A 68545-nucleotide genomic window follows, 5' to 3' on the forward strand; every position below is an offset into this window, starting at 1 on the left:
CGCGGACGTCGGGCTGACCTCGCAAACGGGCTCCTTGACGCGTTGGGCGTATGTTAGTGAGCAGAATTCGAGCTTCCATATGAACCGCCCGCAATGATTCGTTTTCTGCTGAAACCGGTCACATCGGACACATGGTCGGGGTGACAACAATACAAGGTATTATGGCAAATTGGGATGGAGCACCCCTGCGAAGCACCTTGGAAGGCACAACAACTCATTTCAGGATGAACCAATTTGCCTCAGACTTCGCAGTCTGCACCTTTGTTCCCTCAATCGGGGCCGTGAGATAGGAAGGAGAGTGTTTCACCACAATTTCGACATGCAGGACGTTTTTGTAGTCACGTGCGGACTTAGTGCTGTGAATTGATCCGCCATGATCAACTCGCGTGCGCGAGTCCAGCAGGCAGGACTTCGGCTTCTGCGCCTGCGTATCATTATATAGATCCCAGCCTGTGCTCCAGGATGCATGTCGATGCCCCTTTCTTCCAGCGATTCTCGTACATATAACCTGAACCGGTGGGCACTCTCATCACAGCAGGTTACGGCCCTGCTCGTAGTTTCCCCCAAATCTGCTATATTGTCAGGTGCAACTCCTACCCCCTCGAAATGGAAGCCTGACTTAGACTACCTTTCCTTACAGCATTGCTCTGTTTTTCCTATGGAACCTGAGCGCCATGCCGACGGGGTCAGCTCACCTCTTGAGTATTTCCGGGTCAATGATCTCCCTATCGATATCGTACGCGAGATATTCGTCGAGGTCGCGCACAGTGAAGCGGTGAACAAAATCCGCTCAGAGTCCGACGGCTGTCACGCTGCTCGATTGGTTTCGAGTGTGTGCCGTTTCTGGCGTTTCGTAGCATTCAACGAGCCTCGTCTATGGGCAAAAATCCGACTTGGCCCCAGGAGTGAGGATGTGGAGGAGAAATTGCGATGGTTTTCGGAATACTTAGGGAGATCTAAGAGCGTGCGTTTGGCACTTAGGCTGGTCTTTGACAAAACGTCCACTAAGGAGTTTCGTCAACGTGTCAAAGAGATCGCAAGGCCACATCTTTGTCGTTGCGGTTCCTTCTGCCTTAAGGACTCTGATTTCAACCTACCGAACGAGTGGATCCCTTTCCCGAGCGAATTTCGATCGCTAGAGTATGTTGAGATAGTCTTGGGGTCGTTGACCAGGTCTACCCAGTCCCAATCTGTGGACTTGCGCTTACCGAAGCGCATTCGCTATCTCAGTCTTCACGCCTCACATGAAACCCTTCCCGTTTTCACGTCGGATTCCGAGATCGAGCATCTGTCGCTATTCGTGTACACCGATAGTGCGGCAGCGGGTCTCCTGCGTAACGTCGACCATCTCAAGGCTCTCGATTACGCTGTTATGTATTCCCCTAGTGTAAACCTATCACACATATTCCCCGCTTCATTGCCGCAGCTTGAAAGTCTGGTCATCCCCGGCCAAGGCAAGTTGCCATGCAAGATGGCTCCACGCCTCAAGCACCTTGAATGCCTTTTATCACAGGTGCTACATCCAGACCTATCCTGGTCCGATGGCGTGGGTTTGGCATGGTATCATTGGAAGGGCATTCTGAGGGGTCTCATCTCCTTAAAAATCGGGATGATCCAAAGTTCAGAATTCTTCAAACAGAGGTGCCTTGTTCATTGCTCCATGCTGGAACGCTTGTCGATCCCAATCAGGCAAGGCGGCCATATCGAAATTCTGGAGTTTCTGCTGTCGACCTCGACCTCTGAGCCACTACACTCAAATGCCCAGCCGCCTTCAGAAACCCACTGTCCCAATCTCCGGAACATGTTCCTTTCGATTTCCCTACTACACGAGCCCCAGGCCATTGAACGCCTCTCTCAGTGCATCACTGAGCTCCTTACGACTCGTCCGTGTCTCTTAAAGGTCGAAATCTTCATCCGTGTCGGAACGGTAGAGTCTGATCCGCACACTCGGAGTACGCTCATGATCACTGAGGATCTCCCAAAGGCATTTCCGAGCAGAGTGATCGTTTATTCTTAACATCTTGATGGCAAAGTGCTCCAAGCCCCATGGGTCGCATCTTGCTTTGCCCGTAACGCCCCTATGCTTGCACGGAGCCAGTTATTTCCCTCACGAAATCTTTCATTTCTCTCTCGCCAAATGTAAAATATCCACACTAGATCTGCACTTGGCAGGATGAATTCTATACCTGTCTAATCGTAATCATGTTATTTGTGAAATTGGACTCTACGCAGTGGACAGCGGGATTTGTGTGTGTCGATAAGAACAGATGGCCCACGCTCAACATTCCTCCGATGCAGAAGGGAGAATATCCAACGCTTCGAATTAGGGTCGGGAAATTCCGTTGTTTCTCTCAGTTCTCGCGCCAGTTCGCGCTTGTCATTTTTCGTATCTATCCGCCCCGACTCTGCTTCAGTGGACTCCATAGCTTGAAGTGTGATCGTCTCGCAACGCTCTCCTCATGGATTCCAATCACCAAGCAGTCTTAACACACTCGGAGGATGAGACCCAAGAGGACCTCAAAAACTCCCATATCAATGATTTGCCTATGGAACTCATACGGGAAATCTTCGTTACATTGGATCAAGGTGATCGAGACAAGCTATATTCTCATGACGGTTGCCCTACAGCTCGGCTGATATCAGGGGTCTGCCGCTTCTGGCGTTTCGTAGCACTAAATAAATCGCTTGCCCCCACCATGTTGCCTTGCGAAGTGTCCTTTCTTTCAACAAATGTGTGGTACGGACCTGCGCCTGTCAGGCCAACGCTAGATCCTAAATCTCAGGGATGCCCGTACAATTGTAGTAATGTTACCTATGAGATCGAGCTCCGCGCAGTGGATCGTTTGTGGGATCCAAATGTCGAAACCCATGGCTCGCGTTCAACATTTGTCCGACACGGGTATGTGTGCAACCAACTTATAGGCATTCCTGGCAGCAAAAATCTAGTCGGGATTTTTGGACTTTTTTGGACTTGGTGATGTGGAAGATCCCTCCTTTCGTTCTCCCTTCGAACCCGTCTTCGGAACTTTATTGTCTTTGCATGATACCTTGCAGCAACATGTCATGGAACTTCTAGCATGTGTTGATTACCGTGCTCCCGTTCCTCGTATCTTCCCCGTGGCAGCCATTTGATCACTCCACCTTATTGTCAGTTGAGGCGGCTTGGGCGCAGTGCTGGTGCCCGACATTGCTGATAGATGTTGAGCTTGATCCAGGCTCCCCGACAGTAGTTATCCGCGCATGTTAAAAGCCAACTGGGATCTACGGTGGTGTGGTTTCAGTCCTAATTTTTGTTTGTATGTATAGCCCGATGAGGAGTCGTGCACTCATTCTTTGTTACCGGCATTCTAGCTAACAGATGTTGGGATACCAGCCTTTATTGGAGTGCTTTCAATGATTGCAAATTGAGGTCCTCTTGTGACTTGTGCTGTACCTGAAATCCGAACTTTTCATGTTCGGGAATCGAAGGGAAATTTCGTCCAAATTGAACTTTCGAATCATTTCCCCTTTCCTCTTCGATGACTTCCTATCATCACTGACATTGCTTTAATCTATCGTGGCTACGGATCCAACAGGTGCTTTGAGTCACTCACTCTATAGCAAGGGTATCGGAATCCCACCCACTGGCGACGACCTTGGTATTTCGACTCATGGCTAGCTTTACAACCATGCGAACAATAAATAAATAATAAAATGAAAAGTCCCCGTTTAAGAGGGGAAACCAACTCCACTAAATTCCTCTGTTCACTTCCCATCCCTAATCAGAGCGAGCCAGAGGAAACCCCTTTGAATTTCGACCCAGGGTTTATCGGACTTCGCAACTCGGGGGGCAAACTGTTTTGTTCCCGAATGGGGACGCTCTACTGTACTATCTCAATCTCCAATAATCCTCGCAATATTCCCACTACACGAGCCTCGTGCCGTTGAACCCCTTCCTCATTGCATTATTAATTGAGCCCCACAAAGCCCGCCTGTGTCTCTTAAGGAAATCTCTATCCGTGTATATATAAGTAGCGTCCTGTCTACATGCTCGGCGCATCTCCATGATGATTATGGATCTTCCCGAGGCTTCCCCATGTTTATTCTTCACCTCTCGATTGTGCGGCACTCCAGCCCATTTGTATGCTTACACGAAGCCAGTTGCCTCCGTATGCTCCGGCCCACCCAAGCTGCTCCGTCATGAAATGTTTCCTTCCGCCAAGTTCAAGTCGTTCACCACGGACCTGCGCTTGGTGGTGGCACACCATGTTCCTTAGGAAGTTGAGAGTGGACGTTCAGGAGGGGTTGTATGTCAAAAAAATGGCCTGCTCGCTTGACGCAGATACATGTGGGATCAACTTGAAAACTTTCTCCTCCCAAGTTGTTCCTAATCTGCCTTTGGAACTTTGTTGTTTCCGACAACATGTTAACGACTTGTCAGGGAGCTACTTAACATGTTTCCATCGCCGTACTACTATCCCTCGTATTAATGTTAGTCCTATATATATGTGCCTGATGACTTGGATTGCCTCACGTAACGTCCATTGTGTTGAAGTTAGCTCGCGACTCCACTAGTAGGCAGTGCGGGGATTCAGCCAGGCTTTCCTGTAAGTGCCAAGGGGATATCTCTGGAGACGGTCGAGTGAGTTCTGTTACATTAGGCCTGTCTGTGAGGAACCTCAAGATCGGCTGTCGCCGATGGCTAAGTCCTTAAGGATTAACGAACTCACTAGGTCACTGAGAGAGTCACAGGTCCAAAAGGGCTTGATTTACGGGGTAAATACAAGAGGTTCTGTCTAACTAACAAAACTTGGACGGGTACATATATCCATCAGACTACTTATGTAAGCACACCGCTTACATTCGCCCTCCTGCGAGGACTGGCTACTCGTATCTAAGAACTGGTGTTAGTCAAATGATCGGATATATAGACCTAAGATTACCTTGATCTAACCTTTAACGCCGAGTTCAAAGCTTGAGGCCGGCCACCTCAAGTTTACCCTTACCTCCACATACAACACAACCTAGCTGCAGCTAAAGATGATGAGACTGAGAAGTGGAAAGGGTTATGTACCCATGGTGAGTCGTCGTGACCGTTCCTTCTCAGTAGACACATTGGCTCCTGAGCCAATGATGACTGATGAACAACTTGTACACACCGGGAGTTTGTTGACAGATGCTGTCAAGCTTACTCTTGAGACAGAAAACGAACAAGGTGACCTAGCTACGATGCTGGGAAGCACGCTAGGTGCCAGACAGACCGAAGAGAATGACGAACAAGTCATAGATCCAGTGAGTGATTCTTCAGATTCAGAGAGCGAAGAACATACCGCTCCGGGGACTAGCCCTGTAATTCCCTCCCATACATTGGTAGAGGATGCCCACGAGGCGGATGAGATTATTCCCTCCCATATTATGGTAGAGGATGATATGTCTATAGTTAGTGAACAAGACCTAAGTACAGAACGACAGTTGTCACCAGAGACCCCTATCGCCCCCCTAGATCCCTTGTCTTACCTGAACTCATATGCGGAGTTTGACAAGAAATCTCTCTCACTATCTGATATACTGTCAATGCCAGACCATGCACTCAATAAGATCTTACGTTTCAGAGAACTTGTTGTGAAGCATGAATCTAAACCACAAATGCCGGACCTATGGACAGATACACTTTCAGATGAAGGTGGCGCACAACTGTATTCAGCTACAAAGACTAAAGCCACAGAAGCTTCCACCTCTACCAAGAAGGGTAAAGAGCATGAAACTGTTTCAGTATCACCCACCCCGATTGCCAGACCACAAAGTAGTACAGAATTGGATAACAATAGCGAGTCTGATGAACTGAAGATACAGACCCAGAGGATTCTACAAGAGAGATCTAGCACAGAGACCACTGTTAATGCATTGGCATCTCGTAGGCTAGCTAGACATAAAGCTGCGAGACAGGAATCAATGACACCCAAGGAGCAGGAAAGGAAATCCAAGACTGAATCTATGGTACAGAACCATGCAACAATGAAGGTACCCAAAGCTTCAATGTTCGTACCTCCGTCATCATTCCTAGCGAAACACTTGACTCCGTTGGACACTTCCGATGACAGCAGCAATGACGGCTCCTCATCATCAAATTCATCAAAGAGAACTAGTACCATCCACACTGATGACTCGGACCTACTAAAACTAGGGAAACTGAACAGGATGGGCTCAAGGAACGAGCTCAGTCTCCTATTAACTTTACTCAAAAAGGAAAAACATACAAGTTCGCGAGTAAAAGTCAAAGGTCCAGAACCATACAATGGTGACACGAACTACAATAAATTCGAAGTCTGGTTTGCTGGAATGAAGACCTACTTCGAGTTGAACAAAGTTCGGAAAAGGGATGAAGTGAAGCATCTTCAAAACATGCTAAGTGGCAAAGCCGCATCTTGGTATGTATCGGCCATTGCATTAAGACCACAAGACTGGAACTTGACCACAGCTGTTAAAGCACTATTTGACGAGTGCTTTCCCCCAGAATTCAGACAGATACAACGTGACCATTTTGAACGTTGGACACAACGGAACTCAACTGTCCAGGAATACGTACAGGACATGGATCGCATTAGAAAAAGGATAGATGACATTATGGATCGTCAATTTGTACAAAGGGTGTTCAATGGCCTAGACCAATATTACCGTATCAAACTGTTGGACTATGGGTTTAGTCCTGACACTGGTTCAATAGATGAGTTAAAGGTTATCGCCATGAATGCAGAGCGTTCAAAGAAGATGGTCAAATATGAGGAAAGTCGTAAACGAACCCAGAATCGCCAGAATGAGCGTGAGAAGGGTAAGCAGGTTCCTGAAAGCGTGAAAGGACAAAAGAAACACAGCGAAAATCAGGATAGAGCTGACAAACAGATTGATGATAAGAAAGGAAAGGATCCTGACAAAAAGAATGGAGGGCATAAACCCAGATCTTCATGGACTAGACTGTCCAAGGAAGAAAGCGAGGAGCTATGGGCTAAAGGCTTATGCTTCAACTGTAAACAGTCAGGCCACCTGGTGAAAGACTGCCCTGTGTCTAAAGAGAATCCTAGTGTAAGTGCTCACGCAGTAAACATCAGAAACCTAGAGGACATGATTGAAGATGAGCTCACTCAACACATATATGCCTTAAGCGCTAGCGCTTCAATTCCTAGAACGGCTTATATCGAAGCCAACGTTGCCAAGTATAGAGGGGATAAACTCCAAAAGGAGGGCACAAAACTGACCGATAGCCTGGAGCGTACAACAGCCATCCCTAAAGACATCATGCGAATCCTACCGAAAGGGATGGTTATAAAAACCCACATTAATGGTAGTATCTGTAGAACGTTAGTGGACTCCAGATCACTAGCTAACTTTATATCCACCACTTGTGTGGACCAACTGAAGATCCCGAGTACGAAACTATCTACGGTCCTTCCAGTACAACTTGCAGTCACAGGATCTAGAGTGAACGTCCAACTCAAAGCAATTGTAGACTTCAAGTACGAGGACATTGATTGTAAGAAACGATTCGACATCATGAACATTCATGACTATGATGTGATCTTAGGCACTCCATTCCTATATCAACATTCAGTGCTGTTAGGCCTGAACCTGCCACACCTACATGTCGGATCTGAAAACCCACTATCCCTAAAGAAAGAAGACTCCGTGGTGATTCCTTCCGTGAGATCAGCGATAATTAGCCAAGATTTGGAAAAGTTATGAGAGATGTTGAGGAACGAAGCAATACACCTCTGTAAAGCATTTGATGAAACCCCACTGCCTCCTTTACGAGATATCAATCACTGAATCCCACTCAAGGATGATAAGAAGATCTATAGATTCCGCCGAGCAATGTGCCCGGAACCACTGAGACTGCTATGGGAGAAGAAGTGTGATGTAATGCTGAAATCCGGTCATTGGGTCTACTATAATGGCACTAATGGAATGCCGTTGTTAGTACTCAAGAAGAAACCTGGACCCAATGGAGAAGTCCGCATCCGCACAGTCATAGACAAACGGGAAATCAATGAGAACACGGTGCCGATGTCTTCACCACTTCCAGACATTAAAGCTATACTGGATCGAGTTGCTCGCCATAAGTTCATATCCCTAGTGGATGGTCGAGATGCATATGAACAGATGAGAGTCGAGCCAGCCGATGAGGAGAAGAACTTGATCATTATGCCAGATGGTGTGATGAAGAGCCGGGTTATGTGCCAAGGTGACAAAAATGCCGCTGCAACATGGCAGATGACCATGTGTCACATGTTCGGTCTGTACATTGGAAAATGGATAGACCCATACCTTGGTGACATAATAATTTACTCAAATTCAATCAGTGAACATATTGAACACTGCTGTACTGTGTTCCAACTATTGTGAGAACAAAAGTTCTATTTGTTGACACAAGATAAATTACAGTTCTTTGCGGATGAACTAAAAATTTTGGGTCATGTGATTAATGGGAAAGGGATCAAGATGGATCCAAACAAAGTTGACAGTATCGGGAACTGGAAAATCCCCACAAATGCATCCTTGCTGCACGGATTTTTGGGAGCCATAGGGTACCTAGCACCAAATTGCAGAGGAATCTGCATTCCTATGGGTGTACTAACCCCATTGACGAGTGCCAATAGGATTTGGAAATGGGATGAAAGACACCAACGAGCGTTTGAACAAATTAAAGAGATTGTTCAGAATCACCGCGAGATACACAGAAAGCCACTGGATTACTCCAAGAACGCACCTCCAATAAACCTAATTACAGATGCCTCCCTGACTGGAGCAGGAGGAGTGCTAAGTCAAGGAGAAGACCTGGAAACGGCCCAGATAGCCTGCTTCTGGTCTGGGAAGTTTACACCAACACAACAGAATTACCCTGTCCATGAGCGAGAATTGCTGGCAGTAATTGAATCACTAAAGCACCTGCATAACCAATTACTCGGTTGCAAGTTTAGACTATTTACGGACCACAAACCACTGGAATTCCTTAAGTCCCAACGGAATTTGTCTCAGCGCCAAGCTCGTTGGCTAGATGCACTAAGTGATTTTGATTTCACCATCAATTACTTACCAGGAAAAGAGAATTCATTTTCAGATTCCCTGTCTTGCATATACAGCAGCGAGCCTCTGGGGACAGTACATGCGTCTTCCGAATTTGTGTCAGAAACATTATCCGAAAATGAGAGTGACAAGGATGTTCCTGGGCAGGCATTTTACACAGCTCCTGTGGTCATGGGGCCCGCTGCGATACAAACACAGAAACTACAAGCCCGGCCTCTACCCAAAGGAAAGGCTAGGAAGGATCCCAGTATCGCAAATGGTTGGAACGACCCAGAGGAATCATCAGCCGTCACACAAGAGAGCCTAGAGGAGAGTCCTGAAGAGAAAGTGAAAATCCAAATCAAAGTTCCAAAGCACATGCAAAAGAATCACGAAACGGAGCCTGTACGATCAATGAACTTGAGACTGGATCAAATCCGCTCAGAATTACAATCCGAAAACGCCGAAACACCACCAGGACTCATACCTCTGGTATCAGATTTGGAACCGGGTCTCAAATTACCAGAATTCATTGCAGATAAGTACAGACAAGACATCTTCTTTGCCAAAATCCTAGAAAATCCAACGCACTTCCCGAATTTCTCAGTTATGAAGAATGCCGACAACGAAGCTTTGATTTTTATGAGAAATGGCCAATTTACGGTATTGTGTATTCCAAATGTGACGTTTGGTTCTCATTCTTTGTGCGAGATCATCATATCGCATGCACATTTGATTCTAGCACACTTAGGTGCTGAGAAGACTCAGCTCTACCTGCGACGACATGTCTGGTGGAAAAATTTGCTACAGAGCACCCGAAAATTTTGTGCTTCATGCCCAACCTGCGCCAGAACAAAATCACGTACAACCGCTCCATTTGGTCTCCTGAAAACATTGCCAATCCCTTCTCAACCATGGGAATCCATTGGGATCAACTTTGTCAGGCCAATGCCACTCTCAAAGATGCGGCATGGTGCCTTTGACATGATCTGCACAATCATCGATCACTTTAGTGGGATGGTACATCTGGTACCCACAGTTCAAACCTATACAGCGCATGACATGGCAGAGGTCTTCTTTGATTCAGTGTATAAGTTGCATGGACTGCCACAACGGGTTGTGAGTGATCGCGACAGCCTATTTACTTCAATGTTCTGGACAGAATTGCATAAATTAATAGGTGTAGAACTCCGGCTGTCTAGCGCTTACCACCCTGAAACAGACGGCGCCACAGAACGAGCCCACTGGACGATAGGCCAGATGCTGAGACAGGCAGTGTCTCATAGCCAGAAAGACTGGGCTTCTAAATTACCGGTAATCGAACTAGCAATCAACATGTTGACTTCCAATAGTACAGGTTATTCACCATTTGAATTGAATGGGATCCGACAACCAAACCCGTTGCTCATATCACATGAATCACCGTATCCTGGTATCCAGACGGTAGCAAGAAAAATGGCATCAGTCACTCTTGATGCACACAACGCTCTGATCGACTCAAGAACAAATCAGACTTGGATTACCAACAAACATCGAAAAGAGGTGCCATTTAAAGTAGGCGACCTCGTGTATTTGTCCACAGAGAACCTTAACTTAGGTAAAGGGAAATCACGGAAACTGACGATGAAGTTCATTGGCCCACTGAAGATCATCAGAGAGGTGTCACCAGGTGCGAGCTTTGAATTAGAATTATCAGACGAGTTGAAAGAACGAGGAATACACCCGGTATTTCATTCAAAATTGTTGTGACCTCATATTCCTAATGATGATATCTTATTCCTGAGCAGGAAAATTGATAACTACATGGGGCTAGGAGCATCTGAAAATTCATTTGTCAGGCGAGTCATGCGACATGATGGACAAGGAAAAAACGCCAAGTTTTTCGTGCAGTGGTCAAACGGCTCAAGCAGCTGGGAACCATACTTAGTGCTATGCAGAAGAGCAGCACTGGATGATTACTTAAACATATTGGGAGTGAGCATTTCGAATTTGAAACAGGATGATTTACCGATATCAGACATCACTAAAAGTATAAAAGGACTATCACTTGCGACGATATCCTCAGGACCTGTTACCCACTCGTCCACCCCCCGACACTCTGCACCACCGAACTCAGTTACTCAGAACTTCTCACCAATGTACATGCCATATTCGCACTTTGTTGTTCCCCCTGTCAATTGCAATAATGACGGAGGTATCAGGCCAAGATTCAAACTCATACCGAGCATGACTGCAAAGGAATACGCTGCAGTCTGTCGCTATCTAGCCTTGATAGAAGCAGGTAACAGCGAACCCGGACCTGAGCCGAAGTACTGGCAGGACTGGGTCGAGATTAATGGACTCGTGAATGTCATCCTGAGTGCCATTGAGAGCCATGCCTTGCATTCCCCGTTCTTGGAAGCGCAAGCTATCTTGAATTCCGGAACAGTGATCAGAGCCACTGACAGATACACATGCCCACCAGGTCCTGGATCGACTGGCTGCTGGGGCCGAGGCAGACCTCGCCAGGGTCCATCAGGTCCTTATGGCCCTTATGAACGTCATGGTCGAGGACGCGGCTGTTACATGAAGTACGGACCAAGGTTCAATATGGAGATACTTTTCCTGGTAAGTAATTGATGGTGAAATCAAAATCACTTAGTGCATCTAGCCAACAAGCTTGGCGCTGAGACAAATTCCGTTGGGACTTAAGGAATTCCAGTGGTTTGTGGTCCGTAAATAGTCTAAACTTGCAACCGAGTAATTGGTTATGCAGGTGCTTTAGTGATTCAATTACTGCCAGCAATTCTCGCTCATGGACAGGGTAATTCTGTTGTGTTGGTGTAAACTTCCCAGACCAGAAGCAGGCTATCTGGGCCGTTTCCAGGTCTTCTCCTTGACTTAGCACTCCTCCTGCTCCAGTCAGGGAGGCATCTGTAATTAGGTTTATTGGAGGTGCGTTCTTGGAGTAATCCAGTGGCTTTCTGTGTATCTCGCGGTGATTCTGAACAATCTCTTTAATTTGTTCAAACGCTCGTTGGTGTCTTTCATCCCATTTCCAAATCCTATTGGCACTCGTCAATGGGGTTAGTACACCCATAGGAATGCAGATTCCTCTGCAATTTGGTGCTAGGTACCCTATGGCTCCCAAAAATCCGTGCAGCAAGGATGCATTTGTGGGGATTTTCCAGTTCCCGATACTGTCAACTTTGTTTGGATCCATCTTGATCCCTTTCCCATTAATCACATGACCCAAAATTTTTAGTTCATCCGCAAAGAACTGTAATTTATCTTGTGTCAACAAATAGAACTTTTGTTCTCACAATAGTTGGAACACAGTACAGCAGTGTTCAATATGTTCACTGATTGAATTTGAGTAAATTATTATGTCACCGAGGTATGGGTCTATCCATTTTCCAATGTACAGACCGAACATGTGACACATGGTCATCTGCCATGTTGCAGCGGCATTTTTGTCACCTTGGCACATAACCCGGCTCTTCATCACACCATCTGGCATAATGATCAAGTTCTTCTCCTCATCGGCTGGCTCGACTCTCATCTGTTCATATGCATCTCGACCATCCACTAGGGATATGAACTTATGGCGAGCAACTCGATCCAGTATAGCTTTAATGTCTGGAAGTGGTGAAGACATCGGCACCGTGTTCTCATTGATTTCCCGTTTGTCTATGACTGTGCAGATGCGGACTTCTCCATTGGGTCCAGGTTTCTTCTTGAGTACTAACAACGGCATTCCATTAGTGCCATTATAGTAGACCCAATGACCGGATTTCAGCATTACATCACACTTCTTCTCCCATAGCAGTCTCAGTGGTTCCGGGCACATTGCTCGGCGGAATCTATAGATCTTCTTATCATCCTTGAGTGGGATTCGGTGATTGATATCTCGTAAAGGAGGCAGTGGGGTTTCATCAAATGCTTTACAGAGGTGTATTGCTTCGTTCCTCAACATCTCTCATAACTTTTCCAAATCTTGGCTAATTATCGCTGATCTCACGGAAGGAATCACCACGGAGTCTTCTTTCTTTAGGGATAGTGGGTTTTCAGATCCGACATGTAGGTGTGGCAGGTTCAGGCCTAACAGCACTGAATGTTGATATAGGAATGGAGTGCCTAAGATCACATCATAGTCATGAATGTTCATGATGTCGAATCGTTTCTTACAATCAATGTCCTCGTACTTGAAGTCTACAATTGCTTTGAGTTGGACGTTCACTCTAGATCCTGTGACTGCAAGTTGTACTGGAAGGACCGTAGATAGTTTCGTACTCGGGATCTTCAGTTGGTCCACACAAGTGGTGGATATAAAGTTAGCTAGTGATCTGGAGTCCACTAACGTTCTACAGATACTACCATTAATGTGGGTTTTTATAACCATCCCTTTCGGTAGGATTCGCATGATGTCTTTAGGGATGGCTGTTGTACGCTCCAGGCTATCGGTCAGTTTTGTGCCCTCCTTTTGGAGTTTATCCCCTCTATACTTGGCAACGTTGGCTTCGATATAAGCCGTTCTAGGAATTGAAGCGCTAGCGCTTAAGGCATATATGTGTTGAGTGAGCTCATCTTCAATCATGTCCTCTAGGTTTCTGATGTTTACTGCGTGAGCACTTACACTAGGATTCTCTTTAGACACAGGGCAGTCTTTCACCAGGTGGCCTGACTGTTTACAGTTGAAGCATAAGCCTTTAGCCCATAGCTCCTCGCTTTCTTCCTTGGACAGTCTAGTCCATGAAGATCTGGGTTTATGCCCTCCATTCTTTTTGTCAGGATCCTTTCCTTTCTTATCATCAATCTGTTTGTCAGCTCTATCCTGATTTTCGCTGTGTTTCTTTTGTCCTTTCACGCTTTCAGGAACCTGCTTACCCTTCTCACGCTCATTCTGGCGATTCTGGGTTCGTTTACGACTTTCCTCATATTTGACCATCTTCTTTGAACGCTCTGCATTCATGGCGATAACCTTTAACTCATCTATTGAACCAGTGTCAGGACTAAACCCATAGTCCAACAGTTTGATACGGTAATATTGGTCTAGGCCATTGAACACCCTTTGTACAAATTGACGATCCATAATGTCATCTATCCTTTTTCTAATGCGATCCATGTCCTGTACGTATTCCTGGACAGTTGAGTTCCGTTGTGTCCAACGTTCAAAATGGTCACGTTGTATCTGTCTGAATTCTGGGGGAAAGCACTCGTCAAATAGTGCTTTAACAGCTGTGGTCAAGTTCCAGTCTTGTGGTCTTAATGCAATGGCCGATACATACCAAGATGCGGCTTTGCCACTTAGCATGTTTTGAAGATGCTTCACTTCATCCCTTTTCCGAACTTTGTTCAACTCGAAGTAGGTCTTCATTCCAGCAAACCAGACTTCGAATTTATTGTAGTTCGTGTCACCATTGTATGGTTCTGGACCTTTGACTTTTACTCGCGAACTTGTATGTTTTTCCTTTTTGAGTAAAGTTAATAGGAGACTGAGCTCGTTCCTTGAGCCCATCCTGTTCAGTTTCCCTAGTTTTAGTAGGTCCGAGTCATCAGTGTGGATGGTACTAGTTCTCTTTGATGAATTTGATGATGAGGAGCCGTCATTGCTGCTGTCATCGGAAGTGTCCAACGGAGTCAAGTGTTTCGCTAGGAATGATGACGGAGGTACGAACATTGAAGCTTTGGGTACCTTCATTGTTGCATGGTTCTGTACCATAGATTCAGTCTTGGATTTCCTTTCCTGCTCCTTGGGTGTCATTGATTCCTGTCTCGCAGCTTTATGTCTAGCTAGCCTACGAGATGCCAATGCATTAACAGTGGTCTCTGTGCTAGATCTCTCTTGTAGAATCCTCTGGGTCTGTATCTTCAGTTCATCAGACTCGCTATTGTTATCCAATTCTGTACTACTTTGTGGTCTGGCAATCGGGGTGGGTGATACTGAAACAGTTTCATGCTCTTTACCCTTCTTGGTAGAGGTGGAAGCTTCTGTGGCTTTAGTCTTTGTAGCTGAATACAGTTGTGCGCCACCTTCATCTGAAAGTGTATCTGTCCATAGGTCCGGCATTTGTGGTTTAGATTCATGCTTCACAACAAGTTCTCTGAAACGTAAGATCTTATTGAGTGCATGGTCTGGCATTGACAGTATATCAGATAGTGAGAGAGATTTCTTGTCAAACTCCACATATGAGTTCAGGTAAGACAAGGGATCTAGGGGGGCGATAGGGGTCTCTGGTGACAACTGTCGTTCTGTACTTAGGTCTTGTTCACTAACTATAGACATATCATCCTCTACCTGCAGGGAGAGAAAATTGACTTCTGCATAGTGGGCATCCTCTACCATAATATGGGAGGGAATAATCTCATCCGCCTTGTGGGCATCCTCTACCAATGTATGGGAGGGAATTACAGGGCTAGTCCCCGGAGCGGTATGTTCTTCGCTCTCTGAATCTGAAGAATCACTCACTGGATCTATGACTTGTTCGTCATTCTCTTCGGTCTGTCTGGCACCTAGCGTGCTTCCCAGCATCGTAGCTAGGTCACCTTGTTCGTTTTCTGTCTCAAGAGTAAGCTTGACAGCATCTGTCAACAAACTCCCGGTGTGTACAAGTTGTTCATCAGTCATCATTGGCTCAGGAGCCAATGTGTCTACTGAGAAGGAATGGTCACGATGACTCACCATGGGTACGTAACCCTTTCCACTTCTCAGTCTCATCATCTTTAGCTGCAGCTAGGTTGTGTTGTATGTGGAGGTAAGGGTAAACTTGAGGTGGCCAGCCTCAAGCTTTGAACTCGGCGTTAAAGGTTAGATCAAGGTAAATCAAGAGTGTAGGGATGTGAAAAAATGTGAGGAACCTCAAGATCAGCTGTCACCGATGGCTAAGTCCTTAAGGATTAACGAACTCACTAGGTCACTGAGAGAGTCACAGGTCCAAAAGGGCTTGATTTACGGGGTAAATACAAGAGGTTCTGTCTAACTAACAAAACTTGGATGGGTATATATATCCATCAGACTACTTATGTAAGCACACCGCTTACACTGTCATGGCGCTACTTTGTTGATGTGCATTAGTCCTTCAGTTTGATTCAGCAATAGGTTCAAGTTTAGCGCTACACAAACAAGAGGATCCTGGGGAAATCCCAACTGCCGCATCGGGGGTATTACCTGCACTGCAGGTCACTCTGCCTCCCCCATAATTATGTAAAACGTGCCACTTTTGCTTACGTGTTGTATTCCGCATTGTATTACCTGCACAGCCATCCAGGTGAAATTACACCATTTCTGCCACTTGTGCTGACATGTTCATTTTCCATTTAGGTTTCATGACCTTGTGACTTTTATATTTATAACGTACAATTGGTAGACAAATCAAGTGAGTCATGCTGAAAATCCAGTGAGATTGGCAAAACCCAACGTGAGCGTCACCTACGAATCTCTGAGGCTTGATTTTGGGCTCTTTTGGTAGAGGAGAATTAGATCTATCCACGTACCGAGTTTAGGGGTAAATGTGTCAGGGCACACACCCTGACTAGCCCGGACCTGGACCCGCATCCAGACCCGCTTCCACCCGCTGCGCTTCCCACATGCGTGCACGCTCCGCGCGCCGCATGCTCCGGGCCCGGTTCCTACTCCTTCATGTGACTTCCGGGTATCCCCGGAAGTTTTCCTGATATGGTGGCCACTGTGGGAAGATGAGAAGTTAGCTTCCTTCTCATCTTCTTACCCACAGTAGGTTGTGCCCTGGATAGGGCTGGTTATACCTCAGGGCTGTGGACCATAGGGGAGGGTCATGGGGACCCGGGAGTCGTCCCCTGACAAAATGCCCAACTACTTCAGGAGTTAATATGAAGAACTCTGCCCTTCACAATGTCAGCGCTTAGTCCAAGCACACCTGAATGCATGCCCAGCGCTTACCTGGCCAAAATTCCCCTTACTTGTATCTGCACCCCTACCTGCCTTACTCGTCGTGCTAGGCTGCGTCCGATGACACAGCCACAGCCTGCATCTGCTAAAATACTGTGTCGTACTCATGAATTGGCATGTCAGCCTGCGATGCGGCCCATTCTTGAAGGGATGCAGCAGACACATGCCCAACTGCGCAGCTCTTGGTCCAACCCCCCCACTGCTGCTGCACCCCCGCTTGCCCTGCCGCATGGGCGCTTTGGGCAAGGGAAGGAGATTTATTAGTCGATACTATTGACCAATTTTCAGTGAGCTTGTCTTATCCTCATTTGTACACTTGTCCCCTCCCCAAGTCGCTGTCCTGATGTCCTCTTTCTGCTCCCCATTTTCCTATTTGTTTCCTATTATCCGGAACACTTCCGCTATTGTCTCCACACACTTGACATAGCCCGATGCCATGATTCGGGATCTCTCCTGAGCATAGAACATCTATGCACTCTTTTTGTGTGGAATAATGATTTAATCATGGTTCACTTTTTTCTGTACAACTGACTAGGGTGTTGAAAAGCAGTGCAGGTCAGCGCGTGCGAAGGCACGCACTCTAGTTCAGAAATGGAGCGAGGATTTCGTTATGTATGGAGTGGCCAGAGTGAACCCTTTTTTGGGCAAACTGAATTAGTTTCCCCTCAACAATATTATTCAAGTCATCACCCGTCCTGAAGTCCAGAACCGACCCGAGGCGCGACAGTCCCGCCGCACAGCGTTCCTCGTTGCCAAAGTCGTCTCCTGTCAGTTCCCATGGAACCCAATCACCAAGCAATCCCAACACACTCGGAGGACTCAAAGGATGAGATCAGCTTGGAGAACCGCAAATATTTCCATATCAATGATTTGCCTGTAGAACTCTTGCGGGAAATATTCGTTACCTTGAAAGCCGACTGGAATGGGCACTATTCTTCTGATGGCTGCACCGTGGCTCATGTGATAACAAAGACTTGCCACTTCTGGCGCTTCGTGGCACTGAGCGAACCTCGACTATGGGCAACATCCATCATTAGATCCGAAGGTGGGAGTGAAGAAGGGAGGTTGCAGCGGTTTTTAGAGTGCTTGAAGAGATCCAAAGATGTGCACCTGGAACTAATGGTGAACTTCACGGGTGGCAAGAGATGTCCCAGTCCGGAGTTTCGCAGACGTGTCAAGGAGATCGCAACACCCCATCTTAATCGTTGCACCTCCTTGTACATCATCGATTTCGACTTTTGCCTTCCAAACGACTGGATCCCACTTCCCAACGAACTGAAATCGCTGAGAGATGCAGCGATAGCTTTGGATCCTGCGCTCCACTGGTCCCCACAGCCTCCTCACCAAACCCTGGATTTGGGCTTACCAAAGCACTTTCGCTATCTCAAACTTTATGCCCCGAGTCGATGCCTTCCAGTATTCACTTTGAATTCCGTGATGGAACATCTATCGATGTCGTTGAACGAAAAGGATATCACCAATCTCCTACGCGATGTTGAGCATTTGAAGACTCTGGAATTAGAGCCTATGACTTCCCAAAACCTTGTCATTTTACCTCATTCATTTCCCCAGCTTGAGAATCTCATCCTCCGTGGTGGGAGGGTTTCCTTTCCCATCGTGGCCCCGCGTCTCAAACACCTATATTGCCCCTCTTCACTCGATAACACAATAAAGAAGGATATTCTGAAGGGCCTCATCTCCTTAGAAGTTAGAGCATCTAACCTGCCGCAGGATTGCCTTGTTCACTGTCACGCGCTGGAATGCCTAGGAGTTTACGTCACAGCGGTCGAGAGTATTAGGATGCTGGAATCCCTACTTTCAACTGCGAGACCGCCAGGTCCAGATCTCCTACATCTCTCGGCATATCACTGCCCCAATCTCCAGAGAATAATGTTCTCGATCTATCTAAGACCTGATCCACAAGCAGTTGAATGTATTTCTAACCGCATCATTGAACTGCTTGCCCTCCGACCGCGTCTCTCAATGGTTGAAATCAGGATCCGCACAGAAATGCAGGACGCGTTGGATCTATCTCCCCTTACTAGGGATCTTCCGGAAGCATTCCCAGCCAGAGTGGTTGTTTGGGGCCCTGATACAACATTTCGCCGCTTCGGCCCGCCAATCTTTTTAAACCACATGAATGGATATCCCCACACCCTTCTGGTTCAGCGTCGAGCGCGTGGTTTCATCGTGCGCGAGATGCCAACACCTTCACGAGTTACCACATAACGCTTAATGTTAATGATTGTAGACTGCTGATCGCCTTCTTGTAACTGTGCTTATACATCAAGTTGAAAGAGGAATTTCATCCAAGTCAACAGCCATTCCCAGCAGCAGAGGTTTCCATCCCAGGGGTTCCCCTACATTTCGGCTTGGACCGAGAATCGCGCTTTTTCCTTCAAATCGACTTTGCTGTTGATAACCATGTCGACGCACGGTTTGTTACGGAACTAGCACAGTGCAATCGCTGATATCGGAAGAAGGTCATTTTGAAGGGCCTCAGCTCTTTAGAGATTGAGGACGCAGGACGGGTCTATGACCCACAAAGGGGCATTCGACCAGGGTTGCCTTATTCATTGCCATAAGCGAAGGAGAGCATCAAGTTGCTGGAATTCCTGCTTATTTCGCTGCGAGTCGGCCAGATTTAGATCTCCCACATCTTTAAGTGTACCTTGTATCCCGTAGAGCATAACTCCCTAACTGCTTACTTAAACTGCTTTCCATCCGAACGGCGCGCTTCTCAAAGGCTGAAATCACAATGAACGCGAGAGGGCACGGCACCCGCCCAGCCTGCTAGATTTATTTCCCCCTTTACTAAGGATCTTCTGGAGGCGTCTCCAACTAGAAGCTGTGGAATACGGTATGGGATTTCTCGCGTTCAGGTAGCCAATCTTTTTTTAGAACCCATGAATAACCCCCCGATACAACTTAAGTGTTGAGCCATGCGTGCGCGATATCGATGTTACTCCGAGCTAGGCCCACTTTTCCTGTCATAACACCGAATGATTGTAAAAATTAAACCCTTCTTGGGATCGTTACTGGACAGTATGCACATAGTATATTCATGTTCGAAAGTTGAGAAAGAAGAAAAGAAAATCCAACCAAGACGTTCCTTTTATTTTCTCTCTCCCCCCCCCCCCCTTTCTAATTCTAGTTCCCAATTAAAAACCGACTGTCACTATGTTCATTTCAAAAAATCGGTATACGTCGACCGCCACGCTTCCTTCCCTCCTGTCTCGATGACGTCCTGTCATGATCAACGAACATTCGCATCAGTCCACATATCCAGCAGACGGTACTTTAATTAACAATTTACTCACTCCATGACATGGTATTATCCTATTGAAATCCCAGCCATCAACGACTTTCGCATCTCGGCTCATGGCTCTGTACGGTGTTAAAAAAAGGCGCTCGTTAGGCTAAGCTCTGCTAATAATTTAATTATTTATTTTATTCTTACTTTCCATCTTTAATCGAAGCAAGCCAAAGAAACGCTCGTTGAAATCTTGTTCCGGGGCTCATGAGGCTATGGAACCAATTCTTGTAATCGGTGGGTAAACCGTTCTGTTCTCGAGCGGGGAGGTTCCAAAGGAGGTCTGCTACGAGGAGCGTGCGTGATGGTTTGTGGAGGATGGCTAGATCCTTGTTGATGAAAGAAGGGAAGAATTGGGTGGAGATGTCGGGAGGAAGTTGGCTAAAGGGAGGTGGATTGTTGGAGGTGTATACTTATAATATGATCGAGAGTGTTGCATGGTGGGGAGCCCCGAGAGATGTGTGTAAGGATTTCGTTTTATTTGGGGAAGGGATAGGTAAATGGTTGACTTACGATGGTCCCAGCGGAGGTGAGGTTTCCGCTTGTCGAGGGTTTCGACGCCTATTAGTTTCGCCTCTGGGTAGGCATTTTGGTACGATTCTAGTTTTAAAGGGAGACCAAGGGTGGTCTAATGTAAGGCGGTGCGAAGGAGCGATGACGCACCGACGAAAATAGTGTGCTCTTGAAAAAACTCAATCGTATTCATTTCAATTTCAAAGAATAACAGACACACACCAGCGTCAATGGCTATGATGTATCTACGAATAACGTCCGTTTCGACGTTGAGTGTCAATAGCCCTCTCATGCGAATCAGGATACGTACTTGACCTTTCCCAAACTCTCGATCGTTTCCTTGGTAGCCTGGTCAAGTTGCGTAGACGCAATCAGGAAAACATCTCCCGAGCTCAATCTGATAGCTGTCGAGCGTCCACCAATGGGGGCTCCAAAACGACGAAAAGGCCTTGAAGGGAATGGAGGGTTCAAGTGCCAGCAACACAGGCTGAAACGTAGACTATCTCACCTAGAAAAGGTAACCAATCCTGGAGCGATCTACAAGTTGACACTGAGCACGCTGACAGAGTGGCTTCTCAAGCACGTTGAGCCAGGAAACGACATATACCTCTCGGATGACAGTGCTCATCAATCAAATCAAAGTGATCTCGTTCTTGATGGCACTTCTTCTGGTTGATTGACTGGACTTGCTTCCGTTCGGTAAAGGGACTGGCAGTGTTTGTCTAACTTCAACTAGTCCCACAGCCTCCTCGTTCCGTGTGCGGGTTCGGATTTGAATCCCCGGCTTGTTTGATGGGTTGGAAGATGTTTCGCCAAGGTCAGGGACAATTCAGTATGGGGATTGGGATTGAATTGTAGTGGCAGTGAACCCATTTTGATACAATTGCCCATTTTTAGGATGGACACAGCCCCATTTTCAAATCACACAAGTGAGAGCAAACAGTGCTAGACAACGAAGAAAATAATCAGAAATTCAGGGTTAAGCCTGGGGTGCTGATTCAGCGGCACAAGATGCGGTTGGTGGACCTGACTCGTTCTGGGATACGTGGAACAAATGAGAAGCGCCCTACAGCCACAATACCATTATGTAACCTCGTGCCAAGGTACAAGGGCTCTTCTTCCGAGTTGAATAGTACTTCCTTTTTCGGCGACCATCCGCATCCTTCCCTTCCGCCTCGCTTGCCGTGAGTTATCTTGCCCCCTCCGCGCTTTTCCCTTCTCCAACCTCCCCCGCCTAACCTAACCTAACCTCCCTTCTTCCGCATAGTTTATCATATTTGCCTGACAGAGGCGAGTAAAGGGTGTGTGGACAAAAGTGATGGCAAGGATCTTTTCCTTTCCCTGGGCGCTTCGTGCTCTTTTGCTCGCTCTCTGTGCTCGGGTCAGTTTAGCATGTACGCTCTACACCCCAAGTACGTCGCAGGGGATTACAGATGAAGTCCAGTTCCAAACCTCCTGGACGGCGTGCACCGTGAGTGTTCTACTTGTGTCATCAACCTTGCGGGACGAGTTCGACTGATCTCACTTTTCCAATCCATACCCTGCGTGCGCATATTGCTGTGTTTTCGGAATTCCCAACACGTTTGTGTTGTGCTCTGGTTTAGCCTCCCGTTACGATCCAATTTTGGGATAAAGATACCAACACATTGTTGACGAGTTATAGTGGTTCAGCGTCAACGGTCTACTTGTGCGTTAATCAGCTCTGTTATCACTTTGGGGTGATGCCCATAGCCGCACATCTTACTTATTCCATGTCATATCGCGCAACAGCACCATCCATAATGGTGCAGGTGTAACGGTGTACTTTGTCTTGATAGACTCTGCAGGGTTGAAAGCGACAAGTATCTCATACGTAGTCAAGGTTCGTTAGCAGCACTTCCTACTTGTTTGTCCCGTTCTTGTGCAGTTATCTGATAAACTTGTTTTTTTTTTTTATCACGATGCTGTAGCCTAATCTAAGTCTGAGTTCAACTTCATCGCCAACTTTTCCCCCGGTTAGCCTATTTTTTTTTGGCCAATAGCTTGGGTGAAACCTTGTTGACGTTATCGGTCATTCTCTCATTAGAGTACCCGGGTGATCTCGACTTCGGACATTGCTTTGGTGCGTATTCCGTTCCCCAGTCCCAGTGTGGATGAAGGGATAGATAACATTCTGACGATCTGGCCCTTAGCTTTCGCTACAATCTGTCTCCATTCTTTCAGTGAACAGCGTCGCTTCAGTTTCTTCTGAGGTCAGTGGTTCTCAGCCCCGTTTCTGGCGAAAAGAATATAGCTGAGCTCACACCGTTGGGTTTTCTGTTCCATGCTGCACTTCAAATAGTCTGTGAACAGCCAGACGACGACGCCCGAGACGACGTCACCCGATAGCACGACAACCCCAACCACAAGCTCATCACCTACATACACAAACCCATTTCCTTCGAACACAGGTTCCTCACCCACTTCTTCTTCTTCCGCTCCTGGTAGGAGTACATCTCAATCAGTGCCCACACGATCCATTCCTCCAGGGTCCAGCACTTCTACAAGCTCCTCTTCCAGTTCAACTACGACATCTTCGGGCGGCGGCTCTTCCCACGTAGGACTTATAGCGGGTGCTTCCGCCGGAGGTGCCGTTGCACTTGTTATTGTGGGATCCCTCATCGCTTTCCTTATTAGGAAGAAGAACCAAGATAATCTTGAAGACTACATGGATCAACAAGGTGATCCCGCCCCTATCCTTCGAGTCCCTCCCGGTACGGGTGGGAACGTTGGCGGTGGTAATGGCGGATCGGTCGGGACTCCAGGATTGTATGCTGCTCCTTTGGATCCGTATGCTCCCGTTACGACCGGGGCGTATAACCCACAGGCATATCGTCCAACGAGCGGCGGTAGTGCGGAGGGTTGGAATGCAGCTGGTATTGGAGCTGCTGGGGTTGCAGGAGGCTATGGGTCTGGATTCCCTCAACATCAACCAGCGGATGCAGGAGCGGCGATTGGAGTAGCGTTCCTCAATGATAACACTTCACCCACTGGGACGACGTTCCCCCGTCATAGTCAACCCCCGACGATAGCGTCAAGTCCTCCGCCTAGCATCCCACTCAATCCTGAGGAGAGATTGAACGCCGCGGTGGGCAGTGGCCAGCCTCGTCATGGCGCTGGTGGTGCTGGTGTTGGAGTGTCAGATCAACCGGCTGGATATGAAGGGCAGGGTCAGGTGAGACCCGGTCCGGTCGATCACACTGCGCAGGGGAGCTACAGTGGGTTACCTGAGGTATAAGGGTTGATAGGTTGATAGGTTGGAAGGGGGGGGGAAATGATACTTATGTATTCATGTTGTTTCTCCTGGGACTTCTTTTATTATTTCGGTTGGAAGGAGGGGTTGGGTGGTGGTTATTTTGGCCCCACTGATGCTTGTCCGACCCCATTTTTCTCATTTCTCCACCAGTTAGTTGTTCTTCAATATACTGTCATTCTTTACTGTTTCTTTTTTTGCCTCTTTTTGGCTAGTTTTTTTTTGGCTCACATAATCGCCTGTCCTTTCCTGGTGTGTGTGTTTGGTACCAGCGTTACACGGTCTACTTAACCGTGCCAGTACCGCTCACCGATGTCTGCGATTGCCGTCGGCTCTTGAATCATGTGCTCACATCATTACCTTAATGTTCGGTTTGCACATTACTCACATAATTGGACAATGACAATGTCAGGAATTGAGTTGCTCTCAGTGCTAAGTAACTACATACTTTGCTGAGGTGGTTTTACAAGTAATTGGGTCTAAAAAAGAGCTGCGTTACAGTTTAAAAACGACCAGAAATGGTTATTTCATCACATGCGTTATCCATCTCATCCGGTTTGCGCAACTTCTTCACATGCCGCCCCCCGGCCTTGACCTTTTATGTGGCCCCTCTGACTGTCGCATGCACGATCGCATGCACGTTTCCTGGTTACGTTAACACCATATTTCACCTTCGCGTTCTTAATCCCGATCGGTGTTTCTGGAAAAGCGGAGAGTTTTTAGCTATGACAGAGATGTCGATGTCCAACGCGCGCGCCTATGCACTCTAAACCATTCCACATGAGTCGTTCGGTTTCAATATCGTGTTGGTCTTTCTCTCACTTCATTATCGTTCGGGTGCAAGTCGTTTCCCGGTTTCGAACCTGTCTCATTGGACCGCTCTTGGACCGCTGATCTCTAGTGTAACTTCCTCCAGATTCTGTCACTAGATATCATCCTCTTCCGTCGCTCCAATCATCCTCACTCACATGCGTTGTGCAATGGCTTCGCGCAGCTGGATCCGCGTTTAGTACCGTTTCCAGTTCTTGGGTCACTTAGGTTTCCCGCAAAGTCTGCGATAACCCTATCAGGATGTGTACACCTTAAATGTTCGTTCGTTCTTCGTCTTCGCATCCCCCTCCAACATGGCTCAGGCTCTGACCTTACGTGCCAATTTTGCTAGGTGAACACAGTTCCTGATTTAAGGAATGGTCGACTGCACAGCGAGCTACTCATAGGTTCCTTCCTACTGTCTTGTCCTCATTACTGACTTATCTCAGCAACGGATATCACTGATGCTCTCGCCGTCCCCTTCGAAGTATATGTTCACGGGCCAACCGGAGGAAAACATGCATCTCGATTCCGAGATCAACGTCATCTTCGACATTACTGGTATCACTTCTGCAGTTGAAGTCCGCGCTTTCACCTTGACTGCCTGTTCCTTCGACACTGCGGTTAGTTTTATCAACGATCCAATACATTTAACTGACAAAATCCATCGCGTCATTCAATTTCCCGTTTCGATTCTGATATCGAGACACACACCCCAATGTACTTCGATTTGACCCCAAGGACTTGGGTAATCTTCACTCGCCCGATCCTCTCAGCTCTCTTGGGAACACTAAAAAACACAGCCTGTTTAATCGGCAGATGAATCCCAAGCAGACCGCCGCAGAGCCATCCGAACCGATTGCCTCCACTAGTGTGGCTCCTTCTGTTACGGCAGGATCTAAACACGCTGCGACCAGTTCAGAGCCCGATACTTCCTTTGTGAATCTCTCTTCTACCTACGACAATGATTTGGCTGAATCAGACGACCATCCCGATTTCAGTAAGCCCCAAGAACGAGCGAAGAAATAGATTCATTGTTTGTGTCGCGATTCCCATTATAGCGATTTGCTGTTGTCTATTTATTTGTTTGTGCCGAGATTTTATATATACCTTGGAGTAGTTGTAAAGGCAGCCTTTTACCTCTACCCCATTGATATAATTAGATGGATACTTGAGGCACGGGGCCGGGGGAACGGAACAACATCGTCCCCAACCGTAAGCACTTCATTAGGCCTGAACCCTTAAAGGCCTAAAACGAAATCTTCGGCGAAACCCGAAAACGGTTTTTTTAGTTCCCCCGTTCAAACGCGACTTCAACCACTTGGATCATTCCAACGACAATGTCGCCCACCCTTGATCTATCAACTTGGTCTGGTGACCAACTGGTCGAAGACTCCGAGGACGAGGAGTCACTCGGGGTCGCAAAGTTGGTGGAGCGCAAGCGACGCCGACAGGAGAGGAAGGCGGAAGAGCAGAGGAAGCGGGAGGAAGCGGCGGCAGCGCGACGAGCTGCCGAGGAGCGGAAGCGGAGGGAGCGAGAGGAAAAGGCAGCTGCGGCAAGGCAGGTGAATAGGGCGTTTTACCAACATCACCAGGGGATCAGGAATGAGGAAGCTGATCGTTTGGTCATAGCACAACTCTGTCGCGTCGGTGCTACCGACAGCGCCGGCAAAGATGCCCTCGTGTGCCCGATGTATCTCGCGCGGCCTGAGGTGCGTCCCGGCTTCCGGAAGATCCACGTCATGTATGGTGTGTAGGGGGCGAGGGTACGCTGCGTGCGCCCAAACAAACGCGTGGAGATGGAGTCGCCCGTGCCTGCGAGGAAACGAGTAAGGATGGAGTCTGAGGGATCGGGGGTGCCTCAGGAGGAGGCAGAAATGGGGCGTTTGGTTGCGCACATCGCAGGCTCGCTCGCCGAGATCAGCGAGGCAACTCGCTCGCTGGTTGCCCTGTTGGGGCCAATCCTGGCTCCAGCCACACGCGTGGAAGATACCAGCAGGACGGACGCCGGGGGAACCGCGGAGGAGGAGGCGGAGGCGAACGCGATGGTTGATCAGCTGTCTGAGGACCAAGACAACGGGATGGAAGGAGGATCGAAGATCGAGCGGACGACATTGCTGCCAGTACCGCCGTCCTTTCGTTTTAACATGTAATTACTCCTCTTGTCTTGTAGTAAGTATATATACGAGTACCCAACACCTCCGATTTGGAAATGATGCATGCAGTCAAACAGACTTTCGGGGTCTACGGTAGGAACTAGGATGTGTGATGCGGGCGAGCCCTCCAAGAACACAAAAAAAGGAAACATATCAAGGACAACCCATGAAGAGATTAGAAATAGTTTAACACGCATCAGTCCCCTTGGGCCAAATTACTTTAGAGGCAAGAAACCCAAGCAAAGGATTTGGAAAAGCATCACGACTATACTTTATTATACTTCAGATAATCCATTCTAGCCCTCCTGTGTGGTACGCTTGCCCTTGCACTTTCATATATATCTATCTGGTCACTCGGAATGATCTGAAACGCTGGAATGATCTCTTCCCGTTAAAGAGAGGCTGGTCACCTGCCTATGGAACGAGGACCCGACACTGGCGTCGAAGCAGGCTAGGAATCATGGGGTTAATCCCACGCCTACTACTGGGATGGAGGACTTGGTGCTAACGTCAAAAGCAGGCTGGGGATCCTCACGGGGAGGAGCTGCAGGCGAAGTGCTACTGGGAGGAGAACCCAACGCTGGCGTCGAAGCAGGCTGTGGTTGATTCCGACGGGGGGGCACGGTGCCTCAAGTAGGTGAAGTGCTAGTATCCTCATCAGGTTGGGTTGCTTCCGCGTCCACTGGTTGAGGGAATCCATACCCAGGCCTGGGGCTAGGTTAAAACTGAGTACCTGAGTCAACGCTAATTAAACTCCCGTTGTGACACTGTCACCACTCCGTGGACGATATATATGACGGCAGATCGTGTGGCTCCGTCGCATTGGGAGCTTCCAGATCCAGAGGAGCATCATCCAACCCGGGAGTACCGAGCGTCCTGCCATCACCGTCGTTCGTCGTAGCAGGAGGAAACCGTTAGAGCTTGCAGTCCGACGCCAAATGCTCACGGGTAACTTCATGCACGTTGTACTTACTGCTCACAGCTTTGTGTTTGCTTTGCCTTTGTTCTTTTTCCACGTTGTGATCATTATGTACAGCACCCCACCCAGATATATATATATAGATAACAAGAATTTTACTAAGAGCACGATATCTCACTGAACGTCGATATCGCGCTGCTTAGACCTCGGTTGTGCCACTTTAACAGGAACCTGAAGTAGGTCCATAAGCATGTCACAAAAATCCTAAAGCATACCGTAAGGGACTTGAAGCATATCGCGGGAATCTTGAAAACGTATCACCAACGTCCTAATTATCGCGAGGGACTTCTTGTGGCGTATCACGGGAATCTTGAACCGTATCACCAATGTCCTGAAGTATGTCGCGAGGGACTTGAAGCACATCACGGACGACATCTTGAAGGGTATCGCGAGTGTCCTGAAGCATGTCGCGAGTGACTTGGAGCCCATCATGGACGACGTCTTGAAGCGTATCACGAGTGTCCTGGAGCATGTCGCGAGGGACTTGAAGCCCATCATGGACGACGTCTTGCAGCGTATCGCGAGTGTCCTGAAGCATATCGGGAGGGACTTCAAGCGTATCACGAGCATCTTGGAGCGTGTCACGGACATCTCGGAGCGTATCACCGGCATCTCGAAGCATATCACGAGTGTCCTGAAGCATGCCGGGAGGGACTTCGAGCGTATCACGAGCATCTTGGAGTGTGTCACGGGCATCTCGAAGCGTATCGCGAACGTCCTGAAGCATGTCGCGAGGGACTTGAAGCGTATCTCCGGCATCACGAAGCGTATCACGAGTATCCTGAAGCATGCCGCGGGGGACTTCGAGCGTATCATGGACATCTCGAAGCGTATCGCGAGTGTCCTGAAGCATGTCGTGAGGGACATGGAGCATATCACGGGTATCATGAAGCATGTCACGAGTGTCCTGAAGTACGTCACGAGGGACCTCCCGAAGCGCATTGCGAGCGTCTTGAAGCATGTCGCGAGGGATTTGAAGCGCATCTCCAGCATCTCGAAGCATATCCTGAAGTATGCTGGGAGGGACTTCAAGCGTATCACGAGCATCTTGGAGCGTGTCACGGGCATCTCGAAGCGTACCGCGAGCATCCTGAAGCATGTCGCGAGGGACTTGAAGCCCATCATGGACGACATCTTGAAGCGTATCACGAGTGTCCTGAAGCATGTCGCGAGGGACTTGGAGCGTATCTCCGGCATCACGAAGCGTATCACGAGTATCCTGAAGTATGCCGTGGGGGACTTCGAGCGTATCACGGACATCTCGAAGCGTATCGCGAGCGTCCTGAAGCATGTCGTGAGGGACTTGGAGCTCACGGGTATCATGAAGCATGTCCCGAGTGTCCTGAAGCACGTCGTGAGGAACCTCTCGAAGCGTATCGCGAGCATCCTGAAGCATGTCGCGAGGGACGTGGAGCATATCACGGGCATCATGAAGCGTATCACGAGTGTCCTGAAGTACGTCGCGAGGGACCTCTCGAAGCGCATTGGGAGCGTCCTGAAGCATGTCGCGAGGGATTTGAAGCGCATCTCCAGCATCTCGAAGCGTATCCTGAAGTATGCTGGGAGGGACTTCAAGCGTATCACGAGCATCTTCTAGCGTATCACGAGCATCTTGGAGTGTGCCACGGGCATCTTCAAGTGTGTCGCGAGCGTCCTGAAGCATGTCGCGAGGAACTGGAAGCGCGCCTCTGGCATCTCGAAGCGTATCACGAGTATCCTGAAGTATGCCGGGAGTGACTTCGAGCGCATCTTGGAGCGTGTCACGGGCATCTCGAAGTGTATCGTGAGCATCCTGAAGCATGTCGCGAGGGACTTGAAGCCCATCATGGACGACGTCTTGAAGCGTATTACGAGTGTCCTGAAGCATGTCGCGAGGGACTTGGAGCGTATTACGGGCGTCTTGAAGCACATTGTGAACGAGCGTATCATGGAGGGCCGTGTCACGTGCATCTCGAAGCGCATCGCGAGTGTCTTCAAGGATGTCGTGAGGGACTTGAAGCATATCAGAGGCATCATGAAGCTTATCACGAGTGTCCTGAAGCATGTCGCGAGAGACTTGGAGCGCATCTTGAAGCACATTATGAGTGTCCTGAAGCATATCGCGAGGGACTGGAAGCGTATCACGGGTATCTTGAAGCGTATCATAGACGTCTCGAAGCGTATCACGAGTGCCCTGAAGCATGTCGCGAGGGACTTGGAGCGTATTACGGGCGTCTTGAAGCACATTATAAGCGAGCGTATCACGAGCATCTTGGAAGGCCGTGTCACGGGCATCTCGAAGCGTATCGCGAGTGTCCTCAAGGATATCGTGAGGGACTCGAAGCATATCAGGGGAATTATGAAGCTTATCACGAGCATCCTGAAGCATGTCGCGAGAGACTTGGAGCGCATCTTGAAGCACATAATGAGTGTCCTGAAGCGTATCACGAGTGCCCTGAAGCAAGTCGTGAGGGACTTGGAGCGTCTTATGAGCATCTTGAAGAACATTATGAGCGAGCGTATCACGAGCATCTTGGAGCTTGTCGCGGGCACCTCGAAGCGTATCGTGAGTGTCCTCAATGATGTCGTGAGGGATTTGGAGCGTCTTATGGGCATCTTGAAGCACATTATGAGCGAGCGTATCATGAGCATCTTGGAGCTTGTCGCGGGCACCTCGAAGCGTATCGTGAGTGTCCTCAATGACGTCGTGAGGGACTTGCAGCATTTCAGGGGCATCATGAAGCTTATCACGACCGTCCTGAAGCATGTCGCGAGAGGCTTGGAGCGCGCCTTGAAGCACATTATGAGTGTCCTGAAGCATATCGCGAGGGACTGGAAGCGTATCGCGGGCATCTTGAAGCGTATCATAGACGTCTCGAAGCGTATCACGAGTGCCCTGAAGCATGTCGTGAGGGACTTGGAGTGTCTTACGGGCATCTTGAAGTACATTATGAGCGAGTGTATCGCGAGCATCTTGGAGCTTGTCATGGGCACCTCGAAGCGTATCGCGAGTGTCCTCAAGGAAGTCGCGAGGGATTTGAAGCATATCAGGGGCGTCGTGAAGCTTATCACGAGCGTCGTGAAGCATGTCATGGGGGACTTGAAGCATATGGCGGGCATCTTGAAGCGTATCACGGGCATCCTGAAGCACACTATGAGGCGCCTGAAGCATACCACGGGCATCCTGAAGCATATCGCGAGTATCCTGAAGCATACTCTGACGGGCATCTTGAAGCATATCACGAGTATCCTGAAGCATGCTCTGAGGCGCCCGAAGTACACCACGGGCATCCCGAAGCGTATCACGGGTCTCTTGGAGCATACCACGAGGAGCCTGAAGCATCTCACGAGTGTGCTGAAGCATATCGCGAGGAGCATGAAGCATATCACGAGTATCCTTGAGCTTATCCCGAGTGCCATGAAGTATACTTCGAGGGAGTTGAAGCATAGCGGAAACCTGAGAAGGGCCATGCTGTTGGTCTACGGTAGGTGCCGGACTCGATGCCGTCGTCGGAGCAGATTGGAAATCAGATGGTTGACCCTGACCGGGAAGTGTAGCCTGAGTGGGTGAAGTGATACTGGGGGAAGGACTGGACGGTAGCGTCGACGCCGGCTGGGGATTAGTTGGTTGACCTCGAAGGGAGCGCAGTCCCCGAGCAGGTGAAATGCGATCATTCTGACCAGGGCGGAGGAATGCTGCTCCCGCACTCACAGGTTGAGGAAGTGTGGGTTCGGGTCCTGGGGGATCCTGAAAGAGAGCAGAAGGGCCAACTTCGTGGTCCGTAAGGCCCTCGAGTCCCCCCTGAGCACCTCTCTTAGCAAGCCCAACAAGGGAGGTTGCCAACAAGCCTAGCGCAGCAATCCCTCCTACAGTAGCACCCGCTATAAGTCCTGCGGGAGTGGACTTGTGGTTCGAAGGTGTCGGAGTCGAACTGGAAGAGGTGCTTGTAAAAGTTGGGGGCCCTGGAAGAACGGGTTGTGGGGTTGTTGTGGTGGAAGAAGAGATGAAGGTGCTAGTGTGTGAGGAGCGCGTGCTGGAAGGAAAAAGGTGTGTGGATGTGCGCGGCGAGCTTGTACTAGTTGTGGTTGCTGTGTCTATGTCTACACACGTAGTCGTCTGATAGGAAAAGGATCATACGTCAACAATGTTCTGCCTGGGGATTGGCCAGGTGAGAGCTGACCGAGCGCGGAGCTGGCGGTGAACATCCAAGATCCAGATCCAGCTATGAGAAAAAAAAAACCATTTTAGACAGCGGCGCGAAAACGGAACAAATAGGCGGAGGCGCCTCCCACGAACCTTAATAACCAATTGGATGGTAGCGGGAATCTGTACCAAAGGACACAAACGCGACGCACGCGACCGGTTCGGGAGACAGCAATGCGCCCATACAAGATACGATTCGAAAGTATTAGGATTAGTCAAACTGATCCTGAGGGGTCGATACGCAGGACTCACGGTGCAAGGGGCATGGAAATGGAGTCCGTCCGTAATCACTTCCACTGTGCTTGGGGTGTACACCGTATACGCTAAACTAATCCGAGCACAGAGCGCAAAAAGAAGGGAGCGAAGGGCCCAGGGCGAGGAAGGGAGCCTTGCCATTGCTGTGTCCAGTAGCTTTGTTCTTTGCTTGCCACCGTCAGGAAGTGGTAGACTCGACAGCCAAAGAAACGTTATGGAGGTAGGAGATATTAAAGGCGCTCTCAAAGATTCCGAAAATCAAATTCCATCCTGACAGTGGCAGATCCCCGCGAACAAACTCCCGTGTTACATAACGAAAGAAGATAGCACTTAGTCAAATTCGGTTCATTGTTGAACACTACGAACAAAGCAGCAGCCCTCTTTGTAAAGGAGTCTATGTCGTTGACAGAAAAGTTGGTCCGCCAGCAAGTTCAATAGACCAGAACTCTTGAGCAAGGAACGAGTGCCAGAGCAAGTGCCATGAGCCGGCCCCTTTCGGCGGACGGATGAATCATGATGGGATGTCAATGGATGGTTTAATTTAAGTAGTACGTAACCGTGCCTGTCGGATATCATATACGACGCCGCCGCCGTGCTATCAGTGAATCAAATGATGTCAACTTTGAACTTGAGCGTGTGGGATGGTGTTCACTGGGAGACCGTTCAGAACGGAGCAACACTATAAACTTTAAAGGCAATGAGAATGAATCGCTGCACCAGAGAAAACTGATAGCAAGGGGAAAGCGAGAGTCTAATTTGCTCAAATTAGAAGGTTGTTCCTGACTCACGTGCCACTTGTCTGATCGGTGTAGTCGAGTTGGCCGAATCTGTTTGTCTATTCATATTGATTCAATTAATTAAAGTTGATATTGTACATGTCCGGCGCTTAGTCGTAGCTACTCCCACTCGAGAACCACTGACACCCGTATACCAACCAGACTACGCCAGACTCGACTCCATGTGTTTCCATCATGGGTGGCATTTTTCGATTCAAACAGAAATGAACCATCTAAAGGACAGAATCTCCCGAGTATGTAAGCAAGGAAGAAAGGAACTGGATTCGCTTAGTTCGGAGAAGTGAACGGTCATTCAATGCTTCCATGGACCACTCTGGGATTGGCAAAGGTACACTAGCTTCAGCGTTTCGCAACACTGTACCTGCTTGAGCGTAGCATGGCACTAGTACCTCGACGAGTTGCTCTCCCCTGGCTTGAATCCCCTCTGACAGACAGTTCTCGGAGAACTTCAATATCTTGCCGCATGTTACCCTTGAGCCCAACGAATGACATACAGCGTTTCATTTGCGCGGGGTTCGAGCGCCGGCGCAAATTGGAGCCGGGTTCTTGTTCCTCGCCCAAATGTTCTAGTCTATATATATATTGCATTTGCCGATCGCACGCTCCCTGATCGGTGGAGTTTCGACTTTCATCAACCGCACTCCTTGCAATGAGGCCGCTTCTTTACTCGTGCATAGTATCCGTTGAATTTGATTTTCGAAATCCATACATAAAAACACTTCTTTACTCATGCTCCTACAAGCTGCATCTCCGCCCCCCCCCATGCCTCCACAGCCTTCAACCTTCGTTTTGCTGGTTCTGTCTATCGCATTGCCCCACAGAAGTGAGCAATGAACAAAGCAGGCGGACATAGCGATATCAAAGCTCTTATCCTTCCCCGGGCCCTTTCTGCCCATCTTTTCATGCTCTGTATTCGGGCGCGTACGATGAGCCCTCCCCGAAGAGATTACGTTTGGAGTCTCGTTCCAAGTGTCATGGGAGTCCTGTCTATGCATTGACCGCAGGGTCGAGTTCGACTGGCGCCAACTTGTTGAAACCGTAACTGCATGGGCACATTACTGTGTCTCGAACCGGTACCCGTGCAACACCTTTGTAGTCTGTGGTGTGTTACGATCCCGTGTTAGGTTCAGGATGACAATAGGATGTTGGTGAGTACTAACTCGCTGCCAAACGCCCCCTATCACTTTGTGCATTGATTATTCTACCTTCCAAGTCAGTACACATGGCCTTGCTTAGGCAGGTGACCAGCCTCTATTACGTCTTGCTTACGTCGCACGACAGTGGAATCAGCGCTAGTACCAATATCACAGCATACTTCGTTCCGATCGCCTCGCGTTTGCGCCGTTCTCCCTGATACAATGACTGAATCCGGATGTTAAGAGTTAGTTCACTCGCTTCGCTCTCGGTTAGCGTCTATCTGCTCGATAACGTACGTGACGGTATGAATCTCAGCTGGTTACCACGAACATCGCTTCACCCTCGTCTGTGGCCAGTAGTCCTCGACCCCGTCTTCGGCGAAGATTTCGATAAAGTTTACGCCAGTGGGCTCCCCACTTTTAATTTTCTCGCGCTTTAAATAGTCTGTGAATAGCAAACCAAGTGGCGCAACAATCGCTATCACAAGTTCACCGCATAGATCCGCAATTCCAGGATAAGCTTTACATCCACTCCCTCTACTTTCTAGCTCTAGCACTCCCGCAGGACTTATTCGCAGGTACGCTGTTGGAGGCACGGCTGCAATTACGTCGCGGTAGCCTTTATTGTTTGGAAGACTTGACCTGCTTGGGCTTGTGGGGGATAGTCGGACTAGTCGCCTCTGTCGTGACGTTAAAGAATAGATGTATAACAAGTAGGTGATGTGCGGATGCAGATTTCAGAATTAAATCAAAGCGTAAAGTACTGCTTGATGGATGGATAGATTTTAATGCGAGAACAATGTTGTTCAGTCCAGTAGACCGAGACTATCAGCAGGCCTATCTCAATCCCAGTTGGGTGTGGTTTAAGTCGAATTTCGAGGCTGGTTAATTCCTCGTAGTCAGTCAGTGCTTGCGTCTCGAGTTGCCCACGCTGCTCCTGTCCCTTGAGTGTTGTTGTTGTAGTTGTTTATTCTGGATATTTAACCTACAGGCTTGAGAGCGCCAAGGGCAGGGGTCGAGATAAATAAGGTGTCCTTCATCTCTCTGATAAGGTGTGGCTTGAGTGTTTGGCCGAGCTTGCGAGGCATTTGTTTACAGTGGGGGTTCCTCTTTTTTTACGTGGGAAAGCGCGTCGTGGAGTTGCGCGTCGTCACTTCACGCCGAAGGCGCTGCAAGCTCGGCCAAGGGGAAGACTTGTAACAATTGTAGCCTGGTTTGACAGTGTTTTCACATGATGAAACGAAAATACGTACTGCATTTCATTTCGTTTCTGCGCGCGCAGTAATTTTGTGGATTACAGTATGTAAGAGTCATCTCCATACGTCAGCGGAAGGGACTGGCTCCGCAGCCAGCATCCAGATGTAGGCAGGACTCCAGCCTCTATGACTTCGTAATAATATATAGAATCCAGATGCAAAGCCGTGCGTGTTCTCTGCTCAGAACTTCTGGTCTGTTGAACTCGCTAATCGCACATTTCCCGTCAGTTAATGCCCGAGAGTGAGATGTTGAACAAATGATCAACTACTGGTAATATTACAGCAAGCGTCAAAACAAAAAACGTGCGCCCGATTTGGATGAATATCCCAGCTACATAATTGACTATTTAGGAAATTAGTGCGCTGACGCTATGTCAGATGATCACATGGTCTTCTGGGCCATTCATCCAAATCGGCGTGGTTTTTTGTCTTTGACGCCGGCCCCAGTTCGAGGCAAGCCCGAGGGACAGCAGCTCGTACAAATCTCGAGCATCCCATTAACCCAACGTTACCGACCAATGTCCCTTATCATGTAGTGGCCATCCCCTGGTGTATAGATGGAACTGCTACGATCATTGCGAGACCGCCGGTCGGCGGTTATCAAGATCGATGTTTTCTAAGACGTTTATGAGCAATTACATTACTTGAAAAATCAGGGCAGTGCCATTACGATGGCTGAGAATAGTTAGATTTGAATTTGGAACCCTCAAGAACGTACCCCCAACTTTGTGCTGCCAGCCCTTGACTTTACCTCCTCACCTCCATAACTTCTGTTGCGGACTTTACCCCCTCAGGGGCAAGCAGAGAACAAAAACGCCGATGGCGAAACACTTGTTCTTTCTCTGGGCCCTTCGTGCCCTTTTCTTCGCGACCAGCGCTCGGGTTAGTTTGGCGTGTTCGATGGACTGCCCAAGTGTGGCGGATGGGATTACGGATGACGTTGATTTCCCAATCTCCTGGACAGGCTGTGTCGTGAGTTGCATGTCTCGGCTTCGGGGAGTTCAAATGACCCTGGCTCTTTCAAACCATACACCGTATGGGCGCGTTACCGTGTCCCGAACCGGTGGCACGCAACACGTTTTGTTTTTCTGGTGCAGACCCCCATTACGGTCCAAGTTTTATTGCTACCAGGGAGTAAGATATTGATGGTGTATCAAGGCTCGGCACCCAATATTCGCTTGTGCGTGATGGGTCCTAGTATCATTCCGGGTACTTATGCTACTCGCATCGCTAGCAATGTCTATGGTTTTACAGGACGCGAGGTGTACATATTTCTAACTGACGCTGACGGGTCGAGTCTGACAAGCTCAACATATCTAGTCCGGGTTCGTAAGCTGCACATGTCCCACATTCGCGCCTTGTCTGACAAGACGTTTTTTCTCTCTCTAACTCGATACCATAGCCGAACCCAACTGATACTTCCGCGATTGCTTCCGTGCGTATGAAGACCCGGGGCGGGTGAAGCCACAGCATTTTAACGATTCGTCCTCTAGATTTCTTCGCCTTCTCCTCGACCCCCATCGGTTAGTAGCTCTCAGCTTCGTTTTCTTCGATGGAGTTTACACCGTTGGGTTCCCCACCTTTCTCACGTTTGAAATAGCCTGTGACCAGCGAGACCACGACAACACGCTCGTTCACAACCCCTTTTCCATCCAGCTCAGATACAAACACCACTTCCAGTTCACCTCCGTCATCTACCTCTCCATCTCCATCACCTTCACACAGCAGCTCTCTTTCCACCGGAGTTATAGTCGGTATTGTTGGAGGGGTATCTGCACTAGCCGCGGTGATAGCTATCATTCGGAATGTTAAGAATGGCGGGGACATCACTTTAAATCTCATTCATTGTGGCAACTGAAGTAACTGCGTTGCTCGCATGGACCCTGGACTGTGTCATTCGGACTTAGGGTAGCGATGTATTTTGCATGTGCCCCTTTATTTTTCTTGCCTCTTATTTTTCTCTCATTTTATTCTGACCGAAGGTAGGTGGTATTCGGTCCATTGGTACTTGTCGAACGATTTTCCGATTTCTTGACCGAGGGCAACTCATTCTCGATCGTCAATAGCAGAGCGTAGGGATGCCACTTATTGAAGGGATGGGGGAGGGGACATCAATACGAACAACATGTCACAAGGCAAGACCAACATAATCATTTACTGGAGGCAGTAGCCTTGAAGGAGCGGCGAAGCTCGTGGATTTGAGGTGAAGGCAACATCTTTAAACCGTTTTGTATTTATGATTTCGACCAGGGGGTTGGACGGATCGCCGATGATGTCATCCACCTTGCTCGCAAGTATTTTCGGGAATGGGTGATGGCAAGCTCTGGGTGGGGGTCCGCCTACATCCGTCCCCGGAGCGCAGGACATGCAGAATGAAGAGTCAGCATACTGTACTAACCATAAGTTCGTCGCATGTCGCACTGGATTGAATTGATTAGTTGCCTCCGGCAACTCCCGGAGGCCGTGGGAATGAACTAACGGTCGTTATACTGCCGTTTTCCATTCAATAGTCCACGTGACGAATTTCGGTTCCGCGCTCGCTCGTTGCGCGAAGGCAAGCCCGGCGAAGAACAGCTCATATCTCTGCAACCAGATGAGCTAGGGACTTGCGGTTTCTTTTAAAATGCATGTATTTTACTCCTACAGATTAATTAGCCACCGATAATCCTAATTCTCGTTTTTTATAAATTCACATTTGTCACAATCCCCCCCATTTTTCTCAACAACGGCTGGATGGAAAGAGGTGAAAATTAGGCAGTAGGTAGTTCTTGTAAATATCTCGAACCCATTTTTTTTCTAATTGATAGGACTTTTTCTCGTTTCTTAATCAGGTTATGTGCCATTCCGGTGACTCACACAGTCCCCCCCACTTTCCTCAACAACTACTGAGTGAAACAGGATAAAAGTCGCGCAGTGAGTAGTTCTTCCATATGTCTCAAACACATTTTTTTTTTCTAATTGATAAGATTTTTTTCGTTTTTTAATTAGGGTGGGTGTTCAAGACCATGCTCAATGTAGCTTGACACCGTCCCCCCTGATTTCCTCGACAACGGGAGGGTGCAGCGCAGTGAAAGTCAGACAGTAAGTTCTTCTGGTATTTATCTCAAACCCTTTTTTTTTTTTCTAATCGATAGGATTTTTTTTCGTTTTTTAATTGGGTTCTGTCTTCATTGCGGGCTCACCTCAGGTTTGATGGCTTTTCCTCAACAATGGATGGTGGAATGGGATGAAAGTTAAAAAACGAAAAAAAATCCTATCGATTAAAAAAAAAAAATGGGTTTGAGATAAATACCAGAAGAACTTACTGTCTGACTTTCACTGCACTGCACCCTCCCGTTGTCGAGGAAATCAGGGGGGACAGTGTCAAGCTACATTGAGCATGGTCTTGAACACCCACCCTAATTAAAAAACGAAAAAAAATCTTATCAATTAGAAAAAAAAAGGTGTTTGAGACATATGGAAGAACTACTCACTGCGTGACTTTTATCCTGTTTCACTCAGTAGTTGTTGAGGAAAGTGGGGGGGACTGTGTGAGTCACCGGAATGGCACATAACCTGATTAAGAAACGAGAAAAAGTCCTATCAATTAGAAAAAAAATGGGTTCGAGATATTTACAAGAACTACCTACTGCCTAATTTTCACCTCTTTCCATCCAGCCGTTGTTGAGAAAAATGGGGGGGATTGTGACAAATGTGAATTTATAAAAAACGAGAATTAGGATTATCGGTGGCTAATTAATCTGTAGGAGTAAAATACATGCATTTTAAAAGAAACCACAAGTCCCTAGCTCATCTGGTTGCAGAGATATGAGCTGTTCTTTGCCGGGCTTGCCTTCGCGCAACGAGCGAGCGCGGAACCGAAATTCGTCACGTGGACTATTGAATGGAAAACGGCAGTACTACAGTGACCATATGAGACCGTAGTCATTTCCAAACGTCATCGCAGCGTTAGGCTCAATCACGGGACGTCCCCAAAGATGTAACCAGGTGTGCATTGGATTTCGCTCTTCGTAGACCGACTTTCGTTGACGGCGCCCCAAATGGTAATGGATCACTTCTACTGAACCCTGACATGTTCTAAGACGGCAAGCGAAGACTGAAGACTTGCTTTAGCAAACAGCTGGTGCATAGCAACCCACTCCGAGCCCGAAAACCCAGGGGTCAGAATGAGCGCTTCAAGGAGGGACCCGTAACGAACTCATGTGCCACACAGATTACCGGAGTGGAAGTGGGACACATATATGGTCTTGTAACGAATGACGGGGATATTGCAAGCGCATGAGCCAGAGGGGATTTGAGAACACAAACCACAGGTGGTGGTGGTGATATGCAATATATCGGATCGACCGGAGCATGGGAGGAACGCAAGGCGGGGGATGAGTCTTGTGAATTGCATAACTCAAATTGAGCGCGGTGTCAGACGCCTTCACAGTGCGTTTGCTCTCAATCCCAGACTCTGATAATGGGATGTGGTCCAAGTCGAATTTCGAGGCTGGTTCTCGAGTTGCCCTGTTTGAGAGTAGCATGACGCCAGTAGCTTGATGAATCAACCCCCCTGTGGCTTGTGTTTTTTTATTTTTCTGACAGTGCTTCCACACGTGGAACTCTATATATTATTTATTTGTCATAGAGGCAGGAGTCCTGCTTAACGTGGAACGAAAGTACTTATGATACATTTCCGCGCGCGCGCGTGACAGTACATATGTAAATCTCTCACCAGAAACTATATATATGCCATACGGAGGCTGCCTCAGCCTATCGCTGGAAGGGGGACTGGCTCGGCAGCCAGAGGTTTCCCAAAGCGTCCGAACGCAAAGCGGTGCATGTTCCCTGCTTCTGGTCTGTTGAACTCCCTAATATAAGTAATCGCACATTTCCCCTCAGTTGATGCCCGAGAGTGGACCTGCAGTGAGACGTTGGATGATCAATTTACTGGCAATACAGCAAGCGTCAAAAAAAACGACGTGCGTCCGAATTGGATGAATGGCCCAGCTAATTGACTATTTAGAAAATCAGTGGGCGCTTCAATGTCGGATGATTACATGGTCTTCGGGGCAATTCATCCAAATCGAGCGGCGCGTACAAATCCTGAGCCATCCCATTGACCCGACATTTTCCTTACTTCTCATGCAGTGACCACCTCCATCCCCCGGTGTATAGATGGAACTGCCACGATCATCGCGAGGCCGCAGGTTATCAACACAGAATTAACTAGATGTTTCCTAAAATGTCTGGAAGCTGGCTCTTGCTCCTCGCTTCCAAGGTCAGGGCGGCGCCATTCTAGTGTCTGAGAATGTGCTGGATTTGAATTTTGGAATCTTCAAGAACGTCTTTCCCCTTCAACTTTGCGCTGCCTGCCCTTGACTTTCCTCCCCCCCCCCCACCTCCATAACTTCTGTTGTGGACTTTAACTATCATCCCCCTCAGGGGCAAGCAAATAACAAACACACCGATGGCGAAACACTTGTTCTTCCTCTGGGCCCTTCGCGCCCTTCTCTTCGCGGCCAGCGCTTGGGTTAGTTTGGCGTGTTCAATGACTTACCCAAGTGCGCCGGATGGGATTACGGATAACCTTTACTTCCCAATTTCCTGGACAGGCTGTGTCGTGAGTCCCGTGTGTCGGCTGCAGGGAGTTCGACTGACTCTGGCTCTTCCAAACCATATACCGTATGGGCGCATTACCGTGTCCCAAACCGGTGGCACGCAACACGTTTTGTTCTCTGGTGCAGACCCCCGTTACGGTTCAAGTTTTATTGCTACCAGGTAGCAAGATATTGGCGGTGTATCAAGGCTCGGTAGCCGATCTGAGCTTGTGCGTGATGGGTCCTGGTATCATCCCGGATGATATCCACAATCGGATACCATACTTATGCTACTCGCATCGCTAGCTATGTCAATCATTGTGCAGGACGCGGGGTGTACATATTTCTAACTGACGCTGCCGGGTCGAGTGTGACAAGCCCTACATATATAGTCCTGGTTCGCAAGCTACACGTGTCCCACTTTCCCGCCGTTGTCTGACAAAACGTTTTTTTTTCTAACTCGATACCATAGCCGAACCCAACTGATACTCTCGCGATTGCTTCCGTGCGTATTAAGACCCGGGGCCGGTGAAGCCACAGCATTTTTAACGATCTGTCCTCTAGATTTCTTCGCTTTCTCTTCAATCCCTGTTGGTTAGTAGTTCTCAGCTTCGTTTTCTTCGATGGGGCTTACACCGTTGGGTTTCCCGCCTTTCTTGCGTTTGAAATAGTCTGTGACTACCACAACAAGCTCATCCACAACCCATTTTGCATCCAGCTCATACATAAGCACCACTTCCAGTTCGCCTCCGTCATCTACATCTACATCTACATCCTCATCCTCATCCTCATCTACATCTACATCTACATCTACATCTTCATCCTCATCCTCATCCTCATCTCCACCTCCTTCACACAGCAGCCCTCTTTCCACAGGAGCTATAGTCGGTATTGTTATTGGAGCGGTCTCTGCACTAGCCGCGGTGGTAGCTATCCTCGTTCGGACTGTTAAGGGTGGCGGGGACATCACTTTTAATCTCATTCATTGTGGTAACTGAAGTAAACTGTGTTGCTCGCAATGAACCCTGCACTGTGTCATTCAGACTTAGGGCAGCGATGTGTTTTGCTTGTGCCCCTTTATTAATTTTTCTTTTCTCTTGTCTTGTTTTCACCGGAAGTGGGTGGTATTTGATCCATTGATACTTGTCGACCGATTTTCCGATTTCCTTTGACCGAGGGGCAACTCATTCTCGATCGTCAACAGCAGAGCGTGGGAATGCCACTTATTGAAGGGATGGGGAATAACAGGCTCATGAAAAGTTTGACAGCACAAAGCAAGACCAACATAATCATTCACAGGAGGCAGTAGCCTTGAAGGAGCAGCAAGGCTTGTGGATTTGAGGTGAAGGCAACATTCATTGGACCGTTTTGTATATGATTTGGACCAGGGGGTGGATGGATCGCCGTCCACTTTGCTCGCGAGTAATTTCGGGAATGGGTGATGGCAAGCTCTGAGTGGGGCCCACCAACATCCTTCCCCAGAGCGCAGGACATGCAGAATGGAGAGTCAACATGCATCATGAGCGTAGCGAAGCGGTTGGGGCAGGCAGAAACATCATCCGGTAGGCGAGAGATAAGAACGGATAGAGGCTAAATTCACACCACCTGGAGGTAGGGGAGATAAGCCGACAAACAGAAACATCTCGCTTTAAGACCAGACTCTGTGGTGACATTTGCAGCAAGTGGGACTATGTGAGACCGCAGTGAACTTTGGCCATTTCCAAACGTCATCGCAGCGTTAGGCTCAATCACGGGACGCCCCCCCCCCCCAAAGGTGTAACCAGAGGTGTGCATTGAATGTTGAGGGTTCGTCAATCCACCACCTTAAGTCCCCAATGGCCGAATAAACACAAGCTCGTTCACTTTTTGTAGACCGACTTTCGTTGACGGCGCCCCAAATGGTGATGGATCACTTCTACTGAACCCTAAGACGGCAAGCGAAGTCCCGCCTTAGCCAACAGGTGGGTAGAAACAACTTACAGCAACACTCAGAATAAGAGGGCTGACTGAATGGATGGTAGGGTGCTACTTGGCTGCAAAACGGTAGTGACTAGCTCCTTGCGATGGGATGGCCGTCCGACCATATCCACCGATTCGGTGGTGCCTGCGTTGATAACAACCTGGACGTCTGCCGCTGTTCACTTTACGGACAGATGAGATCTGGTCAAGGGCGCGCTCTATCGATCATCAGTGCCGATCGTTCCAAAGGAAGCAGCCGTAGATCGAAGGAAGGGAGAGGGGTTAAAGAAACAGGCAACTAATTGTAGAGCGGAACTCTCCGGGGTTCCGCCGTGAAGGCATTACTGCAAGTTGCTAGTCTTAGGTTGCCTCTACCACTATGGGATTGAGCAGAGGTGCACCTGGCCTCGGCGCTTCGTGATGCCTGTTGCATGCTGTATCATCCGATTGCCCAGTAGCACGGCACCTCCCCGACAAGCTGCTCTCCCCTCTCGCAGACAGTTCTTATAAGCTTCAGATGACCAGCCTCTATTACGTTTTGCTTACGTCATGGGATCGGTACTAACACAAATGCTAGGCAGTTCTGGGTCCAAAGTGACAAGTGGCCCAACGGTGGTGCAGGCCCGTGGGCTGTTTTCCCTGTGTTTGTGCCATTGTCTCAAACAGTGTTGCACAAGACCAAGTCAGACTCGTGGTCACGGGGACTCTGAGTCAGATTGAGTCCGGACTGGGTGTCTCGGTCCGTCAGGTCTGAACTAACGGACTTATAACGGACTAACGGATTTAGCTACAAGCGCTTAACGTGTCACCGCAAACATTCCACCCTGCCACCGTCTCTAAGCTCCCATCTAGGTCTAAGTTCCTCTCTCGTGTTAAGAGGTCTTCCATCTCTGTTTCTAGCACTAAGTTCCGCTCACCCTGGATCCAGTAAAGGTCCCACATTGAATCTCGCGTCAAGTTGAAAATATCTCGTACCCTTTTCCCCTGCAAACTTACACCCTAACGGCAGGCTGTAAATAGATACTTTGGGAGGAATGGAAAATATAACTTACTTGGGGGGATCTTGATGGTAGACTCCGCGCAAAATTCATTTCAGATTGTTCTGCATTGTAGTCACTGGTGAGGTCTTGAAGAAGATTGGCACGGAAAGGATGGTAGCCATGGTTTATGTCATCAGGAATGCAGGAGGGATGTCCATGCTCGGGCTCCAAATGGCCCCCAGAGGGGTCACGGTCGCTAGTGGAAGGAGCAAGTCCGAATGAACGACGGATTCTCTTCCTATGTGAACCATCGACTGCATGTTGGTGGTTGAGGTCTAGTTTGATAGATGAGATTTTCACCATCTTCTCAACAGATAGTCGATTGCGTGCGGGGTTCTTTGTGTCCCCAGTGATAGAGAAGAAGCACTCCGAATCAGCTGAATTACAAACAAATGAGAAGATGAGAATAGCGAGTCATGCCAGTGGGTCTGTCAGGGCAATAGCCCCGAACCCCAAGTCATATGTAAATTAGATACATATAGTCACGTGGGTAAGCGGAAACCTCCGGGTAACTGCTTACACACCACCGTAAAATACACATACTTGTATCACTTACGGCTTTGTGTGCTGAGCTACCCAAAGACCTCACACTTTTTTAAGTGTATGAGGTGTGTTTTACAACACAACCCACAACAACTACATAATCTTAACATCTGACTCGGAAGCGCCTATGGCGCCTAAACACGCCTGCAAGGGCAAAGTCACATCTGCAGCGACACTAAAAAGAAATGAGCGGTTCATTAAGAAACCACAATCTCCCATCATGGGAGATTCAAACCAAAAGCTGTCGTCAGACGACGACGAGGATCAATGTCACGACCATGCATCCTGGCCCGTTAGCCGCCCGTCCCGATGCCGCCCGAGCCCATTCCCGCTATGCGAGCGCGAGCGCGAGCCCCGACCTCAGCCCTATCCTCCATGAGGACTCCCTGCTCACTTCCCCGCTTGCCCCTAGGCTCCCCTGCACCTGGCCGACTCCCCCACAGCCACACCGACCTCCCTGCCCCGAGTCCGCCTCTGGCACCAACCTAGCGTGACTCTGCGACATCGCCTCCTCCGCTATGATACCATCGCCGCTATCGCGGCCCTACACCCCTTCTTTTATTTATCTGTTATTGTTTGTTTTGACCCTCGGTCATTGCCGGCCACTGCGCGGCCAAACCCGCTCTTTGTTCCTATTTGCTTCCGGACCCTTCGGCCTTCGGCCCGGGTCCGCTTCTATTCATTCTATCTTCATATATATATCCTGTATACTACATTATAGTACCTCAGCTCTAATATCGATGTGACCACGACCCCTAAGTCCTGACCCCAACAAGGCAACCCCAGTGAGTCCGAAATGAGGGCCAAGAGACAGCTAGGGGGCACAGCACTCCCTTTAGAGTTGCTGAGGCCAAATGCCCTACCCTTGGGCCTTGTCTGAGGCATCGCGGCCATCGCGGCCAATAGCGGCCCGCATCGGCGACCTTCGGTGCCGACCCCGGATCAGTGTCTAACAATCAACATGATCCGGCATTAGCAACCACCTCAGGGCTGGTCCCTGAAGGTTTTAGAAACTTATGTGGAGTAAGTGCGGGGCCAAATACCCCCAGAACTCCATGAAATACCGATCTAACCCAAGCTGGGGAAGATCCCTCACCTCCTCACGAGGTGATCGACTTGCATGAAAAACGCGTAAGCGCCAAACGATCAGCCCAAAAAGCTGATCGGATAGAGTTGCAGGAAACTCCAGGGCCCCACTATCCCCTGGAGTCCCCCTCACGTCCCCAAGTCAAGCCCCAAAGGCAGACAAAGGGAAACAAAGGGAAGAGCCCCTGTGTCGGCTATCCAAAAAACTACTGGACTTGTTCCAGGTTCCGTCTGAATGGAGGACAGAAAGTGAAGACCAACTTCTTCTCAGGCTAAAAGCCCGAGAAGGTGCGAAGATACGCCCTGAGAGCAGGATCTCCCAGAGCGCGGAAGCTCCAAAAGAACTTCCACTGTTTACACTCCCACACACCATGCCAGACAAGGCAAGGTTGCCAACCTCGGAGGAGGTCTCCGAGATAATGAAGAGGAGGCGAACTGAAATGAGGGAGTTTGCTGAGGAAGCCTTACGCAAAAGTAAGGAAAAACCAGCGAACAGACCCCTCTATGAAAGGGAAGCACCCTCCGCAACGGCCTCGCCTAAACAAAGCGAGTGTGGAGTGTTCACTCCAAGAACCCATTCTGGAACCCCCAGAAGCGGAAATGTCAACTGGGGAGAGTCTCTGCTCGCCCAACCAAACTTCCTCCTGGAAAACCAGGAATCGCGCATAATAAACGCGATAAACTCGATCCAAAAAAAGATCGAGGAAACGAACCATAATAGTACGGCTCGTCTAGAGATAACTCTAGAAAGAATGGCCAACGCAATCGATGCATTGACTGAAAAAATCAGCGAACAAACAAACTTGCTGAAGGAAATAAATTTCTCACAGAAGAGTGAGGAAACAAATAAACACCCCTGGACCACGGTCCAGGACATAAATAGAACTCGTGAAAAATTCATGAAAAGAACCACCAGTGAAAGCACACTGGAATATCATCAGTGACTTGACAGAGACGCTAAGGAGATCCTTCTCCCAAGGATAGGAGAAGACGATGCCGAAAGAAGGCATCGTTCAGAGATTAGGAGGAGAATTGGCACATACCAAAGGTTTGGCCAAACATCCACTTATGACGGACCTCTCGAACAGAGAGGTAACTCAATTGCACCCTCTCAAAACAATGAGAGAATACAAATACAACTTCAGGCGAATTCGCCTGAAACCAAAGAAATGCTGCAAGGAAGATTTCCCCCAGCAAAAACCCCCCCAAAGGAGAGATCTCCATTGGATAGCGACCCCGCGAAGGCAGGGGAGCAAGAAGAGTACCTGGAGAAATGGTACGAAAAGGCCATAAGAATGGCCGAAGTGAGAATACTCACTCCCTACCCGGAAGGAGTGAAGCCTGAAGCCCTAAAGAATGGGCTGGCATTCCCTGACAAGAAATGGTCAGGGGAGAACGACATGGAATCGTTCTGGCAGTGGTTCACAGAACTACTGGGATTCCTCGCCTCGCGAGGATGCAAAGGTCCCCAATTCGACGAAGTCCACCTGGACTGCTTGATTTGTGGATTAGGGGGGCCCACGTTCGACCTTGGAATTAGACTCCGAGACGAAACTCTCCTCAGAGGAGACGAGGGCATGTTCCTCGAAGTTCTCAACATATTGATGAGAACTTTCATTAAAGCCTCTGCCGTGCTGAATGCGACAAAGAAGTACTGCAACGTCAAATATGAAGCGGAAAAAGGCCTAAAACAGTTCTACCTAGAACTGTCCAAAGCAGCGTCCCAGATGGTGACGCCACCAGACCAGGCGTCCTTCAACGCCAGATTCCTAAACTACATTCCCCTCGAATGGAAGAGGGAAATGATTGCTCATGATAGAATCAGAGCAGACTTCTCCTCAAATGAGGAGATGTTAAAAGCAATATCTCATGTAGACGAGATAATCGACGGGCTGAAGATGTCTTCAGCCTACAAATCAGGTTACTATACCCGAACAACTACCATGGCAACCATGAGCCGCGGTAGAGCCCTCCCATCAGGAAAGAAGGCTGAAGAGCTGAAACCCAGATGGAAAGAGGATACATCCTCGAAAAACTCGAGGAAAACTGACCAAAAGTCAATTCCAATTTGCGGCAAATGCGGCAAAATAGGGCAAACGAAAGATTGCCCAAGACACAATGTAACAAGCGATGAAAAACCAAGGCGCATAGCTGCCATGGAGATCGTGACCTCAACGGATGAAGAGTCGAAAAGCTCATCAGATGAGAAACCAGAGAACAACCCTGGTGACTCCGAAGCATCAAGCTTTGAAGTAGAGGACCCATACGAAGGACCTCAATACTCACCTGACTCAGAGGGTGAGGAAGTCAACGTTGGGACCATAAGGATGGGCCCAATGTCAGTCGTCGACCACGATGACATAAATTACAAAATCAAACTGGCTGTAGCACGCCAGCTAGAAAACATGGCAGACGAAAAAGTCGCCGAAGCCTTGGTGGAAGCACCAAGAAAAGACACCTTGGGGAAATACACCAAAGTACCCAAGGAAAACAAGGACAAAGGGAAGAAGGACCAAAAGTCCATCGAAACCCAGTCCCCCTTGTTTGATGCGAAATTCCGCATCTCAAAAGACGCGGGAAAATACCCTGCAAACAGACTGCTCTCAACGAAGAGAACGCTAACAGCTCACATAAAAATAGCAGGCATAAAAGCCTATGCGCTATTCGATAGTGGAGCCGAAACGGACGCTTTATCGCCGGACTTTGTCCGCGCGGTCCACATCCCAATTCTCCAATTGGAGAACCCAGTTGTCCTTCAAATGGGGACGAAAGGAACAAGATCACAGATCCTGTTCGGAACAAACGTGGACGTTGAGATCAACGGCCACGTAGAAAAACACTACTTCGATGTAATCAACATCGACAGATACGACACCATCTTCGGCGCCCCCTGGTTCAACAAAAACCAGGTAAGCTTAGACTTCCGGTCTCACAAAGTGAGAACGGTGTCATATCCATACAATCCCGACCTCCACTCCGGGCTCCTGGAACTCCGAACTCCGACTTCCGGAGCCCTACTTCCCTTCCGTCACTTTCTCCTTGCCGACTCCCAAGAGGTTACCCCACCTCCGGCTCCAACACCACCTTCGGTCCGACTCCGGAACATTCCGGGTCCGACCCCAACCTCGACACCTTCCAGACGAGTACGCAAACCCTATGCTCCCGACTCCGGACCTCCGCTCCGGTATCCCGTTCACGTCTCGTCTCCGGAACCTCCGGTCTTAGCTCCGACCTCGGACTTTGACCCCACCTCCGCTTATACCCATTGTATTGGTTAGCTCATTCCATTTAATTACCTTTGCCAATATTCCGGAGTTTAACCTCCGAGTTCGGACTTTCCGGACTTACTCCGGACCTTGCAACTATTGCATTGTCCATTTCAATTCCGCTATTCTCCCTCATTCCTATTTGGGCTGCTGCTTCCTTTCTATTCAGTCAGCTAGCCATTCCCGACTCCCATCCTCCTTCCTTCCTTCTTGGGCCTTGGCCCTTCATTCCTCCTTTGGGAAACACCATTGAGTCAAACACTTGACCCTCGGAGTTGTTACTCTTTCCATCTCCCTTTGTCTCCTTTCGTCCTACCCTTGTTCCTTTTGATTCCGGACCCCTCCTTATATACAATGTACCTAGTAACTTGTAACCTCAGTCCGAAATTGACATGAATTCCCCCAAGAGACTTTCCCTCTGCTAGATCCGAAATTAGGGACCCCTAGGACAACCAGCAATGGCACAGCGCTCTGCCTGAGTCGCTGAGGCCAAGGTCCTTCCATGCTAAGTCTCCGATTCCATTCCGGAGTCGTCCGAATCCGCACGTTCTAACAAACAGTGAACAAGGGTAACATAGACACCCTTGGAATAAGTGAAGACCGTGTGACGAGATCACATGGATGGAAAACTCGAGCAAGAGCTTGAGAACAACCAAAAAAGAAGCCCCCCTGACAGGGAGGCGGGATTGAAACACACCTCAGGGTAATCAAAAGAAAATACCCTGAAGGTTGGCCCAATCCTAGTCCGGAAGGACTAGAACTTCCAGACGTACCACACCTGGAAGGTCTCTGTCAGGGACGGCTCGAGGAAGGCAGAGGTAGCAGCGTAACGCTCGGCGCTAGCGGCCCGGACGGCGGCGGGGCGGTGAGACCGTATAGTGGATAGCCCTTACTCGGGCTTACATCCCTGTGTGGCTTCTTAGGCTGAAGCGGGAAATGTATTGTTATTAGGGTGGGAAGCCAGACTAAACTAGGGTACTTGCCTGAAGCGGGAAATGAGAAGAAGGTTACTTCTTCGGTCCTGCTTCGGCTTAGTTTATATACATGTGTGAATGGGTCACGTGGGGTTGCCACGTCACCCTCGGACGAAGCCGGGTTACCGCGGGTGGTTCCGCGGTCGATCCCGAGTGTTGGAGGGGAAGTACAAGTAGAAGTGCGCGGCGCATCCGGCATTGCGGTGCCCCTATGGGGTGCTCAGCGTCGGACACATCCGTGCTACAAGGGTAGGAAAGAAAGAGAGGTCATCTGTATAAAGATAGAAAAAGAGAAGAAGGAAAGAAGAGAGAATGAGGGGATGAGACAAAAGGAAAAGGAGGTGGTGGCAGCGGTGGCGGCGGCAGCATGCCCTGACAGTCTCTCCATGAACAACCCCGAGTTCGAAACACTCAGGGAGTGGTGGAGAGAAAAATTCGAAACCGTAATGGCACCAGCACCATTAGAAATGCCTCCCTTGAGGGAGGTGAACCATCGAATCCCGTTGAAGGATCCGAACAAGAAATTTCGGGAAAACACCCCGAGATGTCCTGCAGCACTGCAGGAAGCACTAGCGACCAAAATAGATCGCTATGTAAAAGCAGGATGGTGGTATCCTGCAAACAGCGAGCGAGCATGCCCACTACTGTGCATCTGCAAAGCAGATGGATCTTTGCGCATGGTAATAGACGCGAGGAATCATAACTCAAACACGATCCTCAACGTCACACCAATGCCAGACATGCGACTGATCCAAGAATCAGTCGCCAGAGCAACATACCGATCCAAGATCGATATGTCGGACGTGTACGAACAAATACGCGTGGACCCAGACGACGTCCATAGGATGACATTCTCTATGCCCCATGGGACGTACAACTCGAACACGATGCAGCAAGGAGACTGCAACGCTCCCTGCACCTTCCAGCGTGCACTGACCTGGGAACTACGAGGAGAAGTAGGCAGACGCCTACATGTCTGGTTCGACGATATATTCACCAGCACAAGCTCGGTGGAAAACCACAATAAAGCACTATTGTGGTTGTTCACTCGCCTAAAAGGGGCGAAATTCTACATAAGCCGGAAAAATTCCAGCCATTTGCCCCAATCCTAGACGTTCTAGGAAGCTGTGTGGACGAACAGGGCATCCACGCTCAAGCGGATAAAATGGAAAAAATCCGCAACTGGCGAGAGCCAGTAGACCACACAGGAGCCCTAAGATTCCTGGGAATGGTAGAATATCTATCGATATTCATGCCAAATGTCAGCGGTTACACAGGACCACTGCAAACAATCTGCTCAAACAAGCAGACATTCAGGTGGACACCACTCCACCAGAAATGCTTCGACGAGATCAAACGTCTAGCATGCAGGGCTCCGATCCTGAAGCCTGTCCAGTGGAACCCACCAGAAAGCCTCTCAGAAGAAGAGAGGACCAAACTCCACGTCTGGGTCATAACAGATGCATGCCCAGCAGGCATGGGTGCATTAATTGGACAAGGCAAAAGGTGGCAGACTTGCCGCCCGGCTGCATTCATGTCCAAAAAGTTCACCAACACACAACATAGGTACTTCGCCTACGAGCTCGAGGCACTGGGTGTCCTTGAAGCACTCATGAGATGGCAAGACGACCTCATGGGAGGCCGTGAATTCACAGTAATCACAGACCACAAAGCTTTGGAATATTTCAAAGCGAAAAACCACAACTCAGGTAGACACCTGAGATGGCAAGCCTTTTTTGCAAGCTTCAATTGCGAAATAAAATACGTGGAAGGCCACAAGAACAAAGTGGCAGATGCACTCTCACGATACTACGACTTGTCAATGGACGAGGATCTGCATTTCGACGACTATGTGTCAGCGGACATCCACCTGGACAAAAATGCAGAAGACATTATCCCCGACAGAATCGAGGAATACGAAGAACTGCTACTAAGCAGTACCCTGAGTAAAAACTCAGAGAGAAAGAGACTCGCAGCGATACGCATGAGAAATACCCTAGAGGAAGCTCTAGGGGGGAGCGATAACCTAGAGGAAACTCTAGGGGGAGCGCCCAAAATCTGGAAGAAATCATAATTCCAGAAGAGAACCTTCGAAAACAATTCAAAGAGAAAGACCTCATTGAGGCAATAAAATCTGGATACTCGAAAAGCCAGATCCACCAGGAAATCCTAGAGAACCCGGGAAATTTCAAAAACTTCTCCATAAAAGATGGGCTGATAACCCGACTTGGAGGAGGAACGACCCAAATAGTAGTCCCGAAAGGGAACTACGAAAGGAAGTCCATTTGAGGAATAATCCTCGAGAACATCCACAAAACACTTGGACACCTAGGATCCAAGAAAACAGTGGAAACCCTCCGTCGACACTTCTGGTGGAAGTCGATGAGGAAGGATACCCACAAGTTCTGTAGGTCTTGCGGAACTTGTCAAATGACAAAGAAAAGCACCAGGAGAAATCCCGGAATGCTTCACCCACTCCCGACCCCAGAGACACCATGGTTGTCAATAGCCATGGACTTCACAGGTCCATTCCCAACAAGCTTGGGATATGATTACCTCTGGGTAATCATTTGTAGGTTGACGTCCAACGTCCACCTAATTCCAATAAAGACAACAATGAATGCACTAGAACTAGCATTCGTATTTCTTCGTGAAGTTGTAAGACTCCACGGTCTACCACACTCGATCATATCAGATCGAGACTCGAAATTCACGTCAAAATTTTGGCACGAATTACACCGAATACTCGGTGTGCAGTTGAAATTCACAACTGCATTCCACCTGCAAGGCGATGGCCAAGTGGAAAGAATGATACAAAAAGTAGTACAAATACTACACGTGATGGTTAGACCAGACCAACGCGACTGGGCAGCGAAACTGTCGATGGCGGAATTCACGATCAATGCGAGCTCGAACACATCGACAGGATTTGCCCCGTTCAAATTAATCTACAGCCATATGCTAAAGATGTGCCTAACAGCACCACTCTCGGACTACCTGGGAGTAAATGACTTTGCCCAAAAAGCGAAGGAAAACCTCATGGCAGCACACGACGCGATAATACACAATCGCGCTGCTCAAACAATCCAGGCGAATAAGAAAAGACGCCCGGACCCGCCTTTGAGAAAAGGCGAGTGTCATATCCATCCCCGGCCATCGACTTCCGGTCCCTCCGATTCCTCCTTCCAACTCCGCTCCTCCCTCACTAACCTCGGAGTCCCCGTTATTCCGCAATCCTCTCGGTACCCCTCGATGGTCACCACCCCCCCATTCCAATTTATTACCTACGCCTCCCTAAGTACGGAGCCCCGAAGACTTCCGGACAGCTCCGACGTCCGCTAGCGCACCCCCGCCTCCGCTGAGCAATACACTCGCCTGCCCTGCAGAGTCCACCTTGGGCTTATCCCTCCTTTCCATTTCTGGGTTATCGCCTGCCTTTCCGCTAACCCTGTGAACCGACTCGTCGGTAATATTCAGTTGGCTAATGGTTAAACCCCGTTAGCTCCGCTCCGTTCGGCTCCGCCAATTGCGGAACCGTCTCCGCTGTAACCATATATATATCCCACTTGTACATAGGTTATGCCCCAGTAGAAAAATCAACTAGAGTTCCCCCCTAGGTTCTAATTGCCAGTCAGTAAGTTAGGGCACGGACATGTCACTAGGCACAGCGCTCCTGGCAGAAGTCGCTGAGGCCGAAGCCCTCCGTTACGGAGACATTCTTTCGTCTCAAGTCTGGTCTCTGACAGCGAGCTTGCATACTTATCCACGGATAAGCTGAACCTACCCAAAGGGAGGGCAGGAAAACTAAAGCCCTTATACATAGGGCCTTATGAAATTCTGGAAACATTTCCAGAGACATCAAACTACATCCTCAATGTTAGAACCGGGCGGAAACAGACGACTCCGGAGTGGAATCGGAGACTTAGCGTGGAGGGACCTTGGCCTCAGCGACTCAAGCGGAGCGCTGTGCCATTGCTGTTTGTCCATTTGGTCCTTAATTTCACAGTAGGTGAGCAGGAAGTCTCTAGGGGGCATTTCAGGTCGATTTCGGACTAAACCAAAACGAGTATGTACAAGCGCCGATATATATAATGGAAGGGGCAAAAGCACAAGGAGAACAAAGGGTAACCGAATCGGAACGAAGACGTCCGAACGGGAACAAAGGGTAGAAGGAGCGGAGCGGTACCGAAGGTCATAAGGCAGGACCTGTGATACGTCCGAAAGGAGGTAGGGAGGGCGAGGCCCAGAGGGGCAGGAGGATGAGGGGAAGTGGGGATGATGACTAACTGGCTAGAATAGGAAGAAGCAGTAGTCCAAATAGGGATGAGGGGGAAAACGCGAGAAATACATTACAAGCGGCGAGGGTGCCGAAGGCGATCCGCGAAGCTCGGGGGTTGCGGAGCTTACGGAGGTTACGGAGGCGGGGTTGAAAGTCCGAGGGATATTGGCAATGGTGTTTACATAGTATGAGGTCACCAATGCAATGGACTAAGACCGAGGTGGAGTCAAAGTCCGAGGTAGGGACTATGATGGAGGCTCGGAGTAAGGTACGAGCGGTGTCCGAGTGCGAAGTACGGAACAGCGGTGGAAGGTCGTAACTTGGCGGAAGGGTGGCGGAGGAGTAGCAGAGGGAGGAGAGAGGGGAAAGGTAAGGGAGAAGGAGTGGCGGAAGGAAGAGTAGTCAGGTCCAAAGGTGAGTATCGGAGCGGACAGAGATAGGGTCGGAGATGTAAGGAGGAGGTGTGTTGCCAGGACCGAGGGTGAGTATCGGAACGGCAGCGGTAGGTTATGACTCCGGAGGTGAAGAGGGTGGAGGTCCGGAAGTCGGGTCGGGGTCGGGGTCGGGTATGCACGGATATGACAGTCGGAGAGGTAAGGAGGAGGTGTGTTGTGAAGGGGGAGCAGAGTAGTAGGAGGGTGGTGAGAGGGGCGGTGTTCGGTCCGAGATGAGTATCGGAACGGCAGCGGTAGGTTATGACTCCGGAGGTGAAGAGGGTGGAGGTTGGGTAGTCGGGTCGGGGTCGGGTATGCACGGATATGACACTCAAGTTGCCACCACAACTTGAACAACGCGGAATCCACCCAAGATTCCACGTATCCCGGCTCATACCTCATGAGCCGAATGACCAGGAAATCTTCCCAAATAGGGAAGTAAACATATTCTACGATTTTGGGGAAGACCCCGATCGCGAAGCAGTAGTTCACGAAATCCTAAACCACGCATGGGTTCACAACGAACTCTGGTTTAAGGTCAAATGGGAACTAGGGGACACCACATGGGAACCCCTAGGAAATTGCAACGACCTCGTCCACCTGGACGAGTACCTCACCTTACAAAATGTAAGGGAACCAGAAAAACTCCCTATCAAAGAAGACAGGGAACTCTCGGCATCACTATGCCCCCAAAAATGGAGGTGGAAGAAGTAAAGCCGAGGGACGATGGCCCACAGCCAAGAGCGTGGGAAAGTTCTGGGCAAGTAACTTGCCTGGACAGCCACACCATGTACTAGAGATCACATGGGCTAGGCGAGTAACTCGCCTAGACCACGTGAACCACAGGCTCACGTGCAAAAGAACACACAACTGCGGCGAATCCCACGCACGCAAGAACGAAAACCCCTCCCACCACCACGAGAAACATAATGACGAAATGTCGTTCTCTGGGGGAGGCAACCCTCGGTTTGATCCAAACAAGCCACCGGACATCGAAATACGACAACCCGGGGAGCAAGGCTCCCCGGAACAACAACAACACCAGGCACAGATAAGTGCCATGGACTACACGATGCACGCAGCACAAATGAGTGCTGCAAACCAACAACCATCCGTGTTGCTAACAGGCACCGCATACCCTCAGCCTCCTCAGAGGAGCTTCCAACCATACACGGTGCAAACTGCACCGATGGCGCAACAAGCGCCATTCCAGGGGCAGCATTTGCTGCTGCAGCCCCAGGCATACTCCCCAGGGAACTTCCCTGGCCAGATTAACCCCTGGATCGGCCAATTCGGCCCAGGTCCAACAACACCCCAGCCAAATGCAGGCTGGGAATCAGCCATCGCGTCAGCGGTAGCTGCTCAGACAGGTCAGCTCCGTGAGGAGCTGAAAGAAATGAAGTCCCTCATAGGAGGGAGACAAGGGAGCGACAGCAGCTCCTCGTCCAGACCGTCCAAACGGGCACGGTCTGATAACTCGAGGGCGTCAGAAGATGCCTGCAACCATTGCGCCCACTGGAGGTGCGAATACAACAGAGCATGAAGAGATGCTGAGGGCATCTTTGACTCTCTGAAAGACATGGAGAGAGAAGTCGATCTCCAAAAAAGGGAGATCAAATTACTGAAATGCGAGCTCAGAGAGGCACGTGCACTGGCAGATCTCGCTGCCAAACCCATCATGACAGGGGCCTCCCAGGTCAGGGGGAGGGGATACGGTGCTGGGGCACCGACTATCCCACCACCCCATGGGCAGGCGACCCTGTCTGGGTTGCATAAGGGCCCGCCCTCAGAAGGGCAAACCCATGTCGAGGGGAAGAGGGAGAGCGGTAGGCAACTGACGGCAGATGTTACAAAAATGGGGCCGGAGGTGCCCATTTTCATCCATTCTGAGCGCAGGAGAGAAGGGAGAGGAAGGGAGAGGGTCCATTAGAGGTTACAATGGTTTCACAGTTGGTGTAACATGTGGTTTAACAAATAGTTCACAAGTGGCGATTTTGGTGGTTAATTGATTGGTTAAACTATATTACTATATAAATCACATGATACAGAACCCATAAGAGTCTAAAATGGGAAATTCCCATTTCCATAACAGCAGACCCTAAAACGGGGACCACTGCCAGAGGCGGCGGGCCGCTGAGTACCTCAGCACCCTATGGGCAAGCTACCCTGCAGGGAAGTGTCCACATGCTATACGAGACCGCCGAACTCAACGAGTTCGGCAAAGTCGAAGCTCCAGTCGATGTAACATTTGACCCCAACTTCCCCATGAGGAGAATAGCGGGGTCAGAAGCGGTGCACGACGCTGCATACGCTTGGTGGACAAGCATGAGTGGGAAAGAATTCGTACTCTGGTACGAACAGGCCGAAGCCACCTTCAAAAGCGGCAAGGTACACAGAACCCTTCGCGATAAAGCGAAGGAAACCGAGAAATACTTCTTGGGACTCCTGAGTATTGCAAGACTCGTGGAGGAGTATAATTCCCCGGAGAATAAGGGAAAAATCTCCTGGGAAAGTCTAGGCAAAGCCACCTATCTAAAGTCCCAGTTCAAACCACTCAGGACTCCTGAGGAACGTGCCACAAGAACTGCGGAATGGGAAGCGAAAGCTTCCAAATACCGGGAAAGAGATGCAAGTCTCCGCGCTGGACAACCAGCCCAATGACCACCCTTCCCCACGGGAAGAACGGTAGACCTACCGTACTCCACACCTGAGCCAAGTAGCTCAGGAACACAACAACACGCTCCCACCCAGGGAGCGCCCACTTCGTCGAGCCCACAGCCCGACAATGTAGCCCAGGCTATGTCATCGCATCTGACACAGCAATCGGATGTCCAGATGAACAACCCAGAGGAAAACCCTCCTCCAGGGCAATGACTCCACCCTTGAGAAAAGGGAAAGTGACATGGTAATACGCCATCGAGGCACCTGTGAAAACACCTTCCCCCAACTCGAGGCCCTGCACACAATACTGTATGTGAGGAACCGCAAGTAACAATTGCGGAAATCTCCACTCCACCAAAAGACCCACATCCACCACCGCTCGTGTGTAAACACCACTTACACACGAACCGTCACGGAACAAGTGAGGAACACCAAAGACATACAACCTTTGGGTCGAAATTCATTTTCGACAAACTCCACTATTTTTCTCCCTGCGATACCCATGTATCGCCGTTCACTTCAAAGTAACGGCCCACACTCATTTACTTCTTAAACCCTCCCTCTCTCCTTCACCGACATGTATAAAATCGCCCACTTTAAAGTGGCGACAACAAAAAACACTCATTGACAATTCCAAACTCAATGTAAATCAATTATTAAAAATTTGTTTTATTTCACTATCAACCTTGTATGCGTCGCAAATGCAATGCAAGGGGGGAGAATGTCAGGGCAATAGCCCCGAACCCTGAGTCATATGTAAATTAGATACATATAGTCACGTGGGTAAGCGGAAACCTCCGGGTAACTGCTTACACACCACCGTAAAATACACATACTTGTATCACTTACGGCTTTGTGTGCTGAGCTACCCAAAGACCTCACAGGGTCGTCATTGTAGGCACATTTCCATGCCATGATTGAATTGGAATCCTAGCAAACACATGCAGAACAATAACATTGATCAGCTTGGGTAGGATGTGAAAGAGGATTTGACATACCGGTATGCAGACGCGAAGATTAGTCAGACTCCAATCCCCACCCTGGTACCCAAATGCATCATAGCTATCTGTCAGGTAGGCAATAGCGCGCTGACCCAATGTATTTGGAGGAGTGGTGGTTTCAAACACACGACAATATAGACGCTCAATCATTGTCACCAGGATCCCTGTAGAAACTAGCGGGGTGAAGAGGGAAGTTTTGATGAACGGGTTAAGGGTGACTGCAACTATAAAAAAATCATGATCCACTTTACTCCAGTGGGCCTCAAGGCTGGAGAGAATAGCATCAACAGGAGAGTGTCCATTAAGAGATGATATGTCGGCAAAGGACATATCGGTGTAGTGCTTGTAGAGTTGACCAAAGATGAGTGCAACTTGGTCTGCCCTAGTATTGGAACCTTGGCAAACATTCACGGCAACAGCAAGGGGCTCTAAATGGCTCTTTATCCTAGAAATTAAGATTCTAAGTGGAATTATTGCTGGCAATATTGTATTAGCGCGCTCACTGTTTTAAGTCATTCCGAAAACAATTATCTTCAATAATGGAGATGATTTGGCAGGCTTTATTCACCGCATCACGCCTAGTACCAGCAGAAGACTCAAGTTCACTCCGGCTTTTCAACACTATAGTTCGAAAGGAAGCCTCTAGGAGAAGAAGACGTTGTATGGCCAATACATGTGATGTCCATTGCGTGATTACAGGCTGAATGAGGGCTTTTGCTTGATGTGCAGTATCACGGATAGTGCGCTGCTCTCTATATAGCAAATAAAGCGCCAGACAATGGTTATTGAACCAATTGATTATCTCATTAGCCTGTGCCAATCGCAATGACATTTCACCGTTATGCTTAATATAATCACCCAGAATTAGCTGCATCTATGAGAAATGGATTACTGTGGGGAGCGATTTCAATCAGAGGAACATACCTGATGGGCATAGCAATCTGTTACTATGAGCCATGGGAAAAGATCCAATAATCTGAGATGTGCGGCCCTGGATTCTCCTGATGCATCTGATACCCATCCAATGAGCCTCAGACCTAAAGTGTCTTCGATATAATCCTTTTCTTTCTTGATGCGTGTAAGTAGGTTCTCAGCTGTCTTGCGTTCCCCTGTGTTATCATACACATTTGTCACCCGCACCTTTGAATGATTGATTGATGAATATGACAGCGAAGTCTAGTTCCGCTAGTAACCTACCATCCCTCTTGATGAGATTGTTAAAAACCCGGGTTGTGGGAGAGGGGATAAATGCGTGAGTCCGAATGCAGGCGGGGCTCAACTAGAGGGGGGTCCGAGGGCTCTGGTAGTGAACCGAAGCTTCTCAGGGAGCCCGGTTCTGCTGGATGGTACAAGAGGCTCTAAGAAGGACGCGGCCTCAGCGACTCGGAGGGAGCGCTGTGTGTTAGAACGGGTGGATTCGGATGACTCCGGAATGGAATCGGAGACTTAGCATGGAAGGACCTTGGCCTCAGCGACTCAGGTGGAGCGCTGTGCCATTGCTGGTTGTCCTGGGGGTCCCTAATTTCGGATCTAGCAGAGGGAAAGTCTCTTGGGGGAATTCATGTCGATTTCGGACTGAGGTTACAAGTTACTATGTACATTGTATATAAGGAGGGGTCCGGAATCAAAAGGAGCAAGGGTACTCCGAAAGGAGACAAAGGGAGCTGGAAAGAGGAACAACACCGAGGGTCAAGGGTTTGACTCAATGGTGTTTCCCAAAGGAGGAGTGAAGGGCCAAGGCCCAAGGAGGAAGGAAGGAGGTTGGGAGTGGGGAATGGCTAGCTGACTGAATAGAAAGGAAGCAGTAGCCCAAATAGGAATGAGGGAGAATAGCGGAATTGAGTAGGACAATGCAATAGTTGCAAGGTCCGAGATAAGTCCGGAAAGTCCAAACTCGGAGGTTAAACTCCGGAATATTGGCAAAGGTAATTAAATGGAATGAGCTAACCAATACAATGGGTATAAGCGGAGGTGGGGTCAAAGTCCGAGGTCGGAGCTAAGACCGGAGGTTCCGGAGACGAGATGTGAATGGGATACCGGAGCGGAGGTCCGGAGTCGGGAGCATAGGGTTTGTGTACTCGTCTGGAAGGTGTCGAGGTTGGGGTCGGACCCGGAATGTTCCGGAGTCGGACCGAAGGTGGTGTTGGAGCCGGAAGGTGGGATAACCTCTTGGGAGTTGGCAAGGAGAGAGTGACGGAAGGGAAGTAGGGCTCCGGAAGTCGGAGTTCGGAGTTCCAGGAGCCCGGAGCGGAGGTCGGGATTGTATGGATATGACACTGTGCCTCCGTTACGTCTCAGTTAGTCCTTGTATTTCTTATGTCTGAGGTGTCTTGTAGAACAGAGACAGGATTCACTCAGAGGGACTTTGGGTGGCATTTTAGTTGAGATTAGAACTGAGGAACTACAGGTTCTAATCTACGTGTATTTATTAAAGGAGGATGGGGAGGACTTTAGTCAAAGCCCGAAATGACAAAATGGGGAAAACACCGAAAGGTACCGAATGATACCGAGAGGTACCGAAAGGTTCCGAACGATATCTAAAACGGGGAACCGAGGTGTCGGGCCAAGGAGGGCGGAGTTGGAGGCCGGAAACTGAATGGGGAAGGCAAATGGGTAAAGGGGGTTAGCCGACTGAATGGTAGTAAGAAGGTAGTCGTGCTAAGAATGGAAGATGACTAATAAGTGATAACATGAGGGAGATCACCGAAGGATGCGGGTAGCTCCGAAAGCGGAGTTGCGTATCCGAAGGATGTTGGGTGACTCCAATAAATGAAGTGGGTGGAGGAATGGTTTAAGGGCATGTCACGGGATGTCGGAGGTCCATCAGGATATCGGAGCGAATCCGGGGTCTCCGAATGTTCCGACTTGGGACCGAGGTTCCGGGATGGGAGTGGCCAAGGTTCGGTGTGCCGCAACCAGACCGGAGCTGAGACAGTCAGGAGGGAAGGTGACTTGGAGAGTGGGGAGGCACGGTGTAGGGGATGGTGAAGTTGTTAGGAAGGTGTGATGTGGTGGGAGTGTGCGGGGTCGGGATTCCGGGATATGACAGAGATCATAAATGCAACTAGGTGGTTCCGTGAAGTATCCTTCCACCCATCACATTGCCCAGTAGCATATGCACCCTTCATCAACCGAGCCAACTCCTCTTGTCGTCGATCAAATTCTGTGGTTAGAATCCATCCCGAAAGTTTGTTCCAATTTGGAATTCTGAAGGCTGAGTTCAACATTGAAAATAATTTGACAACCTCCAGATCCTCAACACAAAGGAAGGACCATCCTGCAGACACAATAGCACAAAGTAATTGTTCTTCAAGTGCTACTTGTTCTTCATTTAACAGTGTGGGAGTTGTGGGTGAGGTGCTTCGACGGCGGGGAATATGAGCTGGAGGGACAAGCAGCATTGCAGAGGAAGATGCTTGGCTATGAGTTGATGATGGGTTGTTGACAGGTGTTATATGGACATGAGGCATCGGACTTGTTGAACGCTGGTCTAACCATGCTTGTCCTTCAGCACACCCCTCTATGGAAGTGTGTGTGCATTTCACAAGATGACGAGCCAGCTTTTCTACTGTTCCTTGAATATCAGATGCGAGTGCAAGAGCTTATGTTTGCCATTTGATGAATATTTCTCAAATCAAATTAATGAGATATATGCATACCAGCTTCATGTAGTTCATCCACTGAGCGTCGTTGTGTAATGCTTCCAGTTGAGATGCCCTCGGAATCCTTTGCCTCCAGTGTCCTTGTATGCCAAGCCATGCATCCCTTGCACTTGGCAACGGGGTGACTTTTATTATTTCCATAAAACCTTTCAAGTTGGTGGAAGTATTCCCACATAGGACTAGAAATGCCCATGGTGAACTAGAGGAGGATGGGGGGTGGGATTGTGTGGGATTGTGTGAAGTTTTCGAAAATCCTAACATGAAACATGGCAAATCAGGCGGCAAAGTCACAGTTGTGTAACTCAAGCTGTAGTAGAATCATGCTCAGCATCTCTTGTGTGCTAGCAAATAGTCATTACAGCATCTAATCCATAACAAACAAAACATATCCTATGAAGAAAGGTTGCGGACGGGTCTGAATATCGGGATCCCCCGATGAAAAGTCCGACTTACACTGACCGTGTGTCATATCCATCCCCGGCCATCGACTTCCGGTCCCTCCGATCCCTCCGTTCCAACTCCGCTCCTCCCTCACTAACCTCAGAGCCCCCGTATTCTGCAATCCTCTTGGCACCCCTCGATGGTCACCACCCCCTCATTTCAATTTATTACCTACGCCTCCCTAAGTACGGAGCCCCGAAGACTTCCAGACAGCTCCGACGTCCGCTAGCGCACCCCTGCCTCCGCTGGGCAATACACTCGCCTGCCCTGCAGAGTCCACCTTCGGGCTTATCCCTCCTTTCCGTTTCTGGGTTATCGCCTGCCTTTCCGCTAACCCCGCGAACCGACTCGTCGGTAATATTCAGTCGGCTAATGGTTAAACCCCGTTAGCTCCGCTCCGTTCGGTTCCACCAATTGCGGACCCGTCCCCGCTGTAACCATATATATATCCCACTTGTACATAGGTTACGCCCCAGTAGAAAAATCAACTAGAGTTACCCCCCTAGGTTCTAATTGCCAGTCAGTAAGTTAGGGCACGGACGTGTCACTAGGCACAGCGCTCTTGGCAGAAGTCGCTGAGGCCGAAGCCCTCCGTTACGGAGACACTCCTTCGTCTCGACCCTGGTCTCTGACACCGTGGGAGAGACTTGTGACCATCTAGTCAGACTCACGGACTTCGGTCTTTGTGACCGTTTGTGATCAGGTCTGTACAACACTGATTCTCATACTCAAATGCTTGGAATTTGCATGAGCTGCTGGAAATCTCAAATTACAAAAATCGCGCACCCGATTTAGATGAATGGCCCAGATGAAGAACAATACGGTTTGAGACCGAGGTGGTGAGGATCAAAGCGAACACTCTCTGGTTCATAGCGATGCGATTGCAGGCAACTCGTGCCCTTGCCCACTTATGGAAAGCCCTGCGGCAGATTCCATGCATCCCCCAGAATCAGCTTGTCGTTCGCAGCTGGCTATTCCTTTAAATTACTCCTATCTTAGGGTTTGCTATGTGAGACTTGGTATAAAGTTTTGTTAACAGGATTACACGCACCTTGAACCCGCGCGAAGGTTGGGTGTGATTGTTGTGTGGAGACTGGCACGTACACTGATCTGAGTGTTAGTGTCGCCGTGCCAGTACATGACAGGAGGAAAACGCAAAGGCAGTGGATTGCAGAATTTGGCATTGCAGCCGTGACTAACCACTTGGTCATATCGCCATGATCCAAACAAAGTAGTGGAGATAGTCTAAGAACAGTGCCCCAAATAAATTTAAATGCATGTTCTTTGGCCAAGGCTCCGGTATGACTTGAAGTTGGTTGCAAGTATGAGGCAATGAAGGACATTTGAGAGAGCGGGGTCTAAGAGGAGAAAGGAAATTAATCGAAGCGGTCCTTGGCCATGCTGTGTTTACTGCCGTTTTCCATTCAATAGTCCACGTGACGAATTTCGGTTCCACACTTGTTGCGCGAAGGCAAGCCCGGCAAAGAACAGCTCATATCTCTGCAACCAGATGAGCTAGGGACTTGCGGTTTCTTTTAAAATGCATGTATTTTACTCCTACAGATTAATTAGCCACTGATAATCCTAATTCTCGTTTTTTTATAAATTTACATTTGTCACAATCCCCCCCATTTTTCTCAACAACGGCTGGATGGAAAGAGGTGAAAATTAGGCAGTAGGTAGTTCTTGTAAATATCTTGAACCCATTTTTTTTCTAATTGATAGGACTTTTTCTCGTTTCTTAATCAGGGTATGTGCCATTCCGGTGACTCACACAGTCCCCCCCACTTTCCTCAACAACTACTGAGTGAAACAGGATAAAAGTCGCGCAGTGAGTAGTTCTTCCATATGTCTCAAACCCATTTTTTTTTCTAATTGATAAGATTTTTTTCGTTTTTTAATTAGGGTGGGTGTTCAAGACCATGCTCAATGTAGCTTGACACTGTCCCCCCTGATTTCCTCGACAACGGGAGGGTGCAGCGCAGTGAAAGTCAGACAGTAAGTTCTTCTGGTATTTATCTCAAACCCCTTTTTTTTCTCTAATCGATAGGATTTTTTTTCGTTTTTTAATTGGGTTCTGTCTTCATCGCAGGCTCACCTCAGGTTTGATGGCTTTTCCTCAACAATGGATGGTGGAATGGGATGAAAGTTAAAAAACGAAAAAAAATCCTATCGATTAGAAAAAAAAATGGGTTTGAGATAAATACCAGAAGAACTTACTGTCTGACTTTCACTGCGCTGCACCCTCCCGTTGTCGAGGAAATCAGGGGGACGGTGTCAAGCTACATTGAGCATGGTCTTGAACACCCACCCTAATTAAAAAATGAAGAAAAATCTTATCAATTAGAAAAAAAAATGGGTTTGAGACATATGGAAGAACCACTCACTGCGCGACTTTTATCCTGTTTCACTCAGTAGTTGTTGAGGAAAGTGGGGGGGACTGTGTGAGTCACCGGAATGGCACATAACCTGATTAAGAAACAAGAAAAAGTCCTATCAATTGGAAAAAAAAAATGGGTTCGAGATATTTACAAGAACTACCTACTGCCTAATTTTCACCTCTTTCCATCCAGCCATTGTTGAGAAAAATGGGGGGGATTGTGATGAATGTGAATTCATAAAAAACGAGAATTAGGATTATCGGTGGCTAATTAATCTGTAGGAGTAAAATACATGCATTTTAAAAGAAACCGCAAGTCCCTGCAGAGATATGAGCTGTTCTTTGCCGGGCTTGCCTTCGCGCAACGAGCGAGCGCGGAACCGAAATTCGTCACGTGGACTATTGAATGGAAAACGGCAGTACGATTGTTTTGCGTTTATCGAACCTAACCGTCCGCGTCAGAGGCTACATACATGCACACCTGGACTTCGGAAATCCGAGAATCGTCTCTAATTATTCAAATCCCCTCCTTCGCTCGACGACAATTGCTTCAGGCAGGCCTCTTCCACATCTCCCAGCTTCCCAACTGCTTTTTATACCCAGTACTCGTATTGTGCGAATGAGGACAATATCTGTGGCAGCGGAAAGGAGGCGATGACCGCACTCGGCTCCTCAGTGGCTAGTGCTTATGTGGGTAATTGTGCCTTTGCTATGGAGTCTCAACCGGGTTCCGCACAGGCTCAGGCCAATCAGAGTATACTGCCCCATATATTCCGGCTGTTCAGGTGTATATATCAAATCATGTCCTCAGTCTCCTCAATAAATGGGCATCTCCCCTTTCCCTGCATCCAGCTTCCAGTCCACGCCGACCAGTCCTCGATTATCCGATTACTTGTGCCACCTGCTTAGATGATGGCCAGGCATGGCCCGCAGTATCACCACGCTATGCGTCGATTGGTACCGTGACTCCCAGTTGCACGGAGGTCGAATATTCGCATATGGGCTTACTCTTATACTGGGTGCAAAATTGAACGTTTGAATGTCACTGAGCAACACCCACTCGCTCTTAGATCCGCACTCATCGATCCGTTCGGTAACCGGCGCTTTACCCGTAAAGCCATCGATATCAGCGCAACCTCCTACTCGTCCTATGGGCGGCCGGGGATTTCAATAAAAATATCCTCATGCATCCATTACTTTGTCTGGCGTTTCGAAAAGCGCACCATTAAACATGCTAGCTACTGGTTAGGTTCCGCAAGACTTGAGTTGAGGAATGCACTGGCTGGATGGATTCACTCGCCTTGTACGGTCTCTAGATTTGATGTTCAGCTTTCTGTTGCTTTGGGGGATTGCAATCCGTGAGCTCCCTTTGAGTCCACATTTCATGCCGCTACCAATCTCGCTAGCCGTGCTATTTCTTCAGCGCTAATACGTACAGTAGAGAAGTGCCTTCAATTGGAGCAACGATAGCTAAGCTGAAGCTATTTAAGCTCCAATTGCAATTCTATTGGTAGAAATATCTCCGAAACTCGGCCGTCTGTGGTGTTTGTCATGTTACACATTATTTCTTCTGTCATCCACTACCTGATATTCCTTGCCACGAGTGGGTCAGAGCTTCACAACCCATCTGACCTCCCCGCAGCACCCAGGTGGTTCTCTGTTGGTCTGCCGGCGGAATCCTTTTTCTGTAGAACGGTGAGGATATGATCGAAATGAAGTGAAGTCTGGCCCCGTGGGTTTGTTGGGGCTGGTGGAAGGTGGGAGGTTGCTATGAATAGTTAAAGTTCGCGTAGGAGCGCATGCTTGCGCTAGTTCTCATGGTCTTCGAGGCAATCCAACGGCGCGAGCGATGCAGTTGGGACTTGTGTGCGTTGGGCATGGAGTGATATAGTCCAAGATTCCGAGGAAAAATCGAATGTTGGTTGGAGTGACAGGAACTCGGCAGTACTCTGCACGAATGAATGGGAATCCAATTACCACCCAAATCGGGTGCGCAGTTTTTTTGACGCTCGCTGTAAGGATTACTCTGCACTGTTACTCTGCACTGCAGAGTCACTCTCCTGTGGCAATATTGGTAGAATCTCGACGCTGAAATTATTAGGCAGGTTACCAGCCTCTACGAAATTATGCCTTCCCCTTTGCAATTTGTTATTCATTTCTGCTTATCCTCTCCCTCTAATTCATTCTTGCTTGCGCTTGTCATTCTGTGTCCACCTTGCTCTCACACATCACCTCTTGCCGCTTGCCTGCCAATAACATTTGAAGACCCCATGGGCCATTCAAGCCTAGAATATGCAATGGATCTAATAGTTTCATGGTCTAACTGCATGTCCACCCGTTCCTGCATCCCAAAGCCTGATCAGCAGAAGTTGACTTTCTTCCCTCCCCCTACGACTTTCATGATGCCTTCTGGAACACACATCATCGCTCTAGACCAATCATCCTTGGAAAGCCAGAGTACAGGGGCGAAGCGCAGCGGAGATAAGTAGCCGACAAATAGAAACATCTCACTTCAAGACCAAGACTTCGCGATGACATCCACAGCAAGTGTGACTTGTGAGACCGTAGTGAATGGGCCATTTTCAAACGTTAGGCCCGATCCCCACCAGAGGTGTGCATCGTGGTCGAGGGTTCGTAACGGATCTCTTCCTGTTAAAGAGAGGGTGGTCACCTGTCTGCGTAACGGAGGTCCCCAGTGTTGAGTAGATGCGAGCCCGTTCGCTCTTCGTAGACCGACTTTCGTTGACTGCGCCCCCAAATGGTACTAATGGGTCACTTCTACCATGTTCTAAGACGGCAGGCAAAGATTTGCTCGGGTGCTGCTGGTGGATGAGAAGCACACTGTCAAAGTGCGTGCGGTACTGATACCTCCGAGCCTGGAAACCCAGAATGAGTGGGGCCCGTAACGAGCTCATGTGCTGCACAGATCACCAGGAGGGAGCGACAGTCGGACACATATGATCCTGTGGCGAACGAGGGGGATATTGCAAGCGCATGAGCCAGAGGGGATTTGAGCAGCAAAAACCACAGGAGGTGGCGGCAATATGCAATCGGATTGACCGGGGCATAGGAGGAGCGCAAGGCGGGGATAAATCTTTCAAATTGCATAACTCAAGTTCAGCCTTCACAATGCGTTTTTGAAGGGGATGGTAGGGCCCCACTTAACAGTAGTGACTAGCTCCTTGTGACGGGATGGCTGTCCACCGATTTAGTGGCCACCCCCGGGTTGACAACGACCCGAACGTCACGTCCCCGCCGTTCACTCTACAAGTCTTCTACTCCTGGTCAAGGGCGCACTCTGTCGATCACCAGTGCCTGAGTGTTGCAAGGGAAGCAGCCGGAGATCGAAGGAAGGGAGACGGAGATCGAATAGGCCAACTCAGCGTCCTGCAAAGAAGGGTTGGGCTCAACTCCGTTTGGGTTGAAAGAACAAGTGGCTTTCTTCATTCAAAGGAACCGATGACTCTTCGGTACAGTGGTCGGTCCCGGGGGACAGTTTCTCTTATAATGTAATGTAGATAAGGACTGATTCCTCAATTCAATAATTTCAATCAAACAAGCTTTTGTGCATGCATGCATCGTCGAGTGTACTTACCTCCGAGGTGGAAAGAAGCGATGCCAACACA

The 68545-nt window shown here is 48.9% G+C and overlaps 11 protein-coding genes across 11 annotated transcripts; 9 read left to right on the forward strand and 2 right to left on the reverse strand.

Annotated features, from left to right (window-relative positions):
- Positions 1 to 296: 296 nt before the first annotated feature.
- On the forward strand, positions 297 to 2206 carry EI90DRAFT_3067759 (uncharacterized protein). Its single transcript, XM_039061044.1, has one exon. The coding sequence runs from the start codon at positions 467 to 469 to the stop codon at positions 2015 to 2017; it is 1551 nt and encodes a 516-aa protein (XP_038913543.1). The 5' UTR covers positions 297 to 466; the 3' UTR covers positions 2018 to 2206.
- Positions 2207 to 2359: 153 nt separating this feature from the next.
- EI90DRAFT_3067760 (uncharacterized protein) lies at positions 2360 to 3382 on the forward strand. The gene has a single exon (XM_039061045.1). It carries the CDS (start codon positions 2460 to 2462, stop codon positions 2976 to 2978), a length of 519 nt encoding a protein of 172 aa, XP_038913544.1. The 5' UTR covers positions 2360 to 2459; the 3' UTR covers positions 2979 to 3382.
- Positions 3383 to 17267: 13885 nt separating this feature from the next.
- Positions 17268 to 19667, forward strand: EI90DRAFT_3067772 (uncharacterized protein). The gene has a single exon (XM_039061046.1). The coding sequence runs from the start codon at positions 17720 to 17722 to the stop codon at positions 19169 to 19171; it is 1452 nt and encodes a 483-aa protein (XP_038913545.1). The 5' UTR covers positions 17268 to 17719; the 3' UTR covers positions 19172 to 19667.
- Positions 19668 to 20079: 412 nt separating this feature from the next.
- On the reverse strand, positions 20080 to 21647 carry EI90DRAFT_2975088 (uncharacterized protein). Its single transcript, XM_039055833.1, has 9 exons — positions 21376 to 21647; positions 21277 to 21305; positions 21075 to 21216; positions 20991 to 21009; positions 20919 to 20936; positions 20769 to 20855; positions 20403 to 20667; positions 20263 to 20329; positions 20080 to 20189 (listed from the first exon to the last, which is right to left on the reverse strand). Exons 1-9 carry the CDS (start codon positions 21394 to 21396, stop codon positions 20127 to 20129), a joined length of 711 nt encoding a protein of 236 aa, XP_038913546.1. The 5' UTR covers positions 21397 to 21647; the 3' UTR covers positions 20080 to 20126.
- Positions 21648 to 22007: 360 nt separating this feature from the next.
- EI90DRAFT_3067779 (uncharacterized protein) lies at positions 22008 to 24444 on the forward strand. The gene is given in 8 exon segments (XM_039061047.1): positions 22008 to 22239; positions 22373 to 22455; positions 22539 to 22629; positions 22718 to 22762; positions 22834 to 22869; positions 22940 to 22999; positions 23089 to 24342; positions 24353 to 24444. The coding sequence occupies 7 exon segments, from the start codon at positions 22087 to 22089 to the stop codon at positions 24022 to 24024; spliced, it is 1404 nt and encodes a 467-aa protein (XP_038913547.1). The 5' UTR covers positions 22008 to 22086; the 3' UTR covers positions 24025 to 24342; positions 24353 to 24444.
- A 1745-nt stretch (positions 24445 to 26189) lies between these two features.
- On the forward strand, positions 26190 to 27065 carry EI90DRAFT_3018178 (uncharacterized protein; the record flags this gene model as incomplete). The annotated part of the gene is made up of 3 exons (XM_039057201.1): positions 26190 to 26561; positions 26607 to 26998; positions 27023 to 27065. 3 exons carry the CDS (start codon positions 26190 to 26192, stop codon positions 27063 to 27065), a joined length of 807 nt encoding a protein of 268 aa, XP_038913548.1.
- Positions 27066 to 28349: 1284 nt separating this feature from the next.
- On the forward strand, positions 28350 to 29625 carry EI90DRAFT_3067788 (uncharacterized protein). Its single transcript, XM_039061048.1, has one exon. It carries the CDS (start codon positions 28415 to 28417, stop codon positions 29579 to 29581), a length of 1167 nt encoding a protein of 388 aa, XP_038913549.1. The 5' UTR covers positions 28350 to 28414; the 3' UTR covers positions 29582 to 29625.
- Positions 29626 to 31656: 2031 nt separating this feature from the next.
- Positions 31657 to 33175, forward strand: EI90DRAFT_3290981 (uncharacterized protein; the record flags this gene model as incomplete). Its single annotated transcript, XM_039067253.1, has 4 exons — positions 31657 to 31741; positions 31783 to 32011; positions 32077 to 32132; positions 32284 to 33175. 4 exons carry the CDS (start codon positions 31657 to 31659, stop codon positions 32694 to 32696), a joined length of 783 nt encoding a protein of 260 aa, XP_038913550.1. The 3' UTR covers positions 32697 to 33175.
- A 2842-nt stretch (positions 33176 to 36017) lies between these two features.
- EI90DRAFT_3067795 (uncharacterized protein) lies at positions 36018 to 37748 on the forward strand. The gene is made up of 6 exons (XM_039061049.1): positions 36018 to 36583; positions 36709 to 36791; positions 36846 to 36936; positions 37014 to 37046; positions 37105 to 37134; positions 37212 to 37748. Exons 1-6 carry the CDS (start codon positions 36431 to 36433, stop codon positions 37467 to 37469), a joined length of 648 nt encoding a protein of 215 aa, XP_038913551.1. The 5' UTR covers positions 36018 to 36430; the 3' UTR covers positions 37470 to 37748.
- A 3005-nt stretch (positions 37749 to 40753) lies between these two features.
- Positions 40754 to 42433, forward strand: EI90DRAFT_3067802 (uncharacterized protein). Its single transcript, XM_039061050.1, has 6 exons — positions 40754 to 40805; positions 40922 to 41216; positions 41341 to 41440; positions 41520 to 41590; positions 41666 to 41721; positions 41936 to 42433. The coding sequence occupies exons 2-6, from the start codon at positions 41064 to 41066 to the stop codon at positions 42189 to 42191; spliced, it is 636 nt and encodes a 211-aa protein (XP_038913552.1). The 5' UTR covers positions 40754 to 40805; positions 40922 to 41063; the 3' UTR covers positions 42192 to 42433.
- A 1392-nt stretch (positions 42434 to 43825) lies between these two features.
- On the reverse strand, positions 43826 to 44567 carry EI90DRAFT_3067809 (uncharacterized protein; the record flags this gene model as incomplete). Its single annotated transcript, XM_039061051.1, has 2 exons — positions 43826 to 44151; positions 44205 to 44567. Coding segments are annotated over 2 exons (579 nt in total), but the record flags the coding sequence as incomplete, so codon positions are not given.
- Between the last annotated feature and the right edge of the window lie 23978 nt (positions 44568 to 68545).

This window comes from Cantharellus anzutake (genome assembly GCF_015039405.1).
Source record: "Cantharellus anzutake strain C23 chromosome Unknown EI90scaffold_41, whole genome shotgun sequence".
In the NCBI taxonomy this organism is placed as follows: Eukaryota; Fungi; Basidiomycota; class Agaricomycetes; order Cantharellales; family Hydnaceae; genus Cantharellus; species Cantharellus anzutake.

What these genes read in the sequence shown, in the direction of transcription:
- EI90DRAFT_3067760 (XM_039061045.1), top strand. Translation starts at nt 2,460, where the DNA reads ATGGATTCCAATCACCAAGCAGTCTTAACACACTCGGAGGATGAGACC.
- EI90DRAFT_3067772 (XM_039061046.1), top strand. Translation starts at nt 17,720, where the DNA reads ATGGAACCCAATCACCAAGCAATCCCAACACACTCGGAGGACTCAAAG.
- EI90DRAFT_3067779 (XM_039061047.1), top strand. Translation starts at nt 22,087, where the DNA reads ATGGCAAGGATCTTTTCCTTTCCCTGGGCGCTTCGTGCTCTTTTGCTC. An exon ending in CATCGCCAACTTTTCCCCCG is followed by an intron (nt 22,763 to 22,833) that starts GTTAGCCTATTT and finishes TTCTCTCATTAG; the next exon opens with AGTACCCGGGTGATCTCGAC. An exon ending in TCGCTTCAGTTTCTTCTGAG is followed by an intron (nt 23,000 to 23,088) that starts GTCAGTGGTTCT and finishes CACTTCAAATAG; the next exon opens with TCTGTGAACAGCCAGACGAC.
- EI90DRAFT_3067795 (XM_039061049.1), top strand. Translation starts at nt 36,431, where the DNA reads ATGGCGAAACACTTGTTCTTTCTCTGGGCCCTTCGTGCCCTTTTCTTC. An exon ending in TCTCCTGGACAGGCTGTGTC is followed by an intron (nt 36,584 to 36,708) that starts GTGAGTTGCATG and finishes TTTCTGGTGCAG; the next exon opens with ACCCCCATTACGGTCCAAGT. An exon ending in TCGGCACCCAATATTCGCTT is followed by an intron (nt 36,792 to 36,845) that starts GTGCGTGATGGG and finishes TCGCATCGCTAG; the next exon opens with CAATGTCTATGGTTTTACAG.
- EI90DRAFT_3067759 (XM_039061044.1), top strand. Translation starts at nt 467, where the DNA reads ATGTCGATGCCCCTTTCTTCCAGCGATTCTCGTACATATAACCTGAAC.
- EI90DRAFT_3067802 (XM_039061050.1), top strand. Translation starts at nt 41,064, where the DNA reads ATGGCGAAACACTTGTTCTTCCTCTGGGCCCTTCGCGCCCTTCTCTTC. An exon ending in TTTCCTGGACAGGCTGTGTC is followed by an intron (nt 41,217 to 41,340) that starts GTGAGTCCCGTG and finishes TCTCTGGTGCAG; the next exon opens with ACCCCCGTTACGGTTCAAGT. An exon ending in CTTGTGCGTGATGGGTCCTG is followed by an intron (nt 41,441 to 41,519) that starts GTATCATCCCGG and finishes ATCATTGTGCAG; the next exon opens with GACGCGGGGTGTACATATTT.
- EI90DRAFT_2975088 (XM_039055833.1), bottom strand. Translation starts at nt 21,396, where the DNA reads ATGAGCACTGTCATCCGAGAG. An exon ending in TGAGCACTGTCATCCGAGAG is followed by an intron (nt 21,306 to 21,375) that starts GTATATGTCGTT and finishes GTCAACTTGTAG; the next exon opens with ATCGCTCCAGGATTGGTTAC. An exon ending in GGATTGGTTACCTTTTCTAG is followed by an intron (nt 21,217 to 21,276) that starts GTGAGATAGTCT and finishes ATTCCCTTCAAG; the next exon opens with GCCTTTTCGTCGTTTTGGAG.
- EI90DRAFT_3067788 (XM_039061048.1), top strand. Translation starts at nt 28,415, where the DNA reads ATGGACGACGTCTTGAAGCGTATCACGAGTGTCCTGGAGCATGTCGCG.